Source organism: Procambarus clarkii, chromosome 21 (assembly GCF_040958095.1).
Source record: "Procambarus clarkii isolate CNS0578487 chromosome 21, FALCON_Pclarkii_2.0, whole genome shotgun sequence".
Lineage (NCBI taxonomy): Eukaryota > Metazoa > Arthropoda > Malacostraca > Decapoda > Cambaridae > Procambarus > Procambarus clarkii.
In genome coordinates, this window is record NC_091170.1 from 45862448 (window position 1) to 45934536 (window position 72089).

The following is a 72089-nucleotide window of genomic DNA, read 5'->3' on the forward strand; positions in this document are numbered from 1 at the left end:
TAGGTTAGGTTAGGTTAGGTAGGGTTGGTTAGGTTCGGTCATATATCTACGTTAATTTTAACTCCAATAAAAAAAAATTGACCTCATACATAGAGAAAAGGGTTGCTTTATCATTTCATAAGAAAAAAATTATAGTAAATATAATAATTCAGGAAAACTTGGCTTATTAGGCAAATCGGGCCTTGAATAGTAGGCTGAGAAGTGAGTTCTGGCTACTAGGTACGACATATATATATATATATATATATATATATATATATATATATATGTCGTACCTAGTAGCCAGAACGCACTTCTCAGCCTACTATGCAAGGCTCGATTTGCCTAATAAACCAAGTTTTCATGAATTAATTGTTTTTCGACTACCTAACCTACCTAACCTAACCTAACCTAACTTTTTCGGCTACCTAACCTAACCTAACCTATAAAGATAGGTTAGGTTAGGTTAGATAGGGTTGGTTAGGTTCGGTCATATATCTTCGTTAATTTTAACTCCAATAAAAAAAAATTGATCTCATACATAATGAAATGGGTAGCTTTATCATTTCATAAGACAAAAATTAGAGAAAATATATTAATTCAGGAGAACTTGGCTTATTAGGCAAATCGGGCCTTGCATAGTAGGCTGAGAAGTGCGTTCTGGCTACTAGGTACGACATATATATATATATATATTTATAAATATATATATATTTATATATATATATATATATCGTACCTAGTAGCCAGAACGCACTTCTTGGCCTACTAAGCAAAGCCCGATTTGCCTAATAGGCCGAGTGATTTTCTTTATTTTCCACAAAAATTTCCAATTGGTTTATTTGAATTATTACTATTATATTATATTAAGAACATAAATTATTACCTTAGTTATGATAGGTTAGGTTAGGTTAGGTAGGGTTGGTTAGGTTCGGTCATAAATCCACGTTAGTTTTAACTCAAATTAAAAAACATTAACTCATACATAATGAAATGGGTGGCTTTATCATTTCATAAGAAAAAAATTAGAAAAATATATGAATTCAGGAAAACTTGGCTTATTAGGCAAATCGAGCCTTGCATAGTAGGCCGAGTACTGCGTTCTGACTACTATAGCCAGAACGGTAACACCTGGTTTGTTACCTGGTAACATACCAGGTAACAACTTGTGTAATAGTGTTACACCATTACTTGTATAATAGACAAAACACAAGATGCAAGATTACAAATTCTAGAAGTAATCCACATAAAAATAGAACAACCTTCCATGAACACCCAAACTTCGGAACTATTCACTCTTCCCACCATGAGAGTGAACACAAGACCGGAACATAACGATGCCATCACACAAGACACGCCTCAACAAACAGCGCCCACTACGCTTGAATTATCTTTGTATGTACCCTATTTAAACTTCTGATCCTTAACTTCTTTTCTCCTTCATGTCTACCCAATGTACACCCTTTGTTTACACCTGACCCCATTGTTCGATCCATTTGTATTCACCTGACCCGCTATTAGTATAAAATATAATGTTCTGAACTGCAACATCCACGGGAGACATCTCCCGTCACGCAGGGTGCAGTCGCACCTCCACAGATCTCCAGTATCATCTATTGATACTGGAAATGGCTCAAAAGGGCCACCACTTATGGGCTATTCATGCCCAAGCCACCTTTTGGGTGGCTTAATCTTCTCTCTCTCTCTCTCACTGCAACATCACTTGAGAATGAACCATGTAGGTTCGAAACGTCGTGCGAATTTATAATAAGTGTAATGTATTCTTCAGTTATTCTATTCTTTTCTTCACCTTGAAAACAACATGACCTCTTCCAGCTGAACCCTGATGCAAGAACATTAGTATGAATATGCTGTCATATTCAATGAGACATGTATATATATATATATATATATATATATATATATATATATATATATATATATATATATATATATATATATATATATATATATATACATATATATATATATATATATATATATATATATATATATATATATATATATATATATATATATATATATATATATATATATATATATATATATATATATATACAGTATATTAATGCTATCCTCGCTAGGGATGAATTAAATAGTTACCTGGAGTGTACCTGCTAGTACGACGCATCTGGACAGTTATGTGAAGAACGTAACTGATATATGGTTAAGAAGGACTCAGGAGCTGGTGTCACGTGAACACCGCAGTCCTAGACACTAGATGGACGTCTGGAGACGACGTGCGTCCTGCTCTATGACTCACGAGAGACTGATGCCGTCCCACCCGATCAGCTCGGGGGAGGTATTACACGGTCATAAAAAAATTGCTGTGCATTATTATCAGTCGTCACACTACGCTGCGTGTTCCTAAGTCTCGAGAGTCGCTTATGCACTGGAAGTGAAATATGGATATTGTGCAAGGATTTCAGATATTTTATCCTTTGTAATAAGATGTTTTGCCATTTCATAAAGCGTGAGTTTAGATTTATCTCTAAATGGCTCAATTTTATTAGAGTTCGAAATGTAATGCTCAAGTGTGTCTCCTTGTCTCTGTCCACACACTTTACATAACGTCCTCCAGATTCCTATACATGCAAATCTGTTCTAGACACCTGTAGTTAAGGGGTATTTGAGCTGTGACAACGTCTCTTAGTCTGGTGATGGTATTACTTGCTAATACATATGTTTTACTTGCCACATATTTCATTGTGATGAACAATGGGCCTCCTAGTTCCAATTTGCACTGTTCTGCTTTCTTCAAATTCATACAAGGGGTCTCGTTTAATGACACTTTTAAAGGGCTACATGATAAATCAAGATTCCGTTCAACACTGTCTTTATTTACTGCAACCTTAGCAAGGGCGTCAACTTTACCTTGTTCCTGCAGGCCAATGTGAGAGGGAATCCACAACATTTTGATGTTAACCGCCTTATTAAGTCTGCTCATATATTTATGTCTGGCTTCGGAGACAACCACGTTATTATTTGATTGTAAACTATTGAATGCTAGTAGTGAGGAAAGGTAGCCGGAAATAATTAAGTTAGTGTCTGCTGGTGCGTTATGCTAAAGACTAATTATCTGTTCTTTTCTTTGGAATGGCTTGTTTTGGTTATATATATATATATATATATATATATATATATATATATATATATATATATATATATATATATATATATATATATATATATATATATATATATATATATATATATATATATATATATATATATATAAATATATATATGTCGTACCTAGTAGCCAGAACGCACTTCTCAGCCTACTATGCAAGGCCCGATTTGCCTAATAAGCCAAGGTTTCATGAAATAATTGTTTTTCGACTACCTAACCTACCTAACCTAACCTAACCTAACTTTTTCGGCCACCTAACGTAACCTAACCTATAAAGATAGGTTAGGTTAGGTAGGGTTGGTTAGGTTCGGTCATATATCTAAGTTAATTTTAACTCCAATAAAATAAAATTGACCTCATACATAATGAAATGGGTAGCTTTATCATTTCATGAATAAAAAATTTGAAAAAATATATTAATTCATGAAAACTTGGCTTATTAGGCAAATCGGGCCTTGCATAGTAGGCTGAGAAGTGCGTTCTGGCTATCAGGTACGACATATATATATATATACTTTCGTGCTACAGTGGTGAGTCAAAACTGCTCTTTGGTGAACATGAAATCAAATCATGTGAAGGTGTTCAGCAAGGTGATCCTCTTGCTCCCCTTCTTTTCTGCTTAGTCTTAAAAGAAATCACCGAAAGCTTGTCCAGCGAGTTCAACATCTGGTTTTTGGATGATGGCACTATAGTTGGCAGCGTAGACCATCTATTGGCAGATATCTGGAAAATAAAGGAGCAAGAAGTAAGCCTGGGTCTTGTCCTGAACCCTTCCAAGTGTGAAGTAGTCTCTTCCAACCCAGACATCGTAGCTAGAATAAGGTCTGCCTTGCCTGGAGCCCATGTCATTAGGGCCGAGAACAGCACCCTCCTTGGAGCCCCCCTCGGGTCTAACGCCATTGAGGAGATCCTTGTCAAGAAAATCGCAGACCTTAGGAGGATGGAAGACAGAATAGGTGACATCGATGCCCACGATGCTTTTTATCTCCTCACCAAATGCCTATCCCTTCCGAGGCTAACCTACTTTCTGAGGTGCGCCCCATCTTACGACAGCCGAAAGCTTGACGAGTATGACCTCTTACTGAAGACCATGCTGGAAAAAGTCGTTAACCTCTCCCTCAACGAATGCCAGTGGAAACAAGCCACTCTTCCTGTTAGGCTCGGTGGCTTGGGTGTCCGCACTGCTACCCAAATTGCTGTCCCAGCCTTTCTGTCTTCCTCCTCAGCATCAGATGACCTGGTTAAGGAAATTCTACCTGACACCCTGAGTGATGTAGCCGGGATACAGGACCCCCACTACACGGAATGCGACACGAAATGGGGTGCCATGGCAGATCCAGCACTCAGACCAGCCATGCCGAAAGCCAAGAAACAATCCAGTTGGGACAGCCCCATTGTAGACAAAGAAGCCACAGCTTTGCTGAAGGCAGCAACAACCCCCAGTGATCGTGCATGCCTCACAGCTGTGCAGGCTCCCCATGCAGGGGACTTCCTTTTGGCAGTCCCTATGTCTGCGACAGGCACACGTCTTGATCCGCAGGAGCTCCGTATTGCATTCGCTCTCCGTCTTGCTGCCCCTATCCACACTGTTCATAGGTGTATTTGCGGCGAGGCAGATGCTGACGAATATGGACTGCATGGCCTGCACTGTGGAAAATCTGGTGGTTGGCACACTAGACACGACGAAGTCAATGACGTCATTAAAAGAAGCCTTGCCTCTGCTCAGTGTCCAGCGGAGAGAGAGCCCCGCAACCTACTGAACCGTGACTCTGTTAGCTTTGCCGGCCGACCAGACGGAATCACACTGCGACCGTGGAAGGGTGGCAGACAGTTGGCATGGGACTATACTTGTGTATCCACCCTGGCAACCACATACATCAACCTCTCTGCCGGCACAGCAGGAGCCGCGGCGACACGCAGAGAAAGAGACAAGTCAGCCAAGTACAGGCAATTAGATCATCGGTACAACCTCGTTCCAATAGGGTCTGAGACCCTCGGCCCATGGGGAGAGAGTGCAAGAAGGTTTCTTAAGGATCTTGGTTCCAAGCTCATTGACACCTCAAGAGACCCTAGAGCAGCAAGTTTTCTCTTTCAGCGCCTCAGTGTCGCGATCCAGAGGGGGAATGCTCGCTGCATCCTCGGTTCATGCCCAGCGTCGGAGGAGTTCGAGGAAATCTACAGCCTCTAGGAAGCGAACTTTTTTTTGTGTCCTCTTAATGTTAATTTTTTGTATAAAATCAGATATGTAACTGTATAACCTTGCATAATAAAGTGTACACCATAAAAAAGGGGGTGGTAGGAGAAGCGAACACTCTTACGTATTCAATGTTAAATGGCAAGTTTTTCCCTGAATGCGCTGTGTTCCCTTCTCTGAGGCTGTGGGTCCCTATAATTGCACCAGTGGTGGTACCCCCCTATATATATATATATATATATATATATATATATATATATATATATATATATATATATATATATATATATATATATATATATATATATATATATATATATATATATATATAATGTGGGTCCCTATAATTGCACCAGTTGTGGTACCCCCTATATATATATATATATATATATATATATATATATATATATATATATATATATATATATATATATACATATACATATATATATATATATATATATATATATATATATATATATATATACACATACCCAACAACATCAAGAATCGCCAACAATACGTGACAAAAACATTTTGTTCAGTTCCCCCCCCCCCCCCACCTTCCACGAGAGACGCGCACCAGCAACCCGCCGGTGATAGTTACTTAGTCCTAAGGTTCCGGGTTCGATCTCCGGACACCAGGAAACCAGGTAGGTACCAGGAGACCCAGGTACACACCTGGCCTGGTGTGAGGTACCTGGAGACCCAGGTACACACCTGGCCTGGTGTGAGGTACCAGGAGACCCAGGTACACACCTGGCCTGGTGTGAGGTACCTGGAGACCCAGGTACACACCTGGCCTGGTGTGAGGTACCAGGAGACCCAGGTACACACCTGGCCTGGTGTGAGGTACCAGGAGACCCAGGTACACACCTGGCCTGGTGTGAGGTACCAGGAGACCCAGGTACACACCTGGCCTGGTGTGAGGTACCTGGAGACCCAGGTACACACCTGGCCTGGTGTGAGGTACCAGGAGACCCAGGTACACACCTGGCCTGGTGTGAGGTACCAGGAGACCCAGGTACACACCTGGCCTGGTGTGAGGTACCAGGAAACCCAGGTACACACCTGGCCTGGTGTGAGGTACCAGGAGACCCAGGTACACACCTGGCCTGGTGTGAGGTACCAGGAGACCCAGGTACACACCTGGCCTGGTGTGAGGTACCAGGAGACCCAGGTACACACCTGGCCTGGTGTGAGGTACCAGGAGACCCAGGTACACACCTGGCCTGGTGTGAGGTACCAGGAGACCCAGGTACACACCTGGCCTGGTGTGAGGTACCAGGAGACCCAGGTACACACCTGGCCTGGTGTGAGGTACCAGGAGACCCAGGTACACACCTGGCCTGGTGTGAGGTACCAGGAGACCCAGGTAGAAAGCATGCATTGACATGCAGTGGGAATTAGCATGCAGTGTGCTGTATTATAGTTTGTGTTAGTGGTGTTGTCGTGTTGATCCTTCTCTACGGACAACCCAACCCACAACTCGGTAGAGTGCTTATACCTCACTAGGAGATCACCCTTGGCGTTTCTGGCTCTTGGAGAGGGGCTCAACGTCACACATTTAGGGGATGCGGCTCCAACACTTAGCCTCGTTGTCACGTGCACACACCCACTCAAGTTGCTGTGACTCCCCACTCTCTCCTTAGGTGATATGATCTCCTCAATCCCCTTTTGACTTATTAGTATTACCTTCTACCCTGTCCACAGCAGTGGTTCTTATTTCTTTCTCTCTCTCTCTCTTCTTCTGTACTATTTCATGGGAAGCCTCACTAGGACAAGGGCAAACACCAGCAAATTGGAATACATTTACTGGACAAAGCACATACACGATACATACACACATATAATAATAATGAATCCTATACTCTATACTATTACAATCAGGTTGCACTCCAACACCATCAGAACTCTATCATCAGCTTATTAAGTGGTATCCTATCTCCTGGTTCACCACCTGATACTATCAACCTCCTCAAGTTGATCAAGTCTACATACACTGTTGCACCATCAGCAAGAGAATATATATATGTATCTATAGATGTGTACAAAGAAAATCAGCATGTGAATGCAATAACATATATCAGTACAAATGTTCCTTGATACACAACAATGATCAATCGATCACTCTATCAGTCCTAGAACACATACATCTGTAGGTAATCCAGCCTACGACTGTAACTCTAAACTTCAGTATAAAACACTCCTTGACATAAGGATGCAAACAATCACTCACCTCTCACTGCGTCTTGCACGCTAATGATAACCAAACACTATCAACTCCCTACAAGTAATCCACCAAAACTTCCCTTCCCCCTCTGGAAGTTCACTACCCTGATATCTTCAGGTTCTTCCGGGCTTCACTACCAGGATCCTCTGCAGCTCCTCCAGCCTGCTATCATGAAGTTTCTTGGAGCAACTATGGTGCTTCACCCTTCTGCTAGGGTCCTTCACAGCTCTCTTGGCTGCTACACCATGAAGTTTCCTCGAGCAACTATGGTGCTTCACCACCTCTACAGAAGCACGTGACACTCCTCTTCACTGCTTCTCCTCACAGCTCGAGGTCCTCTGCTCCACTACCTTGGAGTCTCATCAACTACTTCATCTGTGCTGGCTTCGAAGTTCTCAGCAACTTCTTCCCCAAAGACAAACCTGAAACCCATCGACACTCCAATAAAATGTTTCCCCTTTAACACATAAACAAAAATAATCACACAATATGTTTGCCTCAAACCTCTATCTGTCCTCTACATACAGTGAGAGTGGACTCCCCCGTTTTGGGCGAGTCCATACTCCACCTCGCCTGGCGGGTGTGAGTCACACCAGGAGGGTCCTTCGCCGTCAGGAGCCGGGCTCCCTCAGTTGCCTGCCGGCGCTCAGAGGAGGCGGATGTCGCTCCGTGTTCCTCCCTCTCCACTCTCTTATTTCAGGCCTTCTGCCTTATTAAAACATGTCTAACTTATCAATAAACATTGCTACTGTCGCTGGGCACACGACCAACTACAAGCAATCACTATGAACTGGCGTATATCGTGCTTACCACAGATTGTCTGGTCGAGGGCGCTCCTCCCTCTGACGAAGCTTGGTCAGGGCGCTTCCACGGCCCACGATAATGCCTCTGGGCGATTTAATACTCCCCTCGTCGAACAGGACTTGAGACCACACGTCCCCAGCTCGATTCCACAGCTGGTACGTCTGCACACTTCTCTTCTCTTCGAGATATATCACTAGGGGTTCCCTTCTGACGGGAGCTCAACGGAGCGCGGCTTTCCCCCTACGATGTCTGGCCTCAAGTGAGGTCAAAGCCCTTCAGAAACGAGCCTCACGCATCCAGCAAAATGTCCACATCTCCTAGCCAGTCATTTATCTGTTTTCTTCTTCACTGCCCATAATCTTAAATTGTTCATCATATAAAAGCAACTATTTTACATATGGGTTATCACCTCTATATTTCTTAGACCTTCTGGTTAGGTCAGGCTTGCTGAATAACTCTCAAGGGGGAGACTCGTTTCTCCTGCAGGCTGAGATCATAACAGCTGTAACATGCAGTGTGCATTAGCATAGCGTACATTAGCGTACAGTGCTTTAGCATGAAGAGTACATTAGAGTACAGTTTTCATTTGCATGCAATGTGCGTAAGCATGTAGTGTACATTATCATGCAAATGTGCATTAGCATGCAGTGTGCATTAGCATGCAGTGTACATTAACATGCAGTGTACATTAACATGCAGTGTACATTAACATGCAGTGTGCATTAGCATGCAGTGTACATTAACATGCAGTGTACATTAACATGCAGTGTACATTAGCATGCAGTGTACATTAGCATGCAGTGTACATTATCATGCAATGTGCATTAGCATACAGTGTGCATTAGCATGCAATGTGCATTATCATGCAGTGTACATTAGCATGCAGTGTGCATTATCATGAAGTGTATATTAGCATGCATTGTACATTAGCATGCAGTGTACATTAGTATGCAGTGTACATTATCATGAAGTGTATATTAGCATGCAGTGTACATTAGCATGCAGTGTGCATTAGCATGCAATGTGCATTAGCATGCAGTGTACATTAGCATGCAGTGCACATTAGCATGCAGTGTACATTATCATGAAGTGTATATTAGCATGCAGTGTACATTAGCATGCAGTGTACATTAACATGCAGTGTACATTAGCATGCAGTGTACATTAACATGCAGTGTACATTAACATGCAGTGTACATTAGCATGCAGTGTATATTAACATGCAGTGTGCATTAGCATGCAGTGTGCATTAGCATGCAGTGTACATTAGCATGCAGTGTACATTAACATGCAGTGTGCATTAGCATGCAGTGTACATTAGCATGCAGTGTACATTAGCATGCAGTGTACATTAACATGCAGTGTGCATTAGCATGCAGTGTACATTAACATGCAGTGTACATTAGCATACAGTGTACATTAACATGCAGTGTGCATTAGCATGCAATGTGCATTAGCATGCAGTGTACATTAGCATGCAGTGTACATTAGCATGCAGTGTACATTAACATGCAGTGTACATTAGCATGCAGTGTACATTAACATGCAGTGTACATTAGCATGCAGTGTACATTAACATGCAGTGTACATTAACATGCAGTGTGCATTAGCATGCAATGTGCATTAGCATGCAGTGTACATTAGCATGCAGTGTACATTAACATGCAGTGTACATTAGCATGCAGTGTACATTAACATGCAGTGTGCATTAGCATGCAGTGTACATTAACATGCAGTGTACATTAGCATGCAGTGTACATTAGCATGTAGTGTGCATTAGCATGCAGTGTACATTATCATGAAGTGTATATTAGCATACAGTGTACATTAACATGCAGTGTACATTAACATGCAGTGTACATTATCATGAAGTGTATATTAGCATACAGTGTACATTAACATGCAGTGTACATTAACATGCAGTGTACATTAGCATACAGTGTACATTAACATGCAGTGTACATTAGCATGCAGTGTGCATTAGAATGCAGTGTACATTATCATGAAGTGTATATTAGCATGCAGTGTTCATTAGCATGCAGTGTGTATTATCATGAAGTGTATATTAGCATGCAGTGTATATTAGCATGCAGTGTTCATTAGCATGCAGTGTGTATTATCATGAAGTGTATATTAGCATGCAGTGTTCAATAGCGTTCAGTGCATTAGCATGCCATGTAATTTGGCACGTAATGTGCAATACATGCATTGTGCATTATCATTCTGTAATCATTTGCATGCAGTGTGCATTAGCACGATGTGTGCGTGAGCATTATGAGAGCATTAGCATGATATGTTCATGAGCATTATGAGAGCATTAGCATGATGTGTGCATTCTCATCCAGTGCGTGTTAGTAGTGGAGAGCACGTCAGAAGGGCGCTATTTTCATTTTTTCAAACAGCACCTTTCTGGCGTTCTATATTTTTCCGTCAATCCTGCCCACAGCACCTCTCTGATGTTCTTTATTTTTCTATCAATCTTTTCCACAGCATCTTTCTGGAGAACATTTTTTTGTCAATCCTGCCATCAGACCCTCCTTCCATACTAGATTTTTGTGTGGGGAGTGAAGAGCACCCTTTCGTCATCCCTAAATTACTTACCTGGGTAACACGGACAGTTCTATCATCCCTAATGTTCAATGACTTCATCTTTCCTCAGTAAGTTTTGTTGTCCATAATTGCATATTTAATCCCTTTTTAAATTATTTAATATTAAATCCCACTTTCAAAATTTATTTCTAGATAAATGAATGTATATTCATTAGTATATTCATATTAGGGAGCCGGCGGCTGAGCGGATAGAACACTGGACGCGTGATCCTGTGGTCCCGGGTTCGATCCCGGGCGCCGGAGAGAAACAATGGGCAGAGTTTGTTTCACCCTGATGCCCCTGTTACCTAGCAGTAAATAGGTACTTGGGAGTTAGTCAGCTGTCACAGGCTGCTTTCTGGGGGTGGAGGCCTGGTCGAGGACCGGGCCGCGGGGACACTAAAGCCCCGAAATCATCTCAAGATAACCTCAAGATATTAAACATGAGAACGAAATTGCAGAAGGTCCTTTGGGGGACCATACAGTATCTCCTATTTATTTACACTCATGTTGAACCAATCATTAACTGCCACAATGAAATGAAATAAACTTCAGAAGGCCTATACATATGAAGGAAGGAAATAATGCAATGTTCACACTAGTATTTACCAATGTCTTACCTAATGTCTAAAAATACCCTAATTGAAAACCCCCTTTTATTCCGTTTGTCCAATTGTATCCTTCAATCATGTCTCCTATATAAATCTGCAGAAGACCCTATTAATGCCCATTCTTTCTTCCTTCGCCTAACTTTAGAATAACTTATTTGTTCAAATTCTTTTAGTAGAGACAAATTAAATTGTTTGAAATGTTGTTTGTGTCCTTAGTCAAAGATTACATATTTGTACCTAATATTTTTAGTGTATTGCCAAAGATGGCTTATTGAGCTAAAGAATGAATGAAACAGCCTACCTCATATTCATATTAAACACAAAGTCAGGACCGACAAGTGTCTCACTAGTTTTAGCATTAATATCTACAAGACCCCACGGCAAGATCACAACAAAATGCGGGTTGAACTCTCTAAACTGTACCAACCTGATATATATCGTAGCTGAAAAATGAGTCTCCCCTTTGAGAATTATTCTGTCAGGCCTGACCTGACTAGGAGGTCAAAGAAATTTAGACATGAAGATACATACTTAAAACAATTGGTTAAGTTTGAAAGACAGTTTAAGTATATGGAAAGTGAATCAGGATATAGATAAATGACTGGTCATAAGATGTGGAGAGTTTGCTGGGGGCGTGAGGCTCGTGTATGAGGACGTTGAGCTCACTTGAGCACCAGACATCGTGAGGGGAAGCCGCGCTCCGTGTGAGCTCCTGTTAGAGAGGAACCCCCTAGTTGATATACCTTCAAGAGGAAGGAAGTGTGCAGACGTTTCAGCTGTGGAATCAAGCTGGGAACGTGTGGGTCTCAAGTCCTGGACGGCAAGAAGAGTTGTGAAGCCGCCCAGAGACATTTTCGTAGCCCTGGTCAGGCGCCATCTAGAGGGAGACCGCCCTGCAGGAGACCTTATTGTGGTTTGTCTGAGGAAGGAGTTGCTGGTAACTTCGAAGCCAGCAGAGATGGAGTAGTTGATGAGACTCCAAGGTTGTGGAAGGTTCTGAGCTCTGTGGAAGAGCAGCCATACAGTGAGGAGCAGGACCTCAAGCTGTGAGAAGAGGAGCGGTGGAATGAAGTTTCACATGCTTCTGTGATACCAGTAGTGAAGCACCATTGTTGCTCAAGGAAGACTTCATGGTGTAGCAGCCGGGAGAGTTGTGGAGGACCCTGGTAGATGATTCTAGGAAATCCTGAAGATGTCAGGGTAGTGAACTTCCAGATGTGGAAAGGAAGTTCTTATTGACCACTTGTAGGGAGTTGGTAGCGTGTTTGGTTGTCATTAGCGTGCAAGACGCAGTGAAAGGTGGGTGATTGATTACCATTTTTGTGCCAAGGAGTACTTATACTGCAGTATAGAGTTACAACTGTAGGCTGGATTACCTGCAGAGACATTCATATATGTGTTCCAGGACTGATAGGGTGATTGATTGATCATTGTTGTTTATCAAGGAATATTTATGTTGATGTTTATGTTATTGCAGTCATAGGCTGGTTTTCCTTGTATGTATGTATATATATATATATATATATATATATATATATATATATATATATATATATATATATATATATATATATATATATATATATATATATATATATGTCGTACCTAGTAGCCAGAACGCACTTCTCAGCCTACTATGCAAGGCCCGATTTGCCTAATAAGCCAAGTTTTCCTGAATTAATATATTTTCTCTATTTTTTCTCTTATGAAATGATAAAGCTACCCATTTCATTATATATGAGATCAATTTATTTTATTGGGGTTAAAATTAACGTAGATATATGACCAAACCTAACCAACCCTCGCTAACCTAACCTAACCTATCTTTATAGGTTAGGTTAGGTTAGGTTGCAGAAAAAGTTAGGTTAGGTTAGGTTAGGTAGGTTAGGTAGTCGAAAAACAATTAATTCATGAAAACTTGGCTTATTAGGCAAATCGGGCCTTGCATAGTAGGCTGAGAAATGCGTTCTGGCTACTAGGTACGACATATATATATATATATATATATATATATATATATATATATATACATATATATATATATATATATATATATAGATATATATAGATATATATAGATATATATATATATATATATATATATATATATATATATATATATATATATATATATATATATATATATATATTGTGTTCCTCACGTGTGCCCCAAAGAATGAGGTGATTTGGTAAAATGCTATGCCCAAGATTACTATCCGAGTGCCGGCGGTGGGGTGGTTCAAATAGCCTCGGCTATCACCTCATTTTGTCCGGTCGTGATGGTCAAGTGGATTAAGGCGTCTTGTACATACCAGTTGCGTTGCTTCTGGGAGTATGGGTTCGAGTCACTTCTGGGGTGTGAGTTTTCAGTTGCATATTGTCCTGGGACCATTCAGGCTTGTTCGCATATATATATATATATATATATATATATATATATATATATATATATATATATATATATATATATATATATATATATATATATATATATATATATATATATATATATATAAATGTGTGTGTGTGTCGTACCTAGTAGCCAGAACGCACTTCTCGGTCTACTATGCAGGGGCCCGATTTGCCTAATAGGCCAAGTGATTTTCTTTATTTTCAATAAATTGCTTGCAGTTAGCTTATTTGAATTATTTTTACTATATTATATTAAGAACATAAATTATTGACTTAGTTGAGGTAGTTTAGGGTAGGTTAAGTTAGGTTAGGTTAGGTAGGGTTGGTTAGGTTCGGTCATATATCTACTTTAGTTTTAACTTAAATTTAAACAAATTAACTCATACTTAATGAAATGAATAGCTTTATCATTCCATAAGAAACAAATTTGAAAAAACTATATATTCAGGAAAACTTGGCTTCCCGATTTGCCTTGTACGCCTTGTTTAATATGACCCATCGCCGTTTTCAGTAATTGTCATATTTTCAGTATAAAAAGTCGTAATTTGAAACTGCAAATAGGTGCAGAGAGCCAGAATTCGGCTCAAAAATGAAGCTCAGTAGTAAAATTTCTTACATTTTATGTATTTTGAAAACTGCAAGGGGGTTTGCACATCACCCGTTTATGTGATGTTTATACATCACAGTGTATAAACATCAGAGGTCCGCGGTTGTTCAACGTCCTCCCAGCAAGCATAAGAAATATTGCCGGAACAACCGTGGACATCTTCAAGAGGAAACTAGATTTATTCCTCCAAGGAGTGCCGGACCAACCGGGCTGTGGTGGGTATGTGGGCCTGCGGGCCGCTCCAAGCAACAGCCTGGTGGACCAAACTCTCACAAGTCGAGCCTGGCCTCGGGCCGGGCTTGGGGAGTAGAAGAACTCCCAGAACCCCATCAACCAGGTAACCAGGTATCACCCACGAGCCACGGTGATGTGGTTCCAAAGTAATGTTGCTCAAGGGTGTCTTGGCTCCAGGGTGTCGTGGCTCCAGGGTGTATTGGCTCCAGGGTGTAGGGGCTCCATAGAGTAGTGGCTCATGGGTGTATTGGCTCTAGGGTGATGTGGCTCCAGGGAGGTGTGGCTCCAGAGTGTAGTAGCTCCAGGGTGTGTGGCACCAGGATGTATTGGCTCCAGGGTGGTGTGGCTCCAGGGTGTAGTGCTCCAGTATGTAGTGACTCCATGGTGTAATGGCTCCAGGGTTTAGGGGCTCCAGGATGAAGTGGCTCCAAGGTGATGTGGCTCCAGGGTGTAGTGGCTCTAGGGAGGTGTGGCTCCAAGGTATAGTGGCTACAGGGTGATGTTGCTCCATGGTGTAGTGGCTCTAGGGTGATGTGGCTCCAGGATGTATTGGATCCAGGGTGTAGTGGCTCCAGAGTGAAGTGGCTCCAGGTTGTAGTGGCTCCAGGGTATAGTGACTCTAGGGTGCAGTAACTCCAGGGTGAAGTGACTCCTGGGTGTAGTGGCTCCAGGTCGAAGTGGCTCCCGGGTGTAGTGTCTCCAGGGTGTAGTGTCTCCAGTGTGTATTTGCTGCCAGGTGTAGTGGCTCCAGGGTGTATTGGCTCCAGGATGCAGTGGCTTCAGGATGGTGTGGCTCCAGAGTGAATTGGCTCCAGGTTGTAGTGGCTCCAGGGTGTAGTGGCTCCAGGTTGTAGTGGCTCCAGGGTGTAGTGGCTCCAGGGTGTAGTGGCTCCAGGGTGATGTGGCTCCAGGATGTAGAGGCTCCAGGGTGTAGTGGTTCCAGGGTGTATTGGCTCTATGGTGGTGTGTTTCCAGGGTGTAGTTGATCCAGGGTGTAGTGGCTAAAGGATGTATTGGCACCAGAGTGTAGTGGCTCCAGGGTAAAGTGGCTCCAGGGTGTAGTGGCTCTTTTGTGTTGTGGCTCCAGGGTGTAGTGGCTCCAGGGTGATGTAGCTCCGAGATGTAGTGGCTCCAGGGTGATGTAGCTCCAGGGTGTATGGCTCTAGGATGTGGTGGCTCCGGGTGTAGTGCATCCAGGGTGTATTTGCTCCGGGTTGATGTGGCTCCAGGATCGATGTAGTGGCTCCAGAGTGTAGTAGCTCCAGGGTGTAGTGGCTCCCGGGTGTAGAAGCTCCAGGGTGTAATGACTCCAGGTTGTAGTGCCTTCAGGGTATAGTGGCTCCAGGGTGTAGTGGCTCCAAGGTGATGTAGCTCCAGGGTGTAGTGGCTCCAGGATATAGTGGTTCCCGGACGTAGTGGCTCCAGGATATAGTGGTTCCAGGGTGGTGTAAATCCAGGATGTAGTGGCTCCAGGGTGTAGTGGCTCCAGGGTGCAGTGGCTCTATGGTGCAGTGGCTCCAGGGTGCAGTGGCTCTAGGTTGATGTGGCTCCAGGGTTTAGTGGCTCCAGGGTTATGCTGCTTCAGGGTGTAGTTGCTCCAGGGTGATGAGGCTCCAGGATGTAGTGGCTCCAGGTTGTAGTTGTTCCAGGGTGTAGTGCCTCCAGGGTGAAGGGGCTCCCGTGTGTATTGGCTCCAGAGTGAAATGACTCCAGGGTGTAATGGCTCCTGGGTGCAGTGGCTCCAGTGTATAGTGGCTCAAGGGTGTATTGGCTGATGGGTGTAGTTGCCAGGGTGTATTGGCTCTAGAGTGTAGTGGCTCCTGGGAATAGTTGCTCCAGGGAGTAGTGGCTCCAGGTTGATATGGCTCCAGGATGAAGTGACTCTAGGGTGTAGTGGCTCCAGGGTGTAGTGGCTCTATGGTGATGTGGCTACAGGGTGATGTGGCTCCAGGGTGATGTTGCTCCAGGGTGATGTGGCTCCAGGGTGGTGTGCATCCAGGGTGAAGTGGTTCCAAGGAGGAGTGACTCCAGGGTGTAGTGGCTCCAGGGTGTTGTGGTTCCAGGGTGTAGTGAATCCAGGATGTGGTGGCTGCCGGGTGTTGTGGCTCCAGGGTGTAGTGGCTCCAAGGTGTAGTGGCTCCAGGGTGTTGTGGCTCCTGGGTGTAGTGGCTCCAGGGTGTAGTGGCTCCGGTGCGTAGTGGCTCCAGGGTGATATGGTTCCAGGATGCAGAGGCTCCAGGGTGATGTAGCTCCAAGGTGATGTGGCTCCAGGATGTAGTGGCTCCAGGGTGTATTGGCTCCAGGGTGTATTATCTACAGGGTGGTGTGGCTTCAGGGTGTAGTGACTCCAGGGTGATGTTGCTCTAGAGTGATGTGGCTCCATGATGCATTGGCACCAGGGTGATGTGCCTCCAAAATATTGTGTCTCCAGGGCGTAGTGGCTCCTGGGTGCAGTGGCTTCCGGGCGAAGTGGCTCCAGGGTGTAGTGGTTCCAGGGTGTAGTGACTCCAGGGTATAGTGGCTCCAGAATGTAGTGGCTGCAGGATGTAGTGGCTCCAGAATGTAGTGGCTCCTGGGTGCTGTGGCTCCAGGGTGTAGTAGTTGAAAGATGTAGTGCCTCCATAGTTTAGTGGCTCCAGGATGTAACGGCTCCCGGGTGTCGTGGATCCAGAGTGTGGTGGCTCCAGGGTGTAGTGGTTGCAGGGTGGTGTGGCTCCAGGGTGTAGTTACTCCAGGGTGATGTGACTACTGGATGTATTGGTTCCAGGGTGATGTTGCTCCAGGATGTAGTATCTCCAGGGTGTAGTGGCTCTAGAGTGTAGTGTCTCCAGGGTGTAGTGGCTAGAGGGTGGTGTGGCTCCAGGGTGATGTGGTTCCAGGATGTAGAAGCTCCAGGGTGTAGTGGCTCCAGGGTGATGTGGCTCCAGGATGTAGAGGCTCCATGGTGATGTGGCTCAAGGATGTAGTGGCTCCAGGGTGATGTGACTCCAGGATGTAGAGGCTCAAGGATGTAGTGGCTCCAGGGTGATGTTGCTCCTGGATGTAGTATCTCCAGGGTGTAGTGGCTCTAGAGTGTAGTGCCTCCCGGGTGTAGTGGGTCCAAGGTATAGTGACTTAATGACGTATTAGTTCCTGGGTGTAGTGGCTCCAGAGTGTAGTTGCTCCAGGGTGTATTGGCTCCAGGGTGGTGTGGCTCCAGGGTGGTGCATGTGGCTCCAGGGTGTAGTTGCGCCAGGGTGTAGTTGCGCCAGGGTGACGTGGCTCCAGGGTGATTTGGCTCTACGTTGATATGGCTCCAGGGTGATATAGCTCCAGGGTTATGTGGCTCCAGGGTGTAGAGGTTCCAGGGTGTAGTTGCTTCACGGTGATGTGGCTCCAGTGTGTAGTGGCTCCAGGGATATCTTGAAGTTATCTTGAGATGATTTCGGGGCTTTAGTGTCCCCGCGGCCCGGTCCTCGACCAGGCCTCCACCCCCCGGGAAGCAGCCCGTGACAGCTGACCAGGTACCTATTTTACTGCTAGGTAACAGGGGCATAGGGTGAAAGAAACTCTGCCCATTGTTTCTCGCCGGCGCCCGGGATCGAACCCAGAACCACAGGATCACAAGTCCAGTGCTTGGCCAACCGACTCCCTAGGGTGGTGTGGCTCCAGGATGAAGTGGCTCCAGGTTGGAGTGGATTCAGGATATAGTGGCTTCAGAGTGTAGTGGTTCCTTGGTGTAGTGGCTCCAAGATATAGTGGCTCCAGGGTTATGTGGCTCCAAGGATCTGTGGCTCCATGGTTCAGTGGCTCGAGGGTGTAGAAGCCCCAGGGTGTATTGGCTTCGGGTTTAGTTGCTCCAGGGTGGTGTGGCTGCAGGGTGTAGTGGCTCCTGGGTGTAGTGGCTCCACGGAGATGTAGCTCCTGGGTGTAGTGTTTCCAGGGTGTAGAGGCTCCAGGGTGTAGTGGCTCCAGGGTGTAGTGGCTCCAAGGTGTATTGGCTTCGGGCTTAGTTGCTCCAGGGTGGTGTGGCTCCAAGGTGTAGTGGCTCCAGAGTGTAGTGGCTCCCAGATGTAGTGGCTCCTGGGTGTTGATGCTCCAGGGTTTAGTTACTCCAAGGTGTAGTGGCTCCCGGATGATGTTACTCCCGGGTGTAGTGGCTCCCGGATGATGTTACTCCCGGGTGTAGTGGCTCCATTGTGATGTCGCTCCAGGATGTAGTGGCTCCAGGGTTTAGTTACTCCAGGGTGTAAGGGCTCAACGGTGTATTAGCTCCAGGGTGTAGTGGCTCCAGGGTGTAGTGGCTCCAGAGGGGTTGGGCTCCGGAATGGTATGGCTCCTAAATTGTGTGGTTCCAGGATGTAGTGTCTCCAGGGTGATGTGGCTCCAGGGTGATGTGGCTCCAGGGTGTAGTGGCTCCAAAGTGATGTGGCTCCAAGTAGTAGTGGCTCCAAGTTGATGTGGCTCCAGGATGTTGAGACTCCAGGGTGTAGTAGCTCCAGGGTGATGTGGTTCCAAGATTTATTGGCTCGAAGGTGATGTGGCACCAGGATGTAGTGGCTCCAGGGTGTAGTGTCTCCAGGGTGTATTGGCTCCAGAGTGTAGTGACTCTAGGGTGTATTGGCCCCAGGGTAATGTAGCTCTAGGTTGTAGTCGCTCCAGGATGTAGTGGCTCCAGGGTGTATTGGCTCAAGGGTGTAGTGGCTCAAGGGGTATAGTGGCTTCAGGGTGTATTGGCTCAAGGGTGTAGTGGCTCAAGGGGTATAGTGGCTTCAGGGTGTATTGGCTCAAGGGTGTAGTGGCTCAAGGGGTATAGTGGCTCAAGGGTGTAGTGGCTCAAGAGGTATAGTGGCTTCAGGGTGTAGTGGCTCCAAGCTGTAATGGCTCCAGGGAGTAGTGGCTCCAGGTTGTAGTGACTCAGGGGTGTAGTAGCTCCAGGGTGTAGTGGCTCCAGGTTGTAGTGGCTTCCAGATGTAATGGCTCCAGGGTGTAGTGGCTCCGGGGTGTAGTGGTCAAATAATCAAGAAGTCAAATACTCATCAAGAAGTCAACACCAGCAATCAACAGCCAATTAATGCACAACTATATTCTACCCACTTCAAGACTCCGCTCCAATATCAAGAAATATGGGCCAATGGGCCCTCTGCAGTTACTTCCATTCTTACCTTCAATTTAACCAATTAATACCCATTAATTGGTTAAATTAATTGTTTCGTGTTCTATCCTGTGTTGAAAGTTTTGTTCACTTCATCCAAAACTGTTGTAACATATCACCTCACTCAAAATGCGGGTATAAAATAAAATGAAAGCTGTTTAAATCACGGGAGACATCTCCCGTCCACGAGGCTAACCATAGCCCGTGCTTCTTGCCCCGCTCCTGTGCCAGGTAAGTTACGGGCTCACCATAGCCCGTGCTACTTGGAACTTGTTCCGAGTAGCTTAATCTATAAGAACAACAATGTTTAAATCATAGCATAGTAAGAACTCTGTTTAGTGTTTGCAGGTTATAGTTGTGTGTGTAAACTAAAATTCTTTGAAAATGTAATACGTTATTACGAAACGCGTTCAAGTGTCGCGTCAGACTAGAAATAAAAATGAATTTTGGAGAATTGATTTTTCAATTACCATCAACAGTGAAAAGAAACATAAGAAATATTGAGAAAATTTGTGTTAGAATTATTAATCTTACTTTTTCGGCCATATTTAATAATATATGTCTACAGGAAAGATTGCTACCAAAATATACTAATATATATATATATATATATATATATATATATATATATATATATATATATATATACATATATAACCTGAGCGCTCAGTACTGGAATTCCACACCTGCAAGATTATATCACATGGAATGAAATCAACAACAATGATTGAATTATCACAATTTTTTTTTTTTTTTTTTTGAGATATATACAAGAGTTGTTACATTCTTGTACAGCCACTAGTACGCGTAGCGTTTCGGGCAGGTCCCTGGAATACGATCCCCGCCGCGAAGAATCGTTTTTTCATCCAAGTACACATTTTACTGTTGCGTTAAACAGAGGCTACAGTTTAGGAATTGCGCCCAGTAAATCCTCCCCGGCCAGGATACGAACCCATGACATAGCGCTCGCGGAACGCCAGGCGAGTGTCTTACCACTACACCATGGAGACTGTTGAATTCTACCAGAATGGGATACAAAAATATTCTATGTAAATTTTTTCCCGTGTGTATCCACACACACACACACACACATGTACGTCTGTCTACACCAGACCAAGTCCCACTGGACTGACAAGATGTCAACAAGGGTGATACTCTCGCGTGTCCACTCTTCACCTCACCTCTACCTACCACTACACTCTGAAGCCACTACATCCTGGATCCACACCACCCTGGAGCCTCTACACCCTGGAAACACTACACCCAGGAGCTACATCTCCGTGGAGCCACTACACCCAGGAGCCACTACACTCTGGAGCCACTACACCTTGGAGCCACACCACCCTGGAGCAACTAAGCCCGAAGCCAATACACCTTGGAGCCACTACACCCTGGAGCCACACCACCCTGGAGCAACTAAGCCCGAAGCCAATACACCTTGGAGCCACTACACCCTGGAGCCACACCACCCTGGAGCCTCTACACCCTGGAAACACTACACCCAGGAGTTACATCTCCGTGGAGCCACTACACCCAGGAGCCACTACACCCTGCAGCCACACCACCCTGGAGCAACTAAACCCGAAGCCAATACACCCTGGGGCTTCTACACCCTCGAGCCACTAAACCATGGAGCCACAGATCCTTGAAGTCACATAACCCTGGAGCCACTACACCAAGGAACCACTACACTCTGAAGCCACTATATCCTGAATCCACTCCAACCTGGAGCCACTTCATCCTGGAGCCACATCACCCTAGGGAGTCGGTTGGCCAAGCACTGGACTTGTGATCCTGTGGTTCTGGGTTCGATCCCGGGCGCCGGCGAGAAACAATGGGCAGAGTTTCTTTCACCCTATGCCCCTGTTACCTAGCAGTAAAATAGGTACCTGGTCAGCTGTCACGGGCTGCTTCCTGGGGGGTGGAGGCCTGGTCGAGGACCGGGCCGCTTGGACACAAAAGCCCCGAAATCATCTCAAGATATCCCTGGAGCCACTACACACTGGAGCCACATCACCGTGAAGCAACTACACCCTGGAACCTCTACACCCTGGAGCCACATAACCCTGGAGCTATATCACCCTGAGCCACGTCACCCTGGCGCAACTACACCCTGGAGCCACATGCACCACCCTGGAGCCAAAAACAAAGAATACTCCGTGGGTCCTTATTCTTGCAGGAGTTCAATGTAGAAATTAAGCATATTCCTGGTAGACAAAATGTGATAGTAGATGCTTTATGTAGGAGTTTTGTGTCTGATGTAACATAGTGATGTGTTATAATTTTCATAAATTTTCTTTTACATGTTGTTTTACACGCTCAGCTTCAGAAAAAATTCCATTAATCTTAAATTAATTACATTTTTTCTCTCGGAGGTGGGGGTGTGTTACGAATCCATGATGTTCCCGGATTTTTACATTTATTCATTATTAAGAAATATAATAAATAATTATTCATGTATGTGTAATTTACTTTTTGTAAAGTGCAGTAGGACATGGCAACATAAATTGAGGCTGGCTTTGTTAAAGTAGACTGGAAGTGGTCAGGTGTTGAACCTGTGAGTTTAGTGGACGAGTACCTAGACGTGATCAACTGTTGTGTTGCCAGATGTCGTCTCATTATAATATTAAACTCTTTGGTTACCCATTATTCAACCCGTCCTCTTAAAAAATAACGTCACTTTTGTTTCGTATGCGCACTATGGCCAAATTTAGACGTAATTTGAAATGAAAACAACTCACAAAAGTGACGTACTGTCCCGTTTTATGTTGAGTCGTCCGGCCTACTCGGTAAGGTTAGAAGAGGAAACTTTCAATTAACGTTTTGAAACTTTGTGAGAATTTCCTGCCCACCTAACCTATCAGAGAACCCTTAACTTACTGTTGTTGAAAAAAAATGTCCACTTTTGGCCATACTGGTAAACGGCCAAAAGCGACTTTATTTTTAAGAAGACAGGTTCCATTATTACAGCATGTTGTACTTAGTTACGTTTTGTGTATATATTACAATATTGGGGTAGTACGTTGATGTATATTTAAGAACTATTAACTGTGTAATTAAGAAATTCTATGTTAAATTACTTGTTCGCCATCCCCTTATGGAGGAGGAGGATGGTTAGTTTTTGTGTGGCGAGAGGCGAGCCCGCAGTAGCAGCTGAACTTTTGGGAGATAAACATATAAGTTAAGTGGTGGCTTATTTTGTACAGTTAGGGAGTGATATTTTATGTTGGAGACTTATCCATCTTCCAGCCATCTCATATGTATACTATGTGAATTATTAGTGATCATTTAAAGTAAGGGTGATTGTCATATATATATATATATATATATATATATATATATATATATATATATATATATATATATATATATATATATATATATATATATATATATATATATATATATATATGTATATATATATATATATATATATATATATATATATATATATATATATATATATATATATATATATATATATATATATATATATATATATATATATATATATATATATATATATGTATATATATATATATATATATATATATATATATATATATATATATATATATATATATATATATATATATATATATATATATATATATATATATATATATATATATATATATATATATATATATATATATTGACAGTCTCCGTGGTGTAGTGGTAAGACACTCGCCTGGCGTTCCGCGAGCGCTATGTCATGGGTTCGTATCCTGGCCGGGGAGGATTTACTGGGCACAATTCCTTAACTGTAGCCTCTGTTTAACGCAACAGTAAAATGTGTACTTGGATGAAAAAACGATTCTTCGCGGCGGGGATCGTATTCCAGGGACCTGCCCGAAACGCTACGCGTACTAGTGGCTGTACAAGAATGTAACAACTCTTGTATATATCTCAAAAAAAAAAAAAAAAAAAAAAAATTAGTATATTTTGGTAGCAGTCTTTCCTGCAGACATATATTATTAAATATGACCGAAAAAGTAAGATAAATAATTCTAACACGAATTTTCTCAATCTTTCGTACATTTCTTTTCACTGATGGAGGTAAATCAAAAATCAATTCTCCAAAATTCATTTTTATTTCTAGTCTGACGCGACACGAGCGCGTTTCGTAAAACTTATTACATTTTCAAAGACTTTAGTTTACAAATACACAACTGAATAGAACTTACGCATCTCCGATTTTATATCTACATTTGAGTGAGGTGGAAGGGGTGATGTGGCATTAATCAACACAAGACAGAACAAGAGGTGGCATTAATAGGGTATTAATTTCATCAACACAAGACAGAACAAGGGGTGGCATTAATAGGGTATTAATTTCATCAACACAAGACAGAACACGAAACAATGGGTATTGAATAGAAGTGTTTGTAGAAAGCCTATTGGTCCATATTTCTTGATGCTTCTATATTGGAGCGGAGTCTTGAGGTGGGTAGAATATAGTTGTGCAATATTTGGCTGTTGATTGCTGGTGTTGACTTCTTGATGTGTAGTGCCTCACAAACGTCAAGCCGCCTGCTATCGCTGTATCTATCGATGATTTCTGTGTTGTTTACTAGGATTTCTCTGGCGATGGTTTGGTTGTGGGAAGAGATTATATGTTCCTTAATGGAGCCCTGTTGCTTATGCATCGTTAAACGCCTAGAAAGAGATGTTGTTGTCTTGCCTATATACTGGGTTTTTTAGAGCTTACAGTCCCCAAGTGGGCATTTGAAGGCATAGACGACGTTGGTCTCTTTTAAAGCGTTCTGCTTTGTGTCTGGAGAGTTTCTCATGAGTAGGCTGGCCGTTTTTCTGGTTTTATAGTAAATCGTCAGTTGTATCCTCTGATTTTTGTCTGTAGGGATAACGTTTCTATTAACAATATCTTTCAGGACCCTTTCCTCCGTTTTATGAGCTGTGGAAAAGAAGTTCCTGTAAAATAGTCTAATAGGGGGTATAGGTGTTGTGTTAGTTGTCTCTTCAGAGGTTGCATGGCGTTTCACTTTCCTTCTTATGATGCCTTCGACGAAACCATTGGAGAAGCCGTTGTTGACTAGGACCTGCCTTACCCTATAGAGTTCTTCGTCGACTTGCTTTCATTCTGAGCTGTGGCTGAGAGCACGGTCGACATATGCGTTAACAACACTCCTCTTGTACCTGTCTGGGCAGTCGCTGTTGGCATTTAGGCACATTCCTATGTTCGTTTCCTTAGTGTAGACTGCAGTGTGGAAACCTCCGCTCTTTTCCATGACTGTTACATCTAGAAAGGGCAGCTTCCCATCCTTTTCCATCTCGTAAGTGAAACGCAGCACGGAGCTCTGCTCAAATGCCTCCTTCAGCTCCTGCAGATGTCTGACATCAGGTACCTGTGTAAAAATGTCGTCAACATACCTGCAGTATATGGCCGGTTTCAAGTTCACTTCGACTAAGACTTTTTGCTCGATGGTACCCATGTAGAAGTTTGCAAACAGGACACCTAGGGGAGAACCCATGGCGACCCCATCTACTTGCTTATACATGTGCCCATCCGGGCTCAAGAAGGGTGCCTCTTTAGTACAAGCTTGGAGTAGTTTCCTCAGAATATTTTCTGGTATGTCAAGAGGAGTACAGGCTGGATCACGATACACTCTGTCGGCTATCATCCCGATTGTCTCGTCCACAGGTACGTTGGTAAACAGCGATTCTACGTCCAACGAGGCTCTTATCCCTGTGGCCCGTGTGCCCCGCAGTAAGTCAACAAATTCCTTTGGAGACTTCAGGCTGAAGGCGCAAGGAACATAAGGAGTCGGCAGGCCGTTGAGTCGCTTCGCCAGTCTGTACGTGGGTATGGGTATCTGGCTAATGATTGGCCGAAGTGGGTTTCCAGGCTTGTGTGTCTTGACATTTCCATACGCATATCCAGGTTTATATTCCCCAATGATCTTTGGCAGGTGGAGTCCGGATTTCTTGGCGTTCACAGTTTCGATCAGTTTGTTGACCTTTGCTTTTAATTCGGCTGTAGTGTCCTTCGTTACCCTTTGGAACTTAGTTTGGTCAGAGAGTATGAGGTTCATTTTCGCCAGATATTCGTCTTTTTTAAGAATGACATATATTGGCGACTTGTCACCTCTCCTGACAACTATCTCCTTGTTTTCACGAAGGCTTTTAGCTGCCGCTTTGAGCTCGGGGGACAGTATGGTGCTTCTGTAATTGCCTCGATTCTTTCCTCCTTCTGCAATAAGTTCTGCTTGTAAGGTATCTTTGGTAGTGACCTTCTTTTGTGTCTCGAGGTCGAATATGTCGTCCAACAAAATTTCCAACTCTACTTTCCGGGCCATCTCACTCGGTCTGGACATAACGTGACAGTTTATGCCCAGATTTAGGAGAGTGACTTGGTCCTCAGTGAGGTTAATTCCTGCAAGGTTCAGGAAGCCATCTCTTGGTTGTGGAATTGCCATAGGTCCTCCATATAATGTTGTTAGTTTCTTGATAATCCTTGTTTCAGTGCTGAGGTGATGTCGGTCTGTGAGGATGTCGAGGTGTTGTTCAATGCGGGTACGGATACTTTCGTCGATGTTGCTATTTCTCCACTCGTTTCTAGCATGAAGTAGTTGCGTTTTGTTGTCTTTGATTTCATTCTCTGCCTTGTATATCTGATCACGAATCAGATCCTGGCGATATTTTATCGTGAAGGCTTGATTCCTTGCTGCTGGGTCGTGCGCTTTAATATTAGTATATTTTAATATTAGTATATACATATATTATTAAATATGACCGAAAAAGTAAGATTTATAATTCTAACACGAGTTTTCTCAATCTTTCGTACATTTCTTTTCACTGTTGGAGGTAATTCAAAAATCAATTCTCCAAAATTTTTCTCCAATTTTTCGGTCATATTTAATAATATATGTCTACAGGAAAGACTGCTACCAAAATATACTAATATTAAAGCGCACGACCCAGCAGCAAGGAATCAAGCCTTCACGATAAAATATCGCCAGGATCTGATTCGTGATCAGATATACAAGGCAGAGAATGAAATCAAAGACAACAAAACGCAACTACTTCATGCTAGAAACGAGTGAAGAAATAGCAACATCGACGAAAGTATCCGTACCCGCATTGAACAACACCTCGACATCCTCACAGACCGACATCACCTCAGCACTGAAACAAGGATTATCAAGAAACTAACAACATTATATGGAGGACCTATGGCAATTCCACGACCAAGAGATGGCTTCCTGAACCTTGCAGGAATTAACCTCACTGAGGACCAAGTCACTCTCCTAAATCTGGGCATAAACTGTCACGTTATGTCCAGACCGAGTGAGATGGCCCGGAAAGTAGAGTTGGAAATTTTGTTGGACGACATATTCGACCTCGAGACACAAAAGAAGGTCACTACCAAAGATACCTTACAAGCAGAACTTATTGCAGAAGGAGGAAAGAATCGAGGCAATTACGGAAGCACCATACTGTCCCCCGAGCTCAAAGCGGCAGCTAAAAGCCTTCGTGAGAACAAGGAGATAGTTGTTAGGAGAGGTGACAAGTCGCCAATATATGTCATTCTTAAAAAAGACGAATATCTGGCGAAAATGAACCTCATACTCTCTGACCAAACTAAGTTCCAAAGGGTAACGAAGGACACTACAGCCGAATTAAAAGCAAAGGTCAACAAACTGATCGAAACTGTGAACGCCAAGAAATCCGGACTCCACCTGCCAAAGATCATTGGGGAATATAAACCTGGATATGCGTATGGAAATGTCAAGACACACAAGCCTGGAAACCCACTTCGGCCAATCATTAGCCAGATACCCACACCCACGTACAGACTGGCGAAGCGACTCAACGGCCTGCCGACTCCTTATGTTCCTTGCGCCTTCAGCCTGAAGTCTCCAAAGGAATTTGTTGACTTACTGCGGGGCACACGGGCCACAGGGATAAGAGCCTCGTTGGACGTAGAATCGCTGTTTACCAACGTACCTGTGGACGAGACAATCGGGATGATAGCCGACAGAGTGTATCGTGATCCAGCCTGTACTCCTCTTGACATACCAGAAAATATTCTGAGAAAACTACTCCAAGCTTGTACTAAAGAGGCACCCTTCTTGAGCCCGGATGGGCACATGTATAAGCAAGTAGATGGGGTCTCCATGGGTTCTCCCCTAGGTGTCCTGTTTGCAAACTTCTACATGGGTACCATCGAGCAAAAAGTCTTAGTCGACATGAACTTGAAACCGGCCATATACTGCAGGTATGTTGACGACATTTTTACACAGGTACCTGATGTCAGACATCTGCAGGAGCTGAAGGAGGCATTTGAGCAGAGCTCCGTGCTGCGTTTCACTTACGAGATGGAAAAGGATGGGAAGCTGCCCTTTCTAGATGTAACAGTCATGGAAAAGAGCGGAGGTTTCCACACTGCAGTCTACACTAAGGAAACGAACATAGGAATGTGCCTAAATGCCAACAGCGACTGCCCAGACAGGTACAAGAGGAGTGTTGTTAACGCATATGTCGACCGTGCTCTCAGCCACAGCTCAGAATGGAAGCAAGTCGACGAAGAACTCTGTAGGGTAAGGCAGGTCCTAGTCAACAACGGCTTCTCCAATGGTTTCGTCGAAGGCATCATAAGAAGGAAAGTGAAACGCCATGCAACCTCTGAAGAGACAACTAACACAACACCTATACCCCTTATTAGACTATTTTACAGGAACTTCTTTTCCACAGCTCATAAAATGGAGGAAAGGGTCCTGAAAGATATTGTTAATAGAAACGTTATCTCTACAGACAAAAATCAGAGGATACAACTGACGATTTACTATAAAACCAGAAAAACGGCCAGCCTACTCATGAGAAACTCTCCAGACACAAAGCAGAACGCTTTAAAAGAGACTAACGTCGTCTATGCCTTCAAATACCCACTTGGGGACTGTAAGCTCCAAAAAACCCAGTATATAGGCAAGACAACAACATCTCTTTCTAGGCGTTTAACGATGCATAAGCAACAGGGCTCCATTAAGGAACATATAATCTCTTCCCACAACCAAACCATCGCCAGAGAAATCCTAGTAAACAACACAGAAATCATCGATAGATACAGCGATAGCAGACGGCTTGACGTTTGCGAGGCACTGCACATTAAGAAGTCAACACCAGCAATCAACAGCCAATTAATGCACAACTATATTCTACCCACCTCAAGACTCCGCTCCAATATAGAAGCATCAAGAAATATGGACCAATAGGCTTTCTACAATCACTTCCATTTCAATACCCATTGTTTCGTGTTCTGTCTTGTGTTGATGAAACTAATACCCTATTAAATACCACCTCACCCCATCCACCTCACTCAAATGTAGATATAAACAAATCGGAGATATGTAAGTTCTATTCAGTTGTGTATGTGTAAAGTCTTTGAAAATGTAATAAGTTTTACGAAACGCGCTCAAGTGTCGCGTCAGACTAGAAATAAAAATGAATTTTGGAGAATTGATTTTTGAATTACCTCCAACAGTGAAAAGAAATGTACGAAAGATTGAGAAAATTCGTGTTAGAATTATTAATCTTACTTTTTCGGTCATATTTAATAATATATGTCTACAGGAAAGACTGCTACCATAATATACTAATATTAAAGCGCACGGAATTCCAGCATATATATATATATATATATATATATATATATATATATATATATATATATATATATATATATATATATATATATATATATATATATATATATATGAATGAAAACTCACACCCCAGAAGTGACTCGAACCCATACTCCCAGAAGCAACGCAACTGGTAACTACAGGGCGCCTTAATCCACTTGACCATCACGGCCGTCAAAAGGAAGTGATAGCCGAGGCTATTTGAGCCACTTCCCCGACAGCAACTCGGATGGTAATCTTGGGCATAGCATTTCACCAAATCACCTCATTCTTTGGGGCACACGTGAGGAACACAAATGCGAACAAGCCTGAATGGTCCCCAGGACTATATGCGAATGAAAACTCACACCCCAGAAGTGACTCGAACCCATACTCCCAGAAGCAACGCAACTGGTAACTACAGGGCGCCTTAATCCACTTGACCATCACGGCCGTCAAAAGGAAGTGATAGCCGAGGCTATTTGAGCCACTTCCCCGACAGCAACTCGGATGGTAATCTTGGGCATAGCATTTCACCAAATCACCTACTTCTTTGGGGCACACGTGAGGAACACAAATGCGAACAAGCCTGAATGGTCCCCAGGACTATATGCGAATGAAAACTCACACCCCAGAAGTGACTCGAACCCATACTCCCAGAAGCAACGCAACTGGTAACTACAGGGCGCCTTAATCCACTTGACCATCACGGCCGTCAAAAGGAAGTGATAGCCGAGGCTATTTGAGCCACTATTTGAGTTGCTGTCGGGGAAGTGGCTCAAATAGCCTCGGCTATCACTTCCTTTTGACGGCCGTGATGGTCAAGTGGATTAAGGCGCCCTGTAGTTACCAGTTGCGTTGCTTCTGGGAGTATGGGTTCGAGTCACTTCTGGGGTGTGAGTTTTCATTCGCATATAGTCCTGGGGACCATTCAGGCTTGTTCGCATTTGTGTTCCTCACGTGTGCCCCAAAGAATGAGGTGATTTGGTGAAATGCTATGCCCAAGATTACCATCCGAGTTGCTGTCGGGGAAGTGGCTCAAATAGCCTCGGCTATCACTTCCTTTTGACGGCCGTGATGGTCAAGTGGATTAAGGCGCCCTGTAGTTACCAGTTGCGTTGCTTCTGGGAGTATGGGTTCGAGTCACTTCTGGGGTGTGAGTTTTCATTCGCATATAGTCCTGGGGACCATTCAGGCTTGTTCGCATATATATATATATATATATATATATATATATATATATATATATATATATATATATATATATATATATATATATATATATATATATATATATATATAAATATATATATATATATATATATATATATATATATATATATATATATATATATACGTGTGTGTGTTTTCCATTACCCTAGTCTTGTTTTCTTGTATTTAAATTATTCTATTCCACCTAGAGACATACTGGTATATTACCTAGGTACAGTGATATTTACCCTAGACTAAATTATATTACTGTTGATATACGAGCCTTGTGAACTCTTAGCCTGGTAACAAACATCAGCAATAAAAATGGTGGAAAGTTCCTTGGCCTATACTAAGACAAGAGACTCAACTTCAGCACCCACATACAACACATAACTAAGAAAGTCTCTAAAACTTTTGGTATGCTCTCTAAAATCTGACAGATTTTAGAAAGCTAGGTAGAGTTAGCTGCATATTATGTACCTAACTCTGCTCTCCTCTCACTTTCCTACGCACTAATCTATCCCTATCTTACTTATCGTATCTGGACATTGGGTTCAACCACTGCAAATATTCCTAAAGTCCATCATCACCCAGCAAAAATTTGCTATCGGAACAATAACTAACTCTGCTTTCAGGCAACACTCAGCCCCCCTGATTAAATCCCTAAACATGCTAAACATAATCTTACTCCACACATTATCTTGTTCCATCTACATATATAAAACCCTGTTCTTAAATGCAAACCCTGTCCTGAAACTCTCCCTGGACAGATGTCCAGGGAGAGTTTCAGACCACACCAGAAATAAATATCTCTTTGATATCCCCAGAGTCAAACTTAATCTGTTTAAACACGCTATACAAATAATGATGCCTAGTCTATGGAACTCATTAATTGACGAACTGAAAAGCTGTCCAACGTTTTGCCTTATTCAAAAACACAACCAAAAGATACCTAATTTCATCTTCATAGTTTCCAACCAAGTGCTTTAAACTCTCACTGTATCTAGTCTTACCCAATCCCCCAATATATGTACCTAAGCTATGTAACTTTACCATTGTAATCATTTATATCATCTGATATCATGGTTGTTATATTGAACACATATTGTATGCTACCCAATCCCCCAATATATATGTACCTAAGCCATGCAACTCTAACATTGTGATCATTGCTGTCATCTTATGTGCTATCAACATGCTCTAATGTGCCTACTAATCTTTGTCAAATTATCAATGAAGCTGTCAATGAAAGCTATCAATGTGCTTTAAAATACCCACTAGTCTTTATCAAATTTTCTTACAATGTACCTGTTAACATTTTATAAATTTTGCTAGAATTTATCTACTTAGAATTATCTGTTAGATTAAGAACCTGCCCGAAACGTTGTGCGTACTAGTGGCTTTATAAGAATGTAAACACATCATGCTATACACTCTCACAAACCCATTGTGCCTTCTTGTATATAAATAAATAAATAAATAAATAAATAAATGTGTTTTTTAGCATCAATCCAAACAAACCCAACCTAACCCCAACCCAACCTATTCCAACCCGTCCTAACCCAACCTAACCCAACCAAACCCAACCCAATCCATGCTAACCCAATCCAACCTAACACAACCAGAGCTAAATTTATCCAACTGTGCTGAAGTTAGCTGTTAGAGCCGGTCCGTCTAATTACTCAAAGCTACCCAAAACTTCCTCTCATTACGTTAGTAATGAAGAACTATGTTATATTTACTCATTATAATGTTGGTGCTGAATATAGAACATGATAAAACATATTTTTACTCTTAAATAATATAATTTTATAACGAAATTAGGCGAAACAAAGTCGCAGGAGACGCCACAGGAAGTCGACGCTCCATTAAGCGACAATGGTGTGGCTTTAGATAATTAGATGGACCCAATTTCGCAATAAAATCTTATTATTTCAGAGTTAAATTTTTTTTTTTCATGTTGTACATTCAGCACCAGCATTATAGTGAGTAAATATATCATAGTTCTTCATTATTTATGTAGTGCTTGGAAGCTTTGGGTAGCTTTGAGGAGATTTGGGAAACTGTGGGTAAATAGACGGACCCGTATGAGGTGTCCCATTACGCGGAGGCTGATGCACAAGCTGGTGGAAGTAATACCAGCACTGCGTTTCTCGGACTATGATGTGGCGTGCTTCACGGCAATTTTTCCACCCGTCTATCACGCATGTCTTAGGGAAGGCGAGGCGGTCACAACAGTGAGCGGGACCCACACGCCGCATTAGCATCAAATACGTCTCTCCAGCACGTATGCGAAACTACGGTTTCGTACGTACAAACACAGCAACGGACACACTGTCTCTGTCAAACTGTTTGCCTTCCCAAGCGGCAAGCACTGCCCCTACCGAGCACTCAGCCGTTAAAAGAAGTCCACTCATGGATGTTTAGTTAGTTTAGTTCATTTATTATGCACCCCATACCCATCTTGTGGGCGGTAGTGGAAAGGGTTACAGAGGCACATAATGGGCTCAGGGACTGAACCCCACAATTCATTTAGCTAAACAAGCTACAATCTTGATGAGCTAGTTACAAAATTCAATGCACATAGTTACATCATCAATGGGCTCGAGATCGACCACAAGTACAGTTTCTAAATTAAGCAACTGACGTATGTGGAGAGTTAGTGTCACAATTGATACGTTTGTCCTGCACACCGCCCCCCATCCAGTGGGCAGCGGTGGATAGGTTACAATCACTTAGTTACTACCTACAGTTAGCAAACTGAGGGATATTTGGCTAAAATTTCTGGTAGCAGATCATTTTGAATTAAATTTTTAGACATTTTTGGAACCTTTGTTATAGAATTATCTCTGAATTCACGTTTCTTTTCGCTCTCCATCACATAGTGACGGAGGGTGTGCGAATAATTTTGTTGACACAGTTTACATTTGGTCAGGTCTACATCAGCAAATAATGAGAATTCCCAGAGATACTTGTAACCGAGTCTAAGCCGAGCAGTAGTAACATCTAGAAGTCTGCTGATTTTGTTGAATGATCCATAGATGCGTGGCTCCGCTTACATGATAATTTGATGATAGATGGAATTACTGGTGTTGATTTCACTTTGCCTCAGAGCATCAAGATTTTGTTGAAGTTCTTAGACTGCTTATTGACACTCTACGTTTATACTCAATTTCTCTTTTAAAGGCAGATTCTTTGGCTAACTCATCAGCTCTATCATGCATTCGGAGGCCAACATGAGATGGAGACCACATGAAATGGATTCTGTTACCATCATTAATAATTTTTCTGCATTTGTGTCTAGCTTCAGACACGAGTATGTTACAGTTATGTCTTAAAGAGTTGAGAGCAATTAATGATTATAATGAGTTACTTACAATTAATGTATCAAGTCTGGAGACGAACATATTTCAGTGCAAGAAGCAAGACAAAGAGTTCGGTCTGTAGGGTAGAGGCCCAGTTGTTTATACGGACTCCCCACTCAAAATATAAGCCATCGCCCATGGTCAGGACAACTGCACTTCCAGCTGCACCCGTGGGGCGGTGTAGGGAATCATCAGTGTATATGATTTGAGAGAGAGAGAATGCTCTGTGGACAGAGCATCAATATGGCTTAAGGCTTAGAGCTTTGCCTCAAGACGAAGCTCGGGCTGATCTCTAATTTGCTTCTTGGGGGGGGGGGGGGAATAAAAATTGAAAAGGGTGTAATCCCCCACGGTGCAGGAAATAGTACCTGTACCAAGAGTTGTTTCTCTTGGTACAAATGATAAATTTGATATATTCTGAGTTCGGTTTTAGTTATCCACTTGGAACTCTGTTGACCTTCAATAAAGAAACTTGGGAGGGCTTCTATAGAAGGGTTAGGATAATCTAGCCTATGCATTTTTATCCCAATTTGACAGTTAATTTCAGTAACAGGATCAACGACGCTCGGAATATTAGGGAGGCATACAACTAGGATATTAAAAGCTGTCCAATTGCAATCAAACTTTTTTGACTAGTTCTATATAAAAAAGGCTGCAACTGTTTTTAGTTTCAGTATCGCAGTCTAAATAGAAAGTGAGATTTGTTTTATTTTCAACGAATTTTACACATTTTCAAAACATATCTACTACCACATGTTTTAAAATAAATCATTTATGTGACACTCTTTTATCACAAAAGCAAATAATAAAGGATTTGTATTACTAGATTTTCCAAAATATATTTAGTTTAACTAATACAAATAGTCAAAATTCCCTAAAAAAATTATCCAAATATATCATGTATATTATTATTGATAAAATCAATGAATAAAATTAGGAAAAAACGCTTCTTACAGATTGTAGAGATCTAAACTCTACATATCAGGTGTAAGTTTTATGTAAATTGAATAAAAAATGACAAAGTAGAAGTTACGTTTATGTTACTTGAAAAGAAATAATTAAAAAACGGTGTAAAGTGCTGCCATCTGTGGCTGAGGTTGACATCAACCAATTTCCTCCAAAATTGACACCCTTACAGATCGGCCTACGTGCAGTCAGGTGTATACGTTTCATGCAAATCCCTCGATAAACAAATAAGAACAAAATTTGAACAAACCCCCCAAAAATCTAATTTTGTTTAACAATTTTGTTTATAAACTAATTATTATTTTTTTAGTATATGCTATTGTGATAGCTGAGAGACATAGACATGATTTCAGATGATAATTGTGTTTGATGTTAATTTTTTAACATTTTGGAAAATTGTTGAATTAAATATTTTTTCTCCCTTCCTATTTATGCTACGAGGCTGAAATTCGGACCAGATGAAGCCCTTTTCATATACAACTAGTCAAAAATGCTTGACTGAAATCGAACTAGTTGCATTTATTGCATATTTTTTTGCGTGCACTTATGATGCCCCCTTAAGTTTCTTTCTCATGTTAAGTACCTTTGTGGTACGAGGGAACCCAAGGATTATCCTCAAGGCTTCGTTCTGCAATTTTTCAAGCCCCCCAAGCTTTCTTTCAGGCATCAAGGCAAGCAGAGGTGCCGCATAATCCACTAAAGATCTGATGATGCAAGGTACATCATTTTGACAAGTCTGACATTGGCACCATAGCCTGAGTGATAACCTGCAACAACCTTGAGAGCTCTAAGCTTCTCTTTATACTGACGACTGATTCTGAGTACAACAGGACCATACAGTGGCAACTCAAGGCCAAAGTGTTTGAATTTGTTAACATAGTCAAGATGCAGACAGTTGCATCTTGCGAACAGCTCCTCCCTGCCTGGGTGGGCGCTGATTTAGTAACTTTGTTTTCTTTGCTGAGATGACTGAACCTAGGTCCTGACATGAGTCTAATACAGAGTTAAGAGTGTTCTGTGTGTTAGCATACCCAGTGGTGTGTATCATTATATCATCAGCATGGCTAATGATTTGCACGTTGGGTTTGCTCTGTACAGAATTTAACAGTGTGTTTATTAAGAGATTAAATAATGTAGGACTGAGGACACCTCCCTGTGGGGGTGCCTAGTTCAAAGTCTCTTGTTACACTCCTATGCCCCTGGAAAAATACAGGTGACCTCCTGTTGGAAAGTAGCCTTTGATCCAAGAAAGAAGCCGACCACCAATATTCATTCTTGCAAGTTCACTCAAGATAACATGTCGATTTGCAATATCAAAGGCAGACTTGAGATCTAGGAAGGTGGTATATGACTTTTCAGTGTGCAGGGTAAGAAATGTGGTGATGCAATGATGCACACTCCTTCCATGCATGAAGCCATATATCTGGGAGGGATAGCATGGTTCTTATTCTATGGAGGAGACGGTTTAGGACCATTCTCTCGAATGTTTTGCAAATGCAGCTAGTAAGGGAAATTGGGCGGAAAGCATTCTCTTGATTTGACTTGGGAATTGGAATGATTATACTGTTGGTCCAAGAGTTAGGAAGTTCCCCAGTAACATAGCTCATATTATACAGCTCAAGCAGGGGATTCCCTGGTACTAAAGGGAGCAGACGCAATATGTCGTAAGTCATACCATCCTCACCTTGGGATGTGGCTTTACCTTTGTTTAGGGCCGAAAGTAACTCAAACTCAGTAAATGGCACGTTGCATTCATCTTCCTTGTGGAGCATGAAGTCAACGAGCCTTTCTCGATCTCCGTAACCAGCATTTAATCTGAATTGTGTGTCTGGGGGAAGATTATTGAAGCTATTATTTATTATTAACATCTTTATTGACAAAATTAAATACAATTTTGCCTATCTGAGGATTTTGATAGTCTTATTAAAGTGAGGATAATGCTGGTATTCACTGTCACGCAGGACAGAGGGTCATACATAAGACAATAGGTCTAAACTGTAGGCTGAAGCACATATATATCATGGTTACAATCAATGTTTTAATGTATGGATATGTGAAAACAATTTTCTACTGTGCACTGCCACACAAGGGCAGGGATGGGTTCATAAGTGATGCAGCTTAGAAGTAATATAAATAAAAATTATTCTTCATTCTTTAAAATGGGCAAGCAAATTTTGGATAAATTGTTAGGATGTCGTCCAGAACACCTGAGTCAATAAAATGGTTACACAGTTGGTGGTACAAGAGGCCAGGAGGCATAAAGTCCTTTATGGTTTCACATTCATCAATATAGTGTTCTAGTGAATGCATTAAAGGTTTATCACAGAGTTTACAATCTGAGTATTCTGGTAGTGGCTCAGCCTCACTAACCTGCCAGATGTGTCTATAGCCAAGGCGAATTCGCGCAATGACATCACATTGCCAGGTTCGGTTACTGTGCTGACCATACAAATACCTATTATTACAAAACTTGTCATAACTTTTAATACTGCAGCTTCCAGGTCTCTGGGCATTTCTTATTTCTTCTAAATCTGAATTAATTTCTTTAATTTGTATGTTTCTAATAACTGCATTAGATAGTCCAAAGTCATAATCAATGTTTTCTTTCCTGCAAGCCTCATTGGCCAATTGATCTACTAAGCCATGTTTTCCAACTCCAACATGGGATGGGATCCACACAAATTTTATACAAGAGTTATTATCATTGGCAAAAAATACATTCCATTTAATATTACAAGCTACTTCCGACATACATTGTGACATACATTTATTTAAGGACTGCAGAGCACTTTTAGAGTCACAGAAAATAACTCCACCACCATTGAGCTTAAGGTATTCAATGGCTAGATAAATGCCCAATAACTCGGTCTGTGTCGTGCTTGCCCAGTTGTTCAATCTCTGTGTACTAGTCATGATCATTTCATTCCCTTTATACACTGCACATGCACAACCTGTTCTACCAGTGCCTAACTGCACAGAGCCATCAGTAAAGGCATAGGATTCAGTCGGTTTGAGAATTTGAAGATGACTGTCAATAGCTTCTAATGTTATACATCTCAAAATGTCAGTGTTATACATTTGTTTTACACTGATGGGGGTATAATGCAGAGAGACCTCCACATCTTTCCAAGGGGGAATATAATGAACAGTTTTATCAGGGTTAAGAGACATGTTCAGTTTCTGAAGATTATAGGCACAACAACTGAGCCACACACTGTAGGGAGCTTTTTGCGGCGGATTGAGGGAACAGTCAGAATTGTTTAGAATGGATCTCAATTTAATTTTAATAGAGCTGGGGGGGACCATTATTTTTCAAAGTTTTGGCGCAAAACATAGTACTAAGTAGAACTATTCTTTCGTAAATGGAAGGTAAGTTTAGTTCCTTTCTCATGTTAACAATTCTGACAGTTCTAGGACAACCCAGGATGATGCGCATGGCATCATTCTGTACTACATCTAGGCCTTGTAATTGTTTAGGAGAAAAATTAAGAAGATGCAAGGCATAATAGTCAACAACAGATCGTATAAAGGCAATATAAAAACTACGAGCATATTTTAAGTTAATGCCAAATCCTTTGCCAACAAGAGTTTTGAGAGGTTTATGACGCTCAACTAGTTTTTTGCGCAGGTTGCTGACGAGATTTGTATCATTAACCTCGACTCCAAGATATTTATATGACTCACAAGTCTCCACGGGCACTCCATTAATAGTATAGTTAACATGAAGAGAATGGGGAATAAGAACCCTTGTTTTATCAACAGAGATTATGAGGCCACATTCTACTACTTTCTTGGAGAATGCATCAAGTAACACTTGTAGCCTTGGTTTACTGTGTGCCATAATACAAATATCATCAGCATAACATATAACAGTTTCCGTAGGTTGTACAGGTATGTCATGGATAAGTTTGTGCATAAGTATATTGAAGAGCATAGGGCTTAGGACACCACCTTGAGGTGTGCCTAGATCAAATGCATCTGTTCTTGTACTTTTAACTCCTTTAAATAGGACACTAGGACGCCTGTTGGATAGGTAGCTCTTTATCCAACTCAGAAGATTACCTTTGATTCCAAATTCAGCAAGTTGCTCTAATATTATTTCACCATTCGCTACATCGAAAGCTGACTTTAGGTCAATAAAGGCTGCCTGTGTCCCATCCTGGGAGTTTACAAAATATTCAGCAAAGCATGTTTGTGTGCTACACTTGGGCATGAACCCATATAGGTTTGGGGCCAGTTTTTCTTTGACCTGAAACATGACACGATTGAGAACAATTCTCTCCAAGACTTTACACATGAGGTGGTTGCCCAAGCATCGACTAACTGGTTTGCTCTGTGTAGAGGGTGAGGGTGTGCTACTTGGCCGATCTTTTCGCCTTTAATTCTTTTAATATCCTTCCATGCCTCGCTGAGGGGGGGGGGGGGGGGGGGTGCGAGAGTTGAGACTTTTAACAAAAGTTTCCCAGTTATCTTCCCTGAGCTCTGTCATGCGCTCCCTCGCCTTGGCTAGGGCTATCTGAAAGAGCTTGAGCATTGCTGGCGTACGGGTTTCCCTATATGCAAATCCAACTCGTCTGGCAGTAAGTTTCAAAGTACGCAGTTTGGGGTCATTGTAATAGGCATGGTGTTTATTACTTTTCATATCGTTCCGACCATTGGATGGTGCAGGGGGCAGACCTAAAGGGTCAGCGAACATCTGAATGTTCTGTACTAGATTGTCGTTAAATGTCTGGACTGTGGAGGGATCATAAGTGCTGTACCATTCTGTCACATGAGCAACAAAATCTTCACGTCTGGCAGGAGGAACACTGAGCCGTTTGCGTTTAAAAGTCCCACCGGACAGGATGGTATATCCGATACATAGAGTAGTCAATCTAGGGTGATGATCTGACAACAAATCTGTTACAATAGATGATGTGCACCAGACGTGAGAGACGTTGAAACAATCACAGAGGTCTAGATTACCCGCAATCGCCCAGAGGTCGCCCACAATCTGCACATCTTCGTGACTATTTAGAAGCGAGCAGTTGATTCCCATTACCGTTACTGAAGCGAGTCACCAATGTCCTTGTGTCTAGCATTGTAGTCACGAAGAATGATGGGGGACTCTGCTTGAGCGCCGGCTGGAAGATCAATATAATTTAACTTTCCAGCTGGAGCATATAGATTAAATACATCGAGGATAGAGTTACCCACATAGATGCTCACTCCATGATATTGTTGACCCTCAGATTGTTTTTTCTGGAAGAAGCTGATGGGGGAGGGATTGTTTGATTGTTTGAGGACAATTTCGGGAATGAGGATCTTGCGGGAACTCTGTATTCCTGGAGACATACAATATCGATATGTTCAGTTGTTACTTTGTGATGTAAATCACATAACCTCTTTTGATAGATGCACTGTTCCAGCTAAGGATGGATAGCTTAGTATTTGTGCATTTAAAGTAAGCATTATATAGATTGATATTATTAGTCCACTAATATATATTATATCCTTCATTACAATATAAATCCGGGAACATTTCTAAGCACATTACTAATGCAACTCATGTGACTCCAATTATTTAGTACTCTTTGTCTGTCTTTTCTATCTATAGAGTCGTTTTCAATATAACTTTGCACAACTTTGGCAGTTAACTTGCTTGGAAAGGTTCCTCTACACAAGGATTCAAGATCACTAGAAGTTTCAACTGAGTGGTAAGGGAACACATGTGTGGAGGGTTTAGGTGTAGAAGGGGGGTCGGGGGAGGGAGGGTAGCGGTCATTGCTTACAAGTCCCTTCATGCACGTGAGCAACTCTGCAATATCGCTCCTGGATTGTTTCTCATGTTGGAGCTGCTCTTGCAGCCGTTCCGTCTCCTGCTATGACTGATGCTGGTGATCTTGCCAACGTTAACGAAGGACAACCGCTGCTTGATCAGTGGAGCGACCCCAAGGGCGAGATGATAGGGAGGCTGAGGTTGTGATCCGTCTCATCTTGATCCTGTTCCTTGTCCCCCACTTACAGTTGACTGTGGGGTCCAGCTACGGGTGGGTCCCCCCACAATATATGAAATTGTCCCAGAACCAGGGATTAGCCACTCTACAGCAGGGGCAGGACTGCCGCTGGCGGAAGATACAGCACCTGGTTCTTGTGTGGGAGCTGTGGTGATGGCAGGAGTCTTAGGAGTACATTAGTATACAGTGTACATTAGCATACAGTGTACATTAGCATACAGTGTACATTAGCATACAGTGTACATTAGCATACAGTGTACATTAGCATACAGTGTACATTAGCATACAGTGTACATTAGCATACAGTGTACATTAACATACAGTGTACATTAGCATACAGTGTACATTATCATACAGTGTACATTAGCATACAGTGTACATTATAGCGCCTCAGGCTCACCATAGCCCGTGCTACTTGGAACATTTTGTTCCAAGTAGCGAATCTTTAACAACAACAACAACATTATAGCGCCAATATCCGCTAGCAGGATCTCTAGACAGACGTGTCAAGTGTAACTGACTTCACACTGGTTCAGAAAATTATACAGGAAACAGTATTAACCTGCACATTGTGGCGTGGAAGCACCCGGAGCGTCACCTGGCGCCAGGCTCCCAGCGTGGTAGACAACTTCTCCAAGGTTATGGTTACTTCTCACACTTTTAACACTTATGCGAATATTGACTGACAGACTCGTAATATATCAATTATCACGCCACTTGGTAATAGTCCTATAATCCCTTAAGTGGTTATTTGATCGTTATTACAAAGACGTGACACTCGGCGCAGCTATTGTCTCTTTGACAAGTTGAGGAAGTTGAGCTCACAAGCATAACGTGATATATGTCCGCTTGCGGTGTGTGGCGGAGACGTGGCCGCTTGCGGTGTGTAGCGGAGACGTGGCCGCTTGCGGTGTGTAGCGGAGACATGGTAGCTTGCGGTGTGTAGCGAAGACATGGCCGCTTGCGGTGTGTAGCGGAGACATGGCCGCTTGCGGTGTATAGCGGAGACGTGGTCTCTTGTGGTGTGTGGCGGAGACGTGGCCGCTTGCGGTGTGTGGCGGAGGCCTAGCCGCTTGCGGTGTGTAGCGATGACATGGCCGCTTGCGGTGTACAGCGGAGACATGGCCGCTTGCGGTGAGTAGCGGATGTGTAACCTCTAGAGGAGAGCATTGTAGACAAGCCACAAGACTGATTTCAGCATCAGAGTAGACGAACTATGTGTAATAATAATAATAATAATAATAATAATAATAATAATAATAATTTTATTTAGGTAAGGTACATACATAAAGAGATTTTACACAGTTTGTTGGCTTTATAGATAGAGCTAGTACATACAATGCCTAAAGCCACTATTACGCAAAGCGTTTCGGGCAGGAAAAACATTAATGACTAAAGCTTAAAACTAATGGGTAAAAAGAATAAGATGTGTTGAGTACAAGTAAAAATAGAGGTAAAAGAGGGGGGAACATTGTTGAAAAAGCAGCACAAATACAATTACAAATTATTACAGAAAATTACATTCAAACAGCGTTGATTTGAAAAACAAAAAAAAACAAAAAACATACATGGGTTGACAACAGAGGGGTAAGGTGAGTTACAGGGAATTTATTAGGTATAGCTTCGTTTTTAACTTAAACTGGTTGAGAGAGGTACAGTCTTTAACATGGTTGGGAAGGTCATTCCACATTCTGGGTCCCTTGATTTGTAGAGCATTTCTGGTTTGATTAAGTCGTACTCTAGGAATATCAAAACTGTATTTATTTCTGGTGTGGTGCTCATGGGTTCTGTTACAACCTTCTATGAAGCTTTTGAGATCAGGATTGGCATTATAGTTTAGCGTTTTATATATGTATAATACACATGAGGGAATGTGCAGTGACTTAATGTCTAACATATTCAGAGATTTGAGTAAAACAATACATGTTTTCACGTTTTCCGTATTTTGGGTATTGGGTACAGGACTTTATCTAGCTCTGAGGGCTTCCTCCTTCCAACCATAGAGCCACAGCTCTATGGTTATGGGGCTCTTACGGCTGAGCGGACAGCGTACGGGATTCGTAGTCCTAAATGTCTGGGTTCGATTCCCCGGCGGAGGCAAAAATAAATGGGCAGAGTTTCTTTCACCCTGATGCGCTTGTTCATCTAGCAATAAATAGGTACCTGGGAGTTAGCCAGCTGCTACGGGCTGCTTCCTGTGTGTGTACTCACCTAATTGTACTTGCGGGGGTTGAGCTCTGGCTCTTTGGTCCCACCTCTCAACTGTCAATCAACAGGTGTCCAGGTTCCTGAGCCTATTGGGCTCTATCATATCTACACTTGAAACTGTGTATGGAGTCAGCCTCCACCACATCACTTCCTAATGCATTCCATTTGTGAACTGTGTGTGTGTACTCACCTAGATAGATAGAGCTATTGTGTGTGTGTGTGTGTGTGTGTGTGTGTGTGTGTGTGTGTGTGTGTGTGTGTGTGTGTGTGTGTGTGTGTGTGTGTGTGTGTGTGTGTGTGTGTGTGTGTGTGTGTGTGTGTGTGTGTGTGTGTGTGTGTGTGTGTGTGTGTGTGTACTCACCTAATTGTACTCACCTAATTGTGCTTGCGGGGGTTGAGCTCTGGCTATTTGGTCCCGCCTCTCAACCGTCAATCAACTGGTGTACAGATTCCTGAGCCTATTGGGCTCTATCATATCTACATTTGAAACTGTGTATGGAGTCAGCCTCCACCACATCACTTCCTAGTGCATTCCATTTACTAACTACTCTGACACTGAAAAAGTTCTTTCTAACGTCTCTGTGGCTCATTTGGGTACTCAGCTTCCACCTGTGTCCCCTTGTTCGCGTCCCACCAGTGTTGAATAGTTCATCCTTGTTTACCCGGGCGATTCCCCTGAGGATTTTGCAGGTTGTGATCATGTCCCCCCTTACTCTTCTGTCTTCCAGTGTCGTAAGGTGCATTTCCCGCAGCCTTTCCTCATAACTCATGCCTCTTAGTTCTGGGACTAGTCTAGTAGCATACCTTTGGACTTTTTCCAGCTTCGTATTGTGCTTGATAAGGTACGGGCTCCATGCTGGGGCCGCATACTCCAGGATTGGTCTTACATATGTGGAGTACAAGATTCTGAATGATTCCTTACACAGGTTCCTGAACGCCGTTCTGATGTTAGCCAGCCTCGCATATGCCGCAGACGTTATTCTCTTTATGTGGGCTTCAGGAGACAGGTTTGGTGTGATATCAACTCCTAGATCTTTATCTCTGTCTGTTTCATTAAGTACTTCATCTCCTATTCTGTATCCTGTGCCTGGCCTCCTTTTTCCACTGCCTACTTCCTTACTTTGCATTTACTCGGGTTGAACTTCAACAGCCATTTGTTGGACCATTCACTCAGTCTATCCAGGTCATCTTGTAGCCTCCTACTATCATCCTCTGTTTCAATCCTCCTCATAATTTTTGCATCGTCGGCAAACATTGAGAGGAACGAATCTATACCCTCTGGGAGATCATTTACATATACCAGAAACAGTATAGGTCCAAGGACTGACCCCTGCGGGACTCCACTTGTGACGTCTCGCCAATCTGAGACCTCACCCCTCACACAGACTCGTTGTCTCCTGTTGCTTAGGTACTCCTCTATCCACCGGAGTACCTTCCCTTTCACTCCAGCCTGCATCTCCAACTTTCGCACTAGCCTCTTGTGTGGCACTGTATCAAAGCCTTCTGACAATCCAAAAATATGCAGTCTGCCCACCCTTCTCTTTCTTGCCTTATTTTTGTTGCCTGGTCGTAGAATTCAAGTAACCCTGTAAGGCAGGACCTGCCATCCCTGAACCCATGTTGATGCTGTGTTACAAAGTTCCTTCGCTCCAGATGCTCCACTAGTTTTTTTCGCACAATCTTCTCCATCAGCTTGCATGGTATGCAGGTTAGGGATACTGGCCTGTAGTTCAGTGCCTCCTGTCTATCCCCTTTCTTGTATATCGGGACTACGTTAGCTGCTTTCCAAATATCTGGCAGTTCCCCTGTTGCCAGTGATTTGTTATACACTATGGAGAGTGGTAGGCACAGTTCTCTTGCTCCTTCCTTTAGAACCCAAGGGGAGATTCCATCTGGGCCTATAGCCTTCGTCACGTCCAACTCTAGTAAACACTTCCTTACTTCCCCACTGGTAATCTCAAACTCTTCCAGTGGTTCCTGGTTAGCTATTCCCTCACTTACCTCTGGAATTTCTCCTTGCTCTAAGGTGAAGACCTCCTGGAATTTCTTATTCAATTCCTCACACACTTCCTTGTCATTTGTAGTGAATCCTTCTGCCCCTATCCTTAATCTCATAACCTATTCCTTTACTGTTGTTTTTCTCCTAATGTGGCTATGCAACAATTTAGGCTGAGTCTTTGCCTTGCTTGCGATGTTATTTTCGTATTGTCCTTCTGCCTCTCTTCTCATCCTGACGTATTCATTCCTGGCATTCTGGTATCTTTCTCTGCTCTCCAGAGTCCTGTTATTCCTATAGTTTCTCCATGCCCTTTTACTTTGCTGCTTAGCTAGCCTACATCTCTGATTAAACCATGGGTTTCTCATTTTCATTTCTCTGTTTTCCTTTTGGACTGGGACAAACTTGTTTGCTGCGTCCTTGCACTTCTGCGTGATGTAATCCATCATATCTTGGGCCGTCTTTCCCCTGAGCTCTGTTTCCCATGCTATATCTGCATGGGAAATGCAGATATAGCATTTGTGTGTGTGTGTGTGTGTGTGTGTGTGTGTGTGTGTGTGTGTGTGTGTGTGTGTGTGTGTGTGTGTGTGTGTGTGTGTGTGTGTGTGTGTGTGTGTGTGTGTGTGTGTGTGTGTGTGTGTATGTGTGTGTGTGTGTGTGTGTGTGTGTATGTGTGTACTCACCTATATGTACTCACCTATATGTGCTTGCAGGATCGAGCATTGACTCTTGGATCCCGCCTTTCTAGCTATCGGTTGTTTACAGCAATGACTCCTGTCCCATTTCCCTATCATACCTAGTTTTAAAAGTATGAATAGTATTTGCTTCCACAACCTGTTCCCCAAGTGCATTCCATTTTTCTACTACTCTCACGCTAAAAGAAAACTTCCTAACATCTCTGTGACTCATCTGAGTATCCAGTTTCCACCCATGTCCCCTCGTTCTGTTATTATTACGTGTGAACATTTGATCTATTTCCACTTTGTCAATTCCCCTGAGTATTTTATATGTCCCTATCATATCTCCTCTCTCCCTTCTTTTCTCTAGTGTCGTAAGGTTCAGTTCCTTCAGCCGCTCTTCATATCCCATCCCTCGTAGCTCTGGGACAAGCCTCGTCGCAAACCTCTGAACCTTCTCCAGTTTCTTTATGTGTTTCTTCAGGTGGGGGCTCCATGATGGCGCGGCATACTCTAAGACGGGTCTCACGTAGACTCTCTCTCTAGGTGTCTTTTTAGGTCAATTAGTTCATCTGAGTCTTTTACTATTACGAATATGTCATCTACATAACGGCAGTATACAGTTGGTTTTTGTCTGCTACTGAAGACCCTATCTTCGATGGTTCCCATATAAAAATTAGCAAATAAAACTCCTAAGGGGGAGCCCATTGCTACTCCGTCTATTTGATTTACTCTATAGTAAATCACTTCTTTTCTTCACCTTAAAAGTACGAAAATGAGTTTTGGAGAACTCCTATTTCAATTAAGCCCTGATGCTAAGAAAATAGTTAGAGGGATAGAAGCCCTAAACCAGAAAATAATAAATACAGAATATGCGGTCATATTCAATGAAACATGTTTGAAAGAAAACCTGCTGCCAGTATACACCAATATAAACCCACATGACCCAGCAGTCCGCAATACAGAGTTTACCTATAGGTATAGGCAAGAGCTCATTCGGCATCAACTAAACAAGAAGAAGGAAGCCCTCCAAACCTTTATAGAGCAGGCGGAGCATCTGTTAAACAAATGGACCCAGTACGACATCCCTATCCAACTCAAGCAAACAATCAACAGTGAACTATTTAACCTGAAACAACAACATAAAACTCTTGTAGAAACAAAGACACTCCGTAAGTTAACATCCCTAAACGGTGGACAGCTAAAAATCCCTCGTCCTAAAGATGGCTACTTTAACCTGACTTCTTATGATCTTACCCAGGACCAACGAGACCTCTTAAATCTTGGTCTAAATTGTCAATTCTTATCTAAACCAAAGATGCATCAAAAACGCCTGGAAATCGAAATGCTTCTGGACGATATCCATAAGCTAGAAGACAACAAAAAAGTCATCACCACTGACACACTTCAAGCTGAACTACTTGCAGAAGCAGGGAAAAAACGAGGAACATATTCATCTACAATCTTAACCCCACGACTCAAAGAAGCAGCGAAACAACTAAAAAATCTGAAAGACGTAACAATAAGAAAAGCCGACAAAACAGCAGCATATGTATTGATTCCTACCCATGAATACATGAACAAATTTAGCGACATCCTAAGTGACGACTCCAAATTTCAACGAATCACGAGGAACCCCGTAGAAGACCTTAAGCGGAAAGTAAACAAAACAATTACAGCAATCAACGCAAAGAAAGGTAGTGTGCATTTCAATAAACTTCAAGGCGACTATGGCTTAGGATATGCCTACGGCAATGTTAAGACGCATAAACCAGGTAACCCACTACGCCCTATAATCAGCCAAATACCAACCCCAACTTATCACCTGGCAAAGAAACTCAATGAACTCCTAACTCCATACACTCCAAGTAAGTTTAGTCTACAATCATCAGCAGATTTCCTAGAATTGATCAAATCTACCCAGCCCGATGGAATCATCGCTTCCCTGGACGTTGAATCCCTTTTTACCAACGTCCCAGTCGACACAACCATAGGAATGATACTGGACAGAGTATACAGAGACGAGAGCACCCCCAAATTAGACATACCTGAGCCACACTTGAAAAGTCTTCTCGAAGCATGTACAAAGGAAGCCCCTTTCATCAGTCCACAAGGAGACATGTATTTACAAATAGACGGAGTAGCAATGGGCTCCCCCTTAGGAGTTTTATTTGCTAATTTTTATATGGGAACCATCGAAGATAGGGTCTTCAGTAGCAGACAAAAACCAACTGTATACTGCCGTTATGTAGATGACATATTCGTAATAGTAAAAGACTCAGATGAACTAATTGACCTAAAAAGACACCTAGAGAGAGAGTCAGTACTCCGATTTACACATGAAAATAGTGAAAATAACAGTCTGCCATTCTTGGATGTACTAATAACAAAAACAGGAACCTCTTTAAGCACCAACGTATATACCAAGCCCACCAACATAGGATTATGCCTGAACGGTAGAAGTGAGTGCCCCCAAAGATACAAAGCCAGTGTTCTCAATGCTTATATTCGTCGAGCGCTTACCCACTGCTCTGAATGGAGCAACGTGAGTAGAGAGTTTGAAAGAGTAACTCAGGTATTGGTGAACAACGGATATAGCAACGCGGAAATAAACGCTGCTATAAGAAGACACTTGGACCGTTGGTATAATTCAGAACCTAGAACAGAAACCACAACACCCCCAATAAAATTATATTACAAATCAACCATGCACAGTGAACATATAAAAGAGGAAAGAATAATGAAAGAAATAATCCGTAAAGGAGTAAAAAGCACTACTCCTAACCAAAACATAAACCTGATAATATTCTACAAAACCAAGAAGACTTCCGAACTCCTTATCAAAAACAGCCCGAAGCCGACGGAGAACCCTCTACAGCAGTCAAGCGTTGTATACATGTACACTTGCCCCCACGAAGGATGTAACCTTCAATGTAAGTACATAGGTATGACGTCGACCAAGCTGACGAGGCGTTTGACATGCCATCTTCAATCTGGTGCCCCTAGGAATCACATGAGACAAGCCCATGACATTACTCTAACAAGAGAAATGTTGAACAAGAATACTTGCATAATAGACAAAACCCAAGATTCAAGAAGATTACAAATTCTTGAGGCAATTCACATAAGAATAGAGCGACCTACCATGAACACCCAAATCACGGAACTATTTACTCTACCCACCATGAGAGTAAGGACAAGACAAGAACATATCGATGCCAACACAGAAGACAATGTCCAACATAACAGGCCAATTACACTGGATTAATCTTTGTGTTTAGATAGGAGATGCCTCGTATGGGCCAATAAGCCTTCTGCAGCCCCTATGTTTATCCCTTATGCATCCCACCATGTTTTCACCTTCATTGTAATATCACCTGACCTAATGCGGGTATAAAATCAACTAGTATTGTAAGATCTGTTCACTTGAGAATGAACCATGGAGGTTCGAAACGTCGTGCAAATTATACAAATAAGTGTAATACACTCTATAGTAAATCACTTCTTTTCTTCACCTTAAAAGTACGAAAATGAGTTTTGGAGAACTCCTATTTCAATTAAGCCCTGATGCTAAGAAAATAGTTAGAGGGATAGAAGCCCTAAACCAGAAAATAATAAATACAGAATATGCGGTCATATTCAATGAAACATGTTTGAAAGAAAACCTGCTGCCAGTATACACCAATATATATATATATATATATATATATATATATATATATATATATATATATATATATATATATATATATATATATATATATATATATATATATGTATATATATACATATATATATTTATATGCGAACAAGCATGAATGGTCCCCCCAGGCATATATGCAACTGAAAACTCAACACCCCAGAAGTGACTCAAACCCAGATTGCCAGGAGCACTAGTAGTTGGCATCCATCAGTCTCAGGAGACTATGGAGTTGCGCTCTGGTTTCGGCCTGGTCTGAAGTGGCCTCACCAAGGTTGCATAATGTCAGGAGCACTATGCAACTGGTTTACTGAAGACCTTAACCACTCGACCATCAGTAACCGTACAAAAGATGATGGTAGGCGAGGCTATTTGACCATCATCCCGATGGCACTTTGATGGTAATCTTAGGCATAGTTATTGTTATCTAATCAAATAAATCTCAGGATAAACAATACCCAAATTTATAACAAAATAGATGGCAATTTCCTTAGCATTCTCATTGACCACAAGCTGAATTTCCAGGGACACATTCTAAATATATCAAAAAAAGTTTCAAAAACTTTTGGCATTCTTTCTCAGATCAGATATTATGTACCCCGCCCTGCCCTGGGGACTCTCTATTACTCCCTCATCTATCCATATCTCAACTATGGTATTTGTGCTTGGGGTTCTACTACCCAAAATCATTTACGTCCTCTAATTACTCAACACAAAGCTGCTATTAGGACAATATCCAACTCTGGCCCCAGACATCACTCGGTACCCCTACTCAAATCTCTGAATATGTTAGATATTAATTGTCACTGCACATTCTCTCATGTGTATTATACATATATAAAACGCTGAACTGTAATGCCAATCCTGACCTCAAAAGCTTCATAGAAGGTTGTAACAGAACCCATGAGCACCACACCAGAAATAAATAGAGTTTTGATATTCCTAGAGTACGACTGAATCTAACTAGAAATGCTCAACAAATCAAGAGACCCAGAATGTGGAATGACCTTCCCAACCATGTTAAAGACTGTACCTCTCTCAACCAGTTTAAGATAAAAACTAAGCTATACCTAATAATAATAATAATAATAATAATAATAATTTTTATTTAGGTAAGGTACATACATAAAGAGATTTTACAAAGTTTGTTGGCTTTATAGATAGAGCTAGTACATACAATGCCTAAAGCCACTATTACGCAAAGCGTTTCGGGCAGGAAAAACATTAATGACTAAAGCTTGAAAAACAAAAAAAAAACAAAAAACATACATGGGTTGACAACAGAGGGGTAAGGTGGGTTACAGGGAATTTATTAGGTATAGCTTCGTTTTTAACTTAAACTGGTTGAGAGAGGTACAGTCTTTAACATGGTTGGGAAGGTCATTCCACATTCTGGGCCCCTTGATTTGTAGAGCATTTCTGGTTTGATTAAGTCGTACTCTAGGAATATCAAAACTGTATTTATTTCTGGTGTGGTGCTCATGGGTTCTGTTACAACCTTCTATGAAGCTTTTGAGATCAGGATTGGCATTATAGTTTAGCGTTTTATATATGTTTAATACACATGAGGGAATGTGCAGTGACTTAATGTCTAACATATTCAGAGATTTGAGTAGGGGTACCGAGTGATGTCTGGGGCCAGAATTGGATATTGTCCTAATAGCAGCTTTGTGTTGAGTAATTAGAGGACGTAAGTGATTTTGGGTAGTAGAGCCCCAAGCACAAATACCATAGTTGAGATATGGATAGATAAGGGAGTAATAGAGAGTCACCAGGGCAGGGCGTGGTACATAATATCTGATCTTAGAAAGAATGCCCACAGTATTTGAAACTTTTTTTGATATGTTTAGAATGTGTCCCTGGAAATTCAGCTTGTGGTCAATGAGAATGCCAAGGAATTTGCCATCTAATTTGTTACAAATTTGGGTATTGTTTATTTTGAGATTTATTTGATTAGAGGATTTATTGCCAAACAGAATATAGAAAGTTTTGTCAATGTTAAGGGTGAGTTTGTTGGCAGTTAGCCACAGATGGACTTTATTAAGCTCAGTATTTACTGTGGCATTTAGAGCAAGGGGATCAGGACTGGAGTAAATGAAGGTTGTGTCGTCAGCAAATAGAATTGGTTTGAGGTGTTGGGAGGCATTTGGAAGGTCATTAATGTAGATGAGAAAGAGGAGAGGGCCAAGTATGCTGCCCTGGGGAACACCAATGTTGATGGGTAGTGTGGGAGAAATTGTATTATTCACAGAAACACATTGGAGCCTGTCAGTAAGGTAGGATTTGAGGTATTGTAGGGAGTGTCCTCTGACACCATAATGATGTAATTTAAGAAGAAGGTTTTGGTGGTTGACAGTATCGAAAGCTTTACGCAGGTCCACAAATAACCCAACAGGGAACTCATTTTGATCAAGAGCTGTATGAATCGAGTTAAGCATACTAATAAGGGCATCGTTAGTGCTTTTTTTGGGCCTGAAGCCATATTGGCAAGGGCTAAGTATATTGAGTTTGGCTAGATATGAGTAAAGCTGCTTATAGATTAGTTTTTCAAAAATTTTTGACAAGTTTGGCAGGATTGATATAGGTCTGTAGTTGTTAACATCTGTGAGATCACCACATTTGTGGACAGGCGTTACTCTCGTTTTTTTTAGAATATCTGGAAAGGTTTGGAGTTCAAGTGACTTGTTGAAGAGCAAAGCAATAGCAGGGGCTAAAGATCTGGAGGCTTTTTTGTAGATTAAAGTTGGTATCTCCTCAAGGGCACCAGACTTGGTTTTAAGGGAAAGGATTATCTCATTGACGTCAGTGGAATTAATAGGCTTTAGGTACAGAGACTGTGGATAGTTACCTGTAAGATAGTCCTTAATGTCAGTACTGGAAGATGGAATATCATTAGCAAGGGATGAACCAATGGAAGAGAAGAACCTATTGAACTCAATAGCAGAATCAAAGGCTGAAAGCTAACCATCGTTATTAGACAGGAGAGTCGGTTTGTTATTTATAGACTTCTTTGATCCCAATATTTGTGAAATTGTTCTCCAAGTTTGTTTAATGTTGCTCTTTATTTGGGTAAAATTATCTTCGTAGTATTTAGTTTTGGCTCGTCTAATTATCTTAGATAGCAATAATGAGTAATTCTTTGAGAATTCTTTGGAGACAATTCCTAACCTATACTTCTTCTCAAGGTCATGTTTTTTATTAATTGATTTAAGTATTCCCTTTGTAAGCCAGGGATTGTTAAGCCTTTTGGTTGTGACTTGTTTTGTAAGCATAGGACAGTGGGTATTATAAAGGCTAAGTGTTTTTTGAAGAGAAGATTGAACTGCTAGGTTGATGTCCTCTATGTTACCTAACTCGGACTCCCAGTTGACATTATCAGTAGCAGTTATAAAATTGTCTATAGCAGTTTCATTGTGTAGTCTAAAACGTATCTCTCTTGACTCAAGAGGTGGTTTGCTAATGTTAGTTAAGAGAAATGTGGGGTAATGGTCTGTAGTGCTATCGGTGATTATACCTGAAGTAAGCGGAGAGGTTATGTTTGTCCAGATGTGATCTAGAGTCGTGGCATTACTATCAGTGATTCTAGTAGGTCTAGTGATTAAGGGTATGAGGAAGCAGGAAATCATACAGTTGAGGAAGCTAACAGCAGTAGGGTGTTCTGGCTCGCAGAGGTCAATATTAAAGTCCCCTGCGATAATTAGGTGGTTTTTGTTCAGTCTGTTATCAAGTATTAGATTTCTAAGGTTTGAGTTGAATTCGGACACATCAGTGTTAGGAATTCTATAAACTGCACCCACAGACAGGACAGACTCGGCACCCTTGACTCTGAAGCTGGCGAAGGTATACTCCCCATAGCAGTGTCTAGTTCTAATTTCTTTTAAGCATGTTAGTTCTTGGTGGTAGTAAAGAGCAGTGCCACCACCTCTCTGAAGTTGACGACAGTTGTGAATTGCTGAGTAGTTAGGCATGTTAAAGAGTTGAGTAGTATCCTCTTTCAACCATGTTTCAGTAAGTATAATAAAAGAGAATTTGTTGTCAATAGCTTCAATCAAGGCACTAACATCATCGAAGTGTTTACCTAGGGATCTAACATTCAAATTGATTACAGAGATATTGTGATTATGAGTTACTACATTGTTTACATCATGTGCTGCAAAATATCTGCAATTTAGATCATTAAAGTGATGATTGTCATAGATAGTGGATAAGAGGTTAGTAGTGAAATATACGACTACGACCGCACGCGCCATCTGCCAGATGGCACTCAGGTGAGTGCCACCCGACAGGTGGCACGCGGGGGTGTAGTCCTCAAGGGTTTTGGGGGATTTTCCCGGAAGTTTGGCGCGTTTCGGACGCGTATGAGCGTCCTGTGTTTGGGTATGTGGTCAGGAAAGAGGGGAGATCATGTTGTTGGATGGCAGGTGGTGCGCGCGGTCGTCGTCGCAGCGCGTCGTTACCGTCGCAGAGGGTTTGGGAGGGGAATTTCCCGGAAGTTTGGCGCGTGTCGGAGGCCGTCTTGAGTGGCGGGTGAGCAGGTGTACCGCATCGCTCTAGACCCAAAGGGAATTTCTGGGAAGACGTGGGAATTTCTGGGAAGACGTATGAAAATACAAGGATAAGAGTGGAATATGAGGAAGGAGATTGTCATAGACTTAATCCTGTGTGATGATGATGATAATAGTTTGATGATCGTGAGTAGAGGATGAGAGGGGATCCAACATAGTGGTTATGTTGTTTGGGGAGGGAGAGGAGAACCCCCGTACCTGAGAGGAACGCCAGGAGGTCCATTAGCTTCCCTACAGGAAGTCACAAGTGTTGAGGGGTAAGAGAGCGAGAGCACTCCCTCCTGCGGAAGTGGGGGGCCATTTGTCTAAAGGGTTTTCGTTGTCTTCAGAGTGGAGATGTTCGCCCCACGGCGGGTCCTCATACACTGGATTCGTTAAGGAGGGGAGCAAAGTACATACGACAGACCCACACCTGTCAGCCATCAATCACTCACACCCCTCATCTCCACCCGCTCCCATACCGGGCAACAATTACCAATGCGTTTCGCTACGGTTCGCGACTCTCTATCTCTGTCTCTGTCTCTGTCCCTGTCTCTCTCTCTGTCTCTGTCTCTGTCCCTGTCTCTCTCTCTGTCTCTCTCTATCTTTCTCTTTCTCTGTCTCTGTCTCTGTCTCTCTCTCTCTCTCTCTCTCTGTCTCTGGCTCTGTCTCTGTCTCTCTCTATCTCTCTCTCTCTGGCTCTGTCTCTGTCTCTGTCTCTCTCTCTCTCTCTCTCTCTCTCTCTCTCCAGATCATTTAATAGTTGGGGAAAGTAACATTATTTTCCTTTCTCCTGCTGCCGCTGTTCACATATCTTTCTCCATTTCACTTAGACTGACAGCGCATCAGAGGATGACCACCATGTCAATTTTCAAGCCCGCCTTCACTCTCACCCTTACATCCTTGTAAGGTAACACGACCAATATGCTAACTTCGTTCTTTACCCAATATCATTAATGTAACGTGGAGAATATACCAACTTCGTTCGTTCTTTGCCCAAATAACATTTTAAGAGTAACGATCTGTCTCTCAGTCTCTCTCTCTCTCTCTCTCTCTCTCTCTCTCTCTCTCTCTCTCTCTCTCTCTCTCTCTCTCTCTCTCTCTCTGTCTCTCTGTCTCTCTGTCTCTCTGTCTCTCTCTCTCTCTCTCTCTCTCTCTCTCTCTCTCTCTCTCTCTCTCTCTCTCTCTCTCTCTCTCTCTCTCTCTCTCTCTCTATCTCTCTGTCTCTCTGTCTCTCAGTCTCTCTCTCTCTCTCTCTCTCCAGATCATTTAGTAGTTGGGGAAAGTAACATCATTTCCTTTCTCCTGCTGCCGCTGTTCACGTATCTTTCTCCATCAAGGCTGTCTCTCTTAAGACCTACGTCATCCAATGTAAACAGGTTTACATTGGATGGTAAACAATTTTAGTATTTTAGTCATTGGTAAACAATTTTAGTCACTCAGTTTTTATTTACAAAACTATGTCAAAGTAATTCTCGTCGTCGTCAGCTTAATAGTTCTACCAACCCGTTCTTAAACAAATCTACACTTTATTCAGTTCCAAATTTACAAAGACAAACCTTTCTTGTAACTTCGTAACTAAAAATCTTTCGCCAATCAACTAAAACATAGTCACTTTACTCATTTCTCAACTAAACTTATTATCTAATCAACCAAAAATAGTCAAAGGAATCTTTCTAACCCTGTTCATAACTAAACTTATTCCCTACTCATCAGAAAAATATCCGTGTTCTTCATGTTTCATAGTCATTTCATAACTAAAATTATCCATCAATCAACAGAAAAAGTCATATTCATCATCATTGTTCCTAACTAAAATTATGTTTTGTCAAGTAAGAAAAATAACCAAAGCTATCTTTCATCGCTGTTCTTAACGGACATTATACTTTGGGGAGCACAAAATAGGCTCCCTCGTCATGTTTATCTTTTTCCTTAACTACAAGTATTCATCAGTCAAATAAAAAAAAGTTACTTCATCATGTTTCCCTGTCATTTCTTAACTGAAATATCACTTCTCTCATCTGAAATAGTCATGTGTAACCTCTTTCCAACACTATTCTTAACTAAAGTAGCCTTTCACTTTGCTAAAATAGTCATATTCATCATTGTTCCTAACTAAAATTATATGTCGTTAAGTAAGAAATATAGGCAAAGACACTCTTCGAGACATCAAGGACTTACTCAAAGACATCAAAGTTACTCTTCATTACATCAAAGACTCATTCAAACACTACTCTTGTTCTCAGAAGTCATTCTCAAAGTCATCACCGATTTTCTCAGAGTCACCAAAGTTATTCTCTGAGTTAACAAATTACTACTCATGTTCTCAAAAGACATTCTCAAAGTCAACAAAGTTATTCAAAGAGCTAACAAAAGTTATTCTCGGAGTCACCTTCGTTCTTCAGAGAAACTTTCCAAAACATCTTTGTTCATCAAAATTATTCTCGGAGTCATCAAAGGTAATCTCTAACTCACTTTTGGTCATTAAAGTTAATTTCTATGTTATAAAAGTTTGTCTCAGAGACATCTAAGTTAATCTTAGAGTTATCAAATGTAATCTCTAACTCACTTTTTTTCATCAAAGTTGATCTCAGAGTTAACAAAGGTAATCTCTAACTCACTCCCGTTCATCAAAGTTGTTTCAAAGACATCAAAGTTAATCTCAGAGTTATCCAAAGATATTCTCATGTCCACAAAGTTATTCCAAGAGACGTCAAAGTCAATCTCAGACATCTTCGTTCATAAAAGTTATTCTCAGAGACGACTAAAGTTATTCTCTAGGAGCTATCAAAAGTTATTCTCAGTCAAGATATGTTATTCTCTAAGTAACCTTCCGTTCATCAAAGACATTCTCTAAGCTCTCAAAGTTATTCTCTAAGACAACAAAGTCATTCTCAGAGTCATCAAAGTTATTCTCAGACTCACCTTCGTTATTCAAAGAAGCCTTCTGAGACATCCTCGTTCAACAAAACTGTCCTCAGAGCCATCAAAAAGTTAAATACAGTCATCAAAGTTATTCTCTAAGTAACTTTTCGTTCATCAGAGAAGCTTTCTAATTCACCTTCGTTCACCAAAAAGTTGTTCTCTAAGACACATTCGTTCATCAAAGAAACTCTCCGTCCATCATGTTATTCTTCAAGACATCTTCAGTCATAAAATTTCTCTCCAAAATGTAACTAGTTCCGCTTTTCATACCAAACCCGCGCTTCTGTTAAAATATATTTTCTTAGTCACTTTACCCTAAAACTGTTCTCAGAACTACACTGCCCAAATCCTACGTAACCTATCCTCTCCACCCAATGTTACTTACTTAACGTAACGTTCCAAAACCTAACTTTATCTATCCTAACTTAACTTACCTTACCTCTACCTATCGTACCTAACTTAACCTGCATAACCTAACTTTACCTATCCTAACAGGACTTACCTTACATTACCTATCTTACTTAACTTAACCTGCACAACCTAACTTACATAACTTATCTTACCTATCCTAAAGTAACCTAACTTGCTTTACCTAACTTAATCTACATTCCCAAACTGCTGTATCCTAACTTATCTAGTCCAAACCAGTCATGATCTAACTTACATAATTATTCCTGCTGGTCTTTTGTGTTTCGTCAATCATTGTCTCATATTCATTTATTCATTTCAAGGGTTAATTTCTCAAATGGACATTTTTGCATTTCAAGTGTTATTTGTTCAAGATTGTGTGTTAACCATTTCAAAGGATTTTTGTTATATATGGGAATTTACTCGTTTCAAGGGCAAATTTCTCAAATGGTCATTTTTGCAGATCAAGGGTTATTTGTTAAAGTTCATCAAGTTGCTCAAAAGTTGTATTTATTTATTATGCGTGTTATTATTTATTCTTATTCCCCAACCCTTTAAGCTAACCTTTCAGATGTAGTTTATTGTGTTTTTTGACGTATTTGTTGAATATATTATCCTTTTCCTAACCTTTCAGATGTAGTTTATTGTGTTTGATGACACAAAGATGTTTTGGAAAGTTTCTCTGAAGAACGAAGGTGACTCCGAGAATAACTTTTGTTAGCTCTTTGAATAACTTTGTTGACTTTGAGAATGTCTTTTGAGAACATGAGTAGTAATTTGTTAACTCAGAGAATAACTTTGGTGACTCTGAGAAAATCGGTGATGACTTTGAGAATGACTTCTGAGAACAAGAGTAGTATTTGAATGAGTCTTTGATGTAATGAAGAGTAACTTTGATGTCTTTGAGTAAGTCCTTGATGTCTCGAAGAGTGTCTTTGCCTATATTTCTTACTTAACGACATATAATTTTAGTTAGGAACAATGATGAATATGACTATTTTAGCAAAGTGAAAGGCTACTTTAGTTAAGAATAGTGTTGGAAAGAGGTTACACATGACTATTTCAGATGAGAGAAGTGATATTTCAGTTAAGAAATGACAGGGAAACATGATGAAGTAACTTTTTTTTATTTGACTGATGAATACTTGTAGTTAAGGAAAAAGATAAACATGACGAGGGAGCCTATTTTGTTCTCCCCAAAGTATAAGGTTCGTTAAGAACAGCGATGAAAGATAGCTTTGGTTATTTTTCTTACTTGACAAAACATAATTTTAGTTAGGAACAATGATGATGAATATGACTTTTTCTGTTGATTGATGGATAATTTTAGTTATGAAATGACTATGAAACATGAAGAACACGGATATTTTTCTGATGACTAGGGAATAAGTTTAGTTATGAACAGGGTTAGAAAGATTCCTTTGACTATTTTTGGTTGATTGGATAATAAGTTTAGTTGAGAAATGAGTAAAGTGACTATGTTTTAGTTGATTGGCGAAAGATTTTTAGTTACGAAGTTACAAGAAAGGTGTGTCTTTGTAAATTTGGAACTGAATAAAGTGTAGATTTGTTTAAGAACGGGGTTTGGTAGAACTATTAAGTTGACGACGAGGAGAATTACTTTGACATAGTTTTGTAAATAAAAACTGAGTGACTAAAATTGTTGAGGGGACTGTATTGCCGTATAATATTATTTGACAAAGAACTAGTTAGTGAATGGAAGAAACAAATTGGTTTAAAGAAACAAAGAACATAAAAAAAATTGACGTTAAGTAGGGGAATGAACACAGTGAACATACGGTGAATGCAGAAAACATGTAAGAAAAGTTGATGAATAGAGTGAGCATGCAGGGAATATGAACTTATAGAGAATATGAAAACATGATAAGGAACATAGGGAATACAAGAATAAACACTGAACATGTGAAGAACAAGCTAAGAACATTGAGAACATGAATATTGAGTATAAAAGTTATACAGAGAACATATGATGTACATGAAAACCTGACAAAGAACATAGTGAACATACGGGGAAAATGGTAGAAAACAGAAAAAAAATGAGAAAAACAGGTGAAAAGAATTGAACTGAGCATGCTGTGAACATTTGTAGAACATGGAATGAACACAGAAAACATGTAAGAAAAAGTTGATGAATAGAGTGAACATGCAGGGAATATGAACTTATAGAGAATATGAAGACATGATAAGGAACATAGGGAATACAAGAATGAACACTGAACATGTGAAGAACAGGCTAAGAATTGAAATCAACTATTTTTTTCACATATTATGCTAACACCATATGTCTATATGGTGAGAGATGTAACGAAGATGGACTAAGTCATACTTTTATTTAAAAATGTCATTTTGGGCTGCAAAAGTTGATTGCGTTACGTTACGTTACATTGTGTTACAGAGGGCTAAACTGGTATAGGTCAATATTTTATATGGTGAGAGATGTAATGAAGATGGACTAAGTCATACTTTCATTTAAAAACGATATTTGGTCTGTAGAAAGTTGATTTGCGTTACGTTACGTTACGTTACATTACATTGTGTTATAGAGGGTTAAAACTGGTATACCGTAATATTCATATGCTATGAGATGTAATGGAGATATTGTGTTTGGCTAAATGAGTTCACATTTCAATAATGATATTCCGACAACAGCCAGAAAGTTGATCTCTACGTTACTTAATGATGATATAATGCGATGCAATCGTGTGCTAATATTTTATTTGTGTTAGAATGTAAGGGCTATAGGAGTTTGTCTAGACTTGCATACATTTTCAAACGCAATTTACGTAGGCAGTAGAAAGACTGGTTTCCCATTACGCTACATTGACTGTGTTACAAGAACTGAAAAACAGACTTAACCCAGACCTATTTCACTATCGACTCACCGGTCTTATTCTCATCGATTGGTGTTTACATTGGATGACGTAGGTCTTAAGAGAGACAGCCTTGATGGAGAAAGATACGTGAACAGCGGCAGCAGGAGAAAGGATATGATGTTACTTTCCCCAACTACTAAATGATCTGGAGAGAGAGAGAGAGAGAGAGAGAGAGAGAGAGAGAGAGAGAGAGAGAGAGAGAGAGAGAGAGAGAGAGAGAGAGAGAGACTGAGAGACAGAGAGACAGAGAGACAGAGAGATAGAGAGAGAGAGAGAGAGAGAGAGAGACAGAGAGAGAGAGAGAGAGAGAGAGAGAGAGAGAGAGAGAGAGAGAGAGAGAGAGAGAGAGAGAGAGAGAGAGAGAGAGAGAGAGAGAGAGAGAGAGAGAGAGAGAGAGAGAGAGAGAGAGAGAGAGAGAGAGAGAGAGAGAGAGAGATAGAGAGACAGAGAGACAGAGAGACAGAGAGACAGAGAGACAGAGAGAGAGAGAGAGAGAGAGAGAGACTGAGAGACAGAGAGACAGAGAGAGAGAACAGCAAATTATGATTTGTTATAATAATAAGATTGAAGACCAGCTTATGACTGGATATTCTTAAAAAAATAGTATTTGAGCAAAGAATGGTGATACTAAAGCTTGGAACAGAACAGAACATCCGGTCTGGGAAGGGGGCAGTGATGGTTTGGCCATGGAGGGGTGGTAGGGGTAAGGGTAAGTGGGGGTGGACGGGGAGAGGGTAAGGCCGAGCCATTACATCCTCCATCTTAATACACCTCAAACCATCACGAAGGTGAGACTGCAGCGAGAGGGGCTGCCGGTTCATTCATTCAGGAGTCTTGCTATGGATGTAGGACGAAGAGGTGATGGAGATTGAGTAAACATGCATACATTTCAATGATATTTATTTGGGCCAGCAGATGTTGTGATCACAGTTAACAAGAACAATTTGTAGGTAGAGATCGCGTCTCCGTGACGATGTGAAATGTTTCTCTCTTTTAGTAAACGCTAACCTACTGACTTTGACTGAGTTTACTAAGTGAAGTGCTGTGTGGTGGACTTTAGAGAGGGTGAGAGAGAGAGAGAGAGAGAGAGAGAGAGAGAGAGAGAGAGAGAGAGAGAGAGAGAGAGAGAGAGAGAGAGAGAGAGAGAGAGAGATAGAGACAGAGACAGAGACAGAGAGAGACAGAGACAGAGACAGAGAGAGACAGAGACAGAGAGAGACAGAGACAGAGACAGAGACAGAGACAGAGAGAGAGACAGAGACAGAGACAGAGACAGAGATAAAGAGAGTCGCGGACCGTAGCGAAAACGCATTGGTAATGGATGCCCCCAACCACTTCCGGGGTGTCTGAGGAGAAATATCCTTGCTACTTGGAAAAGTCACTCAGTCAGCCTCCAACCTGTGACCCGTACGCTTACCCCTCCGCGGACATTGAAAAACGCTTAAGGTAATGGTACACAGTCCTCCTGCCAGAGTCTTCTCTCCCATCCTCGCACACTTAGCACTTCCTGTAGGGGAGTTAAATGGTTTGTCTAACCGCATAACGGCCCACTGCAGTCTCACAACGAGAGTGGCTCCACTCTTTCATGACCCGAACACACAGAAAAAACCAGGTGCAGTCGCGTGTCTTTTCCATGCATTTCTTACAACACCACTTAAGGGCTTCCTGTAGGGGAGTTAATGGGATTGTCTAACCGCATAATGGCTCAGAGCACTCTCTCCCCGACAAGGGGAAGTTCCATCCATCCCCCACCCAAAACAACATATACACTATGTTGGTTCCCCTCTCATCCTCTACTCACGATCATCAAACTATTATCATCATCATCACACAGGATTAAGTCTATGACAAACACACATACATATATAACTACTCCTTCCTCATATTCCACTCTTATCCTTGTATTTTCATACGTCTTCCCTGAAATTCCCACATCTTCCCAGAAATTCCCTTTGGGTCTAGAGCGAGGGGCTGCACCTGCTCACACACCACTCAAGACTGCCTCCGACACGCGCCAAACTTCCGGGAAATTCCCCTCCCAAACTCTCCGCGACGACGACGACACGCTGCGACGGCAACGACGCGCCGCGACGGCAACGACGCGCACCACCTGGCATCCAACAACATAACTTACTCTCTTTCCGGACCACATACCCAAACACCGGACGCTCACACGCGTCCGAAACGCGCCAAACTTCCGGGGAAATCCCCAAAAAACCCTTGCGACGACGACGACGCGCTGCGACTACGACGACGCGCGACACCTGTCGGGTGGCACTCACCTGAGTGCCACCTGGCAGCTGGCGCGCGTCGTCGTAGTCCTCAACCACACTACTGAGGTTAAGTTCTGGGTCTATACTTGACTGCATAAAAAAAGCTGATTGCAGGAAAAACAAGGAAAGAAAGGCAAATTACAAGGCAGAAATAAGCTATAAAATAGGGGAAAAAAATGTACACAATACTGTGCAAAACAAACACAAAAGGGGCTTACAGGGGTACAATGGAGTAAGGGAGTATGGCTAGGCTAGGCAACCTAGGTAATAAATGAGATTAAAGAAAAAACATATAAACATGGACTATACAAAACACAAGATATAGATATACAAAACAAAAATATAAACAAGACTAAGCAATACAAAAACAAATTGAGCAAAAATGAAAAATGAGGTAGATTGCTTACAAGTACTCTCAGGTACACTGTAAGTAACAATAGATAGATAATATATATCAATATAGATAAGAATGTCACGATACAATAAGATAAGCAGTTACAGGAACAGATGAAAACAAATCTGCTGTAAAATAGAAAGTAATTATAGCAAAACACAACAATATAATAATATAACAATACAATAAGAGCTTACAAAGTATTGAGTCTGCTAAATTAGAGAATAATTATGGCAAAACACAACAATAAATGCAAGTAAACAAAAGAATTGAAACAATTAGAGGTAGAATTAAGGTCACTAGATAGCCATGGAAGATACACAAGTTTGGTGGAGAGAACAAAAAATCAGTAGAGACTGACAAGATGAATATATAAAAAAAATTGACAAATGATAATTGTAAAGTAAAATAATCTTAAAGATAATAAATTTTATTAAGCTTAGTTTTAACTTATAATTAGTATGAATTTAATTAAAAGAACAAAAATGAGATCAATAATTGATTTCAATAAATGATATAGATCAATACAAATAAATTTAAAATATAAATGGAATAGGGTAAGATTAGATTTAAGAGTAAAATTTTACAATGAAACTGAGGTAGATGCTTGCATAAGTGCATGGAGACTTGATGGATTATTTAGGAAATTATATGAATGAGAGAACATTAGGTAAAAGGTAAGGCAGAGACAGCACCTTAGACAAAGTTAGATTAAGTTAGGTTAGGCTCAGGCACTGAAAGAGTTATTTTAAGTACTGGCATTGGTCGGGTTCAGGTATTCAGATATACCACAATCACTTAAGAAGGCCAGTAGTTGTTGGTCACACTTTATTTCATATCTTTTTCCTGTAATTTCCTTCTTCGCAAAAATCGTACCATTCCTAGTGTAGCACTGCTTGATAAGACCAGGTTTTTGTTTGCGAATTTGGCGCAGCCTGTAGAGGAGGGATCCACGCTGCTTTGTAAGACACTCATTTATATAGAGGTTGGTTTTTTGCTTAGCAGCTGATTGTATGAGGTCAAACTTCGCAGAGGGATTTGCAAGTTTGATGAGCATTCTCCTACTGATACGGGGATTGTTTTTATCTATCCTAATAGCCGATTTGATTTGAACATTGACACTGATCTTTGAATTAATTAGGGTGTTGGCTATGTTACAGCAATCCTCACCTTGTTGTTCATCAGGTAGATCAGTAGAGCTAATTATCAGGGAGTCATGAAGTTGTTGTTGCTCTTGGTCATCTTCGGAAGCCGCCTGGTGAATCTGAAGGAGAGTGATCTGTTTTTCCAGCTTTTGAAGGAGGTCACTTTGAGCTGAGTGGGTTTCTTCAGCCTGAATCTTACGTATTTGATCCATTGCACCATTTGCAACAGTTTGTATGTTGAGAATTTCTTGGTTGTTGTTCGTCGACGATTCAAGGAGGCGGTCTATGGTATGTTGTTGTCGGGTGACTGTGGCTTGGAGGGCCGAAATAGCTTCTGATTGCATTTTCACAAGGTTGTGCAGTTTCTGGAGCCATGGATTACTTCGGAGAGGTTTGAAGTTTGGACAGGGAGCCATAGATTGAGTGAATTCTACAGCTAGAGATTCGAGTGAGTGAGTTGAAGGGGGGGAGTGAGGAGGGGGAGCGGATGCTGTGTTTACCAACATCGGCGAGGGTTGCAGCGTTGCCAGTGTTTCATTCAGAACTCTAGGAGTAATGGAACCAGAGCGAGAGGCACCCCTACCTTGCTTGTTGTTATGTTTGGGCATGTTTTCGGCGAATAGATTCTTGGTAGCGTTTCTAAAGGTAGATACTTGGTGAATTATAGTAGGGATGCCTAGCGTATAGGGAACACTTGGCAGAAGGGTCGTAGAAAGGCAGGCGAAAATTGGTTAATTTTGGTTGATTACTGTTGAGGTTCACTGTGAGTTATGGTTTATTAAGTCTCCATGCACTTAACTCGTGCTAGGCAGCAGTTAGACCATGCAACGTTGAGTGGAGACGAAATTAACACGAATTTTCAGCAGCAGTGTCGGAGCCGGTACCGGTAGGAGCCGGAGTCGGAGGAGCCGCAGCAGTGTCGGAGCCGGAGGTAGGAGGCCGGAGGTAATTCCCTGTAACCTACCTTACCCCTCTATTGTCAACCAATGTTTTTTTTTTTTTAAATGGCGCTGTTTGTCGACATAATTGTATTTGTGCTGCTTTTTCAGCCATGTTCCCTCCTTTTTTAACTCTTCTTTTATTTGTTCTCAGCTCATTTTATTCTTTATGTTCAATTTGTATTAAGCTTTAGGCATTGTATGTACTAGCCCTATCTATAAATCCATCACTCTTTGTAAAATCTCTTGTATGTATGTACCTTACCTAAATAAACATTTGATTTGATTTGATAAAGATTGGGAGATTGGGTAGCAATAGATACAGTGCAATTTTAAAGCAAAAGGTAAAAAACTATGAAGATGAAATTAGGTACTTTTTAGTATTGTTTTTGAATGACGCAAAAGTTGGACAGCTTTTCAATTCAATAGGGAGTGAGTTCCATAGACTGGGTCCCTTTATTTGCATAGAGTGTTTACACAGATTAAGTTTAACTCTGGGGATATCAAAGAGATATTTATTTCTGGTGTGGTGACAATGGGTCCTATTACATCTGTCCAGGGAGAGTTTCAGAGCAGGATTTGCATTTAAGAACAGGGTTTTGTAAATGTAGTTGACACAAGAGAATTTGTAGAGTGAGATTATGTTTAGCATGTTTAGGGAGTTAAACAAGGGGGGCTGAGTGTTGTCTGAAAGCAGAATTTGTTATTATTCTGATAGCAGATTTTTGCTGGGTGATGATGGACTTGAGGTGGTTTGCAGTGGTTGAACCCCATGCACAGATACCATAATTAAGATAGGGATAGATTAGTGCATAATATAGAGAGATGAGAGCAGAGTTAGGTACATAATATCAGATTTTGGAGAGTATACCAACTGTTTTAGAGACTTTCTTAGTTATGTGTTGTATGTGGGTACTGAAGTTGAGTCTCTTGTCTAAGAATAGGCTGAGAAACTTTCCATCATTTTTATTGCTAATGTTTATGTTACAAAAATGGGGCTTCTATGGGGTACTGGTACTATTAAGGGGTAAGGGTAGTTAGAAGACAAGAGTATCAAATATGGGAGAGCTAAAAGGCCCGGCCCCCAAAATAAACTATCCACAGTAGTAATAACTTGCTACTAGACCATATATGTTAGTCTAAGGGTTGATCAATGCGCTCCCACATAGGAAAAAGGGATACTCTGTAATTCATGTACTTATTTATTAACCCCTTAACAACCCCCCATATACACTCACACCAATAACAATAATAATAATAACTTTACCACACTATCTTACGTTAAAAGCCTTGGTCCACGTAGGCAGGATACAAGGTTTACACTAAACAAGCTAGGGTAAAGTACTACTGGATAAGCACTGAAGCTGGATGCAGCTTAGGGTAGTGAGACCATGTGGTACCCTAATACAAAACACAACACTTAGGGGTACCCAAAACACTGGCAAATACTAACCCCAGGTCTCACCAATATTTACTACCAGAGTAGGCACACTTAACACCATAGAATACTTAACTTAAGGGTACAGGAACTTCAGGTAAGGGAAATAAGTAAGAGGAGAAGGGAGAAGAGTAGGGGTGCAGCCACAGAGTAGGTCTTATCCGCACGAACACCAGCCAGAGAAGAGAGAGCTCCTCGCGACCAGCTGGCCTTCCTCATGTCGTGGTGCCGGAAGGAGCCTAATTGATCGTGCACCTAAGCACATTAAAGATCTTCCCCTATGCAACGTATTGTTACTCTATGAATGATTAGAAAGTATTAGTAAGCAAAGTTGGTGCCTATGTTATTATTTAATAATCAACCCCCAGCTCAGTCTTTAAATGCTCTTTGAGAAACAATAATAGTCTTACGTCTGGCAGGGAAGATACAAACAATTGCCGTTCAAGATGCACTTAACTGTACTACTAGAAAGTTTAATAGCTCAATTTTGACCTCTGGTTTCTACTGGAGAACCCAGGGTCGTAACACTCCTCCCCCCTTCGGAGAAAAAAAAATGTGACTACTAGAATAGTAGTCATATTTTTTTGTAAGAGTATACAGAGAATAAAAAGAAAAAACATATGACAAAAACAAAAAATCAATCAAAAACAATTTCTCTGCAAAAAAATAATACAAAGGAGTTCTCTGAAAGAAAAAAAACATACCCAAAAAAATAAAAGAACAGGGAAGTAAATAAATTGGACACGGAATATTTAATGTCACAGGAGAACCTAAAAAAAATTAACTAAAGCATGACAGTTGGTAAATGGCTTTCTGTGGCTCAGATGAATGTTATTCAGGCAACCGGGACAGAGCGTCGGCTATCACATTGAGTCTGCCCGGTAGGTGGGTAATGGAAAGATTGAAGTCCTGTAGGTACAACGCCCACCTGAGGATGCGTTTATTCTTACCCTTCATCTGAGTCAGGAAGACTAGTGGATTATGGTCCGTGTACACTTCCACTATATTACCTGTGAGGTAAACTTCGAACTTTTTACATGTTAACACTAGCGCCAACGCCTCTTTTTCTACCACTGAATAATTGCGTTGCGCCTTGTCGAATTTCACAGAGTAATAATATACTGGGTGTTCCACCTGATCATCCCCAGTTTGCAACAACACTGCACCAGCACCCGAGTCAGACGCGTCAACATGAATTTTAAACGGTCGGTCGAACCTTGGACTAGCAAGCACTGGGGCGGAAGCTAAGATCAATTTCAAATTTTTTTAAATGCCTCTGCACAGTCTGATGACCACTTAAATTTAACGGCTTTCCGCAACAAGTCTGTGAGAGGAGTGGCAACATTGGAAAAGTTCTGACAAAAACGTCGATAGTACGCACACATACCGATAAATCTTTGAACGTCCTTTTTAGAATTTAGTACTGGATACTCCAGAATGGCATTGATTTTATCTTGCCGAGGTAACACTTTTCCTTGGCCCACTTCATAACCGAGGTACGTCACTGTGCCTTGGCCAAAATGACACTTTTTAGCATTTAAGGTAAGATTTGCCCTTTTCAAGATGGCAAACAACTGGCGTAACCTAGCTATGTGGTCAGCCCAATTACTGTCAAACAGCACGATATCATCTAAATACGCCCGACAATTTGGCACCTTAGCGAGTAGAGAGTTCATGAGTCTCTGGAACGTGGCAGGGGCATTACGCAAGCCGAACGGTAACACTTGATACTCAAAAACACCCTCGGGTGTCACAAACGCCGTTAGCTGTTTAGCACGTTCAGTGAGTGGGATTTGATAATACCCCCTCGAGAGGTCGAATTTCGAAACGTACTTGGCATTTCCCAACTCGTCGATGCAGTCCTCGAGGAGGGGCAGCGGATAGGCATCCACAATGGTCACCTTGTTGAGCTGCCGATAGTCGGTGCATAATCGCCAGGAGCCGTCTGGTTTGGGGACCAAAAGGCAGGGCGAGCACCAAGAGCCCTGGCTCGGCCGGATGAGGCCGTGCTGGAGCAAGAAGTCGACCTCCTTCCGTACGATGGCCTTCTTTTCTGGACTCATCCAATAGGGTTGAAGGCGAATGGGAGTGTAGTCCGTCAACTCGACATCATGGCAAATGGCATCAGTCTGGGTCGGGACCTCCCCGAACAGACTGGAGAATTCATCAACCAACGACTGCACCTCTTCACGTTGGGCCATCTGCAAATGGGACAGTTCCTCCACAGCATTCACAGAACTAGAATTATTGAAAATGAGATTAGTTGGGTCCCCAGAACAATCATCCCCTCTCTCACTGGAAATGGAAACATTGGTTAGTGCAATGGGCCTGGGGCCCTGGAACTTCTTCAGTCGATTTACATGTATGAGCATTACCTGGTTACGTTTGTCAGAGTGCCTCACTTTGTACGTGAGGTCCCCAGTCTTTTCTGTCACAATGTAGGGGCCTTCGTACTTGTGGGACATAGTGTTCCCTACTCGAGGCTTTAATACCAGGACAGGGTCGCCAGGCTGAAATACCCGTAACTTAGATTTAGCATCGTTACGTTCTTTCATCTTTTCTTGGGCCTTGCCAAGATACTTAAATGCAGCCGCCTTGCAGTCCTTGAGTCTCTGGTGGTGTTGCGCAAAGAAAGCCGAACCTTCGGTTAACGTTACGTTCCCTAACAGATTCTCCTGTAACATTTGCAAGGGTCCACGAACTTTATGGCCAAAGACTAACTCAAAAGGAGAACAGCCCAGTGAACTTTGTAATCCCTCTCTAGCCGCAAACAAAACATACGGTAAATTCTCATCCCAGAAGGTGTGGGAACTCTCGCACGATGTCTTCAACATCTGCTTCAGAGTTAGATGGAAACGTTCAATTACCCCCTGACTCTGTGGATGGTATGGGCTGGAAACCTTATGAGTTATTCCATGTTCCTTACAAAATTGCTCAAAAACATCAGACTTAAAATTAGTACCATTGTCAGTTTGCACGACCCGAGGCAGTCCAAAAGTGGAAAAAAATTGCAACATACGAGCAACAACAGTTTTTGCTCGGATGTTCCTTACAGCAAAAGCCTCTGGGTAACGAGTAGTGATACACATCATCGTGATTAGGTAAATATTACCAGACTTAGTTCTAGGTAATGGTCCAACACAGTCCATTACCACATGAGAAAATGGTTCCTCTGGCACGACAATAGGCCTTAAAGGAGCTTTAGGTGGAGTCTGGTTTGGTTTCCCAACCAGTTGACAAACAACACACGCATTACAAAATTTTGCCACATCGCTTTTCAGCTTGGGCCAGAAAAAATACTTTAAAATTTTGTGATACGTAATATTTATACCTTGATGTCCCCCCATAGGATCATCATGAGCAGCTGCCAAAACTCTTTCTCTATAGCAGGTCGGCAACATAACCTGGTGGACTACCTCCCACTCATTTGACAAAAGAGCACTCTGTGGTCTCCATTTTCTCATCAAAACCCAATCATTGTAGTAGTACCCAGTTGCTGCGTCTACAATTTCCTCCATAGAGACAGCTGTCTCATGACAATCTGCAAGAGTGGGGTCAGCTTTCTGTAACTCACTCAAGGAGGCATCTAGGCCTTGGTCAGATGCCATTGGCCGAGGCTCAACAGTGTTCTCCTCCACCTCCCCACTACTCTCTGTAGATGGCGGTAGCAGGCTCTCCACAATGTCCTCGGCCACGTCATCGAGTCGGGCCATGAATGTGTCCGCGAGATCCACTTGGTTTTCACCACTCGGAAAGCTCCTCGTGACCTCGGGATTTACCACCTTGGCAAGCACAGGGCTGCCCTTACATTTAAGTCCCATAGACCTGGTCACCGCGCACGCAGGGTACACAACATTATCCTCTGCGGCGGGTGGATCCAGGCAAACCTTAGGGGTAGGCAACATAATAGGCAGTCTGGAGTCCCCTACCTTATCCCCTGCTAAATCATTACCAACTATTACATCAACATTAGGGAAAGGTAGGTATGAAGTGACTCCGACTGTACAAACACCCTTGTGGAAATCAGATTCCAGGGTAACCTTATGGAGGGGTACTGCTCGAGTATTACTAGTGACACCCTCGACCAGTACCACCTCTCCAGTGTCGAGAGTGTTGGCACCTTGCAACGCACTCTCTAAAATTAAAGTCTGGATGGCACCGGTGTCTCGGAAGATCACCACGTCCTTCCAGGAAGAACCCTCAGACAAAAGTAGTCTCCCTTTCGATAAGAATGGGGTAAGCAAGTCCAACCACTGTGGGTTGGAGGTCTTACTCCCTAACCCTTCCGAAGGCCTCAAGCCCTGTGTCACAACTAGAGCATTGGGTCTTTTTTCAGGGTACAGTTGCCAACAACGAATAATAGTGTGGTTTGGACGATTACAGTGACCACAAAAACGTCGGGGAGAAAAGACATTACTAACAGAATTGCCCTTCGGTTCACCCTTAGGTGCCGTGGGGCTAGACACTTTAACAGGGTTAGTTATGTCTGAAACAGAAGGTGCATTAGGTAAAGGGTTAGAATGAGCTGGTCTGGACTGGCTGTGGGTATAAGTTTTGCTACTCTGTGGGGTATAATTATTTTTATTGGGCCTTTTGCCCTCCAATTGGTAGTTTTCTGCCAACTTAGCCAAATCCCCTATTTTAGAATTTAACTCTATCCTTCCTTTAATGTACTGTGCAACATTCTCTGGCATAATATCTATAAAATGCTCCATTAAAATTAAGTTCCTGAGAGCCTCGTATGTTTCGGCTTTCGCCGAGCGAATCCATCTATCAAACAATCGAATTTGATCATTCACAAATTCAGTGAGCGGTTGGTTGTGAGTAGGCCTAAGGTTACGATAAACTTGGCGGTGAGCTTCAGGAGTAATTTCATATGCCCGCAAAATACATTCCCTGACTTTATCATATTTGAAACACTCGTCGTCAGGCATGTTTATGAAAATATCTTGTGCTTTACCCCTAAGTCTTCCCTGTAGGATTTTCACCCACTCTTCCTTTGGCCAGTTCATGGACATGGCCAATCTCTGAAAATGGTTGAAAAACCTTTCAGGGTCTGACTCGGAAAATTCAGGCAAATTATGCTTTTTCTCATAATGCCTGGGGTTTGAATCCCCGGCAGGTGGAGGTCCAGTGGCATTCGCTTTAATTTTAGCCTCCTCGGTTTTGAGTCTTTGCTCCTCTAATTTTATTTTTGCTAACTCTAAAGCTAATTCTCTCTCCCTATGAGTTGCACTTTCTGCTTGGCTAGGCTGGCATAAAGGTGTATCACTTGCCAATAGTTCTTCATCAATACAATGTTGTAATATTTCATTCACCAAAGTCCACTTTTTATCTGCGACATTTAATTCTAGGCCAAATTCCTGGCCTAACAATACTAAATTAGACTTTTTAAGTTTCTTTATCTCTACCACTGAA